The sequence below is a fragment of the Papaver somniferum genome, chromosome 1, assembly GCF_003573695.1.
Source record: "Papaver somniferum cultivar HN1 chromosome 1, ASM357369v1, whole genome shotgun sequence".
Classification (NCBI taxonomy): Eukaryota; Viridiplantae; Streptophyta; class Magnoliopsida; order Ranunculales; family Papaveraceae; genus Papaver; species Papaver somniferum.
The window spans coordinates 222650334-222722422 of NC_039358.1; the positions used below are offsets into that span (position 1 = coordinate 222650334).

General features: G+C 36.8%; 3 protein-coding genes, 2 non-coding genes and 3 pseudogenes across 5 annotated transcripts; 4 read left to right on the forward strand and 4 right to left on the reverse strand.

Annotated features, from left to right (window-relative positions):
• Positions 1-28089: 28089 nt before the first annotated feature.
• LOC113337360 (oligoribonuclease-like) lies at positions 28090-33021 on the forward strand. Its single transcript, XM_026583062.1, has 8 exons — positions 28090-28319; positions 29905-30063; positions 31147-31223; positions 31444-31525; positions 31630-31685; positions 31872-31958; positions 32401-32491; positions 32707-33021. The coding sequence occupies exons 1-8, from the start codon at positions 28109-28111 to the stop codon at positions 32823-32825; spliced, it is 882 nt and encodes a 293-aa protein (XP_026438847.1). The 5' UTR covers positions 28090-28108; the 3' UTR covers positions 32826-33021.
• Positions 33022-33303: 282 nt separating this feature from the next.
• TRNAG-GCC lies at positions 33304-33374 on the reverse strand. The gene has a single exon. It is a non-coding gene; the product is annotated as a tRNA-Gly (tRNA).
• Positions 33375-33408: 34 nt separating this feature from the next.
• On the forward strand, positions 33409-33582 carry LOC113345325 (annotated as a pseudogene).
• Positions 33583-41410: 7828 nt separating this feature from the next.
• On the reverse strand, positions 41411-43577 carry LOC113337370 (indole-3-acetic acid-amido synthetase GH3.6-like). Its single transcript, XM_026583068.1, has 3 exons — positions 43217-43577; positions 42118-43043; positions 41411-42018 (listed from the first exon to the last, which is right to left on the reverse strand). The coding sequence occupies exons 1-3, from the start codon at positions 43516-43518 to the stop codon at positions 41432-41434; spliced, it is 1815 nt and encodes a 604-aa protein (XP_026438853.1). The 5' UTR covers positions 43519-43577; the 3' UTR covers positions 41411-41431.
• A 2282-nt stretch (positions 43578-45859) lies between these two features.
• LOC113337380 (ent-kaurene oxidase, chloroplastic-like) lies at positions 45860-49193 on the forward strand. The gene is made up of 8 exons (XM_026583074.1): positions 45860-45903; positions 46052-46922; positions 47015-47175; positions 47262-47558; positions 47659-47919; positions 48077-48238; positions 48321-48515; positions 48618-49193. Exons 2-8 carry the CDS (start codon positions 46715-46717, stop codon positions 48909-48911), a joined length of 1578 nt encoding a protein of 525 aa, XP_026438859.1. The 5' UTR covers positions 45860-45903; positions 46052-46714; the 3' UTR covers positions 48912-49193.
• Positions 49194-59622: 10429 nt separating this feature from the next.
• TRNAG-GCC lies at positions 59623-59693 on the reverse strand. Its single transcript has one exon. It is a non-coding gene; the product is annotated as a tRNA-Gly (tRNA).
• A 130-nt stretch (positions 59694-59823) lies between these two features.
• Positions 59824-59955, forward strand: LOC113345300 (annotated as a pseudogene).
• A 4931-nt stretch (positions 59956-64886) lies between these two features.
• LOC113361002 lies at positions 64887-67542 on the reverse strand (annotated as a pseudogene).
• Positions 67543-72089: the final 4547 nt, after the last annotated feature.

Genomic DNA, 72089 nt, shown 5'->3' on the forward strand with positions numbered 1-72089 from the left:
ATTGAAACTCACTGTTAGAAATCAAAGCTTTATCTAAACCCATATCTGAACTAAAACCCATGTATCAGAAGAAATCAAGAGGAAGCTTTCTAACCCTAAATTTATAGTTGTTTTGTTCTTGAAATCATCAGGCTAATATCAATTGCTCTTGAAATCATCAGGGTAATGTCAATCTTGTTCTTCTTTCATAAATCAAACCCTAATTTCATAAAGGAAACCTGTAGATTTCAAATTATGTTTATATTTGGAATAAAATCAGAGATTTTATTTTAGGGGGTTTGTTAGGGTTTCATTAAATTGTGGTTGTAGAATTTTAATTATTTTTTTTCCCGAATTGGTATCAAAATTCTTGGATTGGGTTTGAGTTTATGCAGACGAAACTGTTTAATTAGGGGTTTTTTTTTTTTGGAACTGTATCAAGTAATATTTGGCTTTGCAATTTAAGACATGGTTTGATTTTGTGGATAAGGATTTTGTTGTCAGTTAATGGTTTATTTTTTCTTGATTTGCAGAGGGAGTATTATTGGTTTTTGATTACCGTCAATTGAGTTTTTGAGGACTTATTTGAATCTACCATCTGAGATTGTGCCTAATACTTTGAAGAAATCTGCTCAAACTGGTAGAGCAGCATATGGTGATCATCCTAGGTAAGATTTGTTAATGTTTTTCTCCTCTTATTTGATTTTTGATTGTTATTTGTGTTTTTAGGGTTTAATTTGTTGTTGTTATTGTGGTGTAATTAGGCGCAATTACGAAGGTGGTGACAGACCAAGATTTAGTGACAACTAAGGTGGATGTTGTGGTGGACCAAGAGGGGGACCACCAGGGGAGTTTGGAGCAGATAAATCTGGTGCTCCAGCTGAGCATCAACCATAATTTAAGGTTCAAATCTAGTCCCTTAGTTATAAATGAACTGTTAATGGCTTCATTGCTTTATTTTAGCAGAATAAGAGAAGAAATGAATTTTGTTGATCATATTCTCTTGTTTGTCACTGATTTGTAATGCCTGAATTGTTCATGCATCTTGTCTTGTTGGTTACTGATATGTAATTCCTGATATGATTTTGGTATGTGTTACGAGTTCATGTGTTAGACATGTTTGCTGAGCAGAAAACCGTGATATATTTAGTAATGTTGTGAGTTGGATCATGTCATTTATTTGCACATTGTATTCAGTAGTTTACGGAATTTAGGAAAAAAAAGCCTTGTTACTTTGTTAGATTTCTTTGTTGCGAAGTTAGTTCCATTATCTGCGATGCTAACTGGTTGAGACTTTCAATATTTTTTGTAATTTTCTAATTCATTATTTGTGAGAGATCTAACTACAGAAGCATGTGCCGAGTTAGCTTCACTGCCCATTTTAGTGAACTGGTAATCTCATTGATCTTTATGAGAGTTTGGATGAGACCTCCTGTTTTTTGTTGCTTTATTGACTTTGCTTTCAAATCACTGATCGCGTACAAAGTAATTTTAATCTTTTCGGCTCATGGTCCCGTTATTGTTAAATGATATTCTGATTGTTTCTGAAAGATAATTCTTGGGTAATCAAGTTTATTTGATGGTAATTTTTATTGAGCTACATAATTTCAGAATTTTGGATGATTCTGTTACTCATTATAATTATATTGCATGAATTCTATTAGTCAATACTGTAAGTTTTATATGTTAACAGTAATTGGATATAACATGAGTGATCATGAATTCGTTACTATTTTGTTAGTCAACCATGATTGTTTATTTAGTTCATTTTTTGTTTTAGGAGATGGCGCTGCAGGCTCAGGTGGTGGTGGTGGCGCTGGATTTGGCGCTGGCGCGGCAGGCTCAGGTCTTTCTTAAGTGGAAGATTGTTTCTTTTATGCTCTATCGAATAATGAGGTTTAGCGTTAGCCTTAACCACATAATGGATGTTAGATATTTAAGTTTGAATAAAGCTGCTCAAACTGGTGGAGAACCTAAGGTAAGAAAATGATATTGTCTTCTTTGAAAGGTCTAAAAGGTGGAGCACCAGGAGAAAGGTCTGGTTACTTTAACAGCAGTTATCAACTTCAGATAGCTTCTCTTTTATTTTCTTGCTTAGGTTTAGCTGTAATAGTTTAGATTTGTTGATTTATGCTGGACTGCATGAGTAACAACTAATAAGTATGATATTAATAATGTTAAGATAAAATTTGTTTATCCAAATTAATCTCATCTGTGGGGTATCGCCATGGATCTCACAATCGTTTCTATCTAATGATTTTTGTTTTATCTTTTGGTAGTGAAGTTGGATAAAAAAAATTGGGGAGCAATTACGATTAGAAAGGTTGAAGAACAGAGCTTGGAAAACTCGTATTTGTGCTCTTGAGGATATGAGATCTCCAACAACTCAGAACTCTCGCAGTAGAAACTGTCTATTCTATGAATGATAATCGTCAGGTAGTATTCAATTCTTATGGTTTACTGCTTGCTGCAAAAACTAGTTCATTTTCTTCCTCACTTAGTTGTAACACACCATGAGATTATGTTTTTCAGTTTGCATGTAAGGGCAAACTCCATGGCAGTCCATCAAGTCTGTTTTGATTCAACCTGTTCTGTATGGCTTGTATTCCATTTCCCCTTCGAGTGTCTAATAGAAACTACAATTAAATATGAAGAAGATCTTCAACCTGGTTTTAGGCAGATTAGATCACTAAAACTGTTATGTGAGGGATAATTTATAATATGACAAACAATGCGAAGACTATGATAATTCTTTTTATATTTATATCGTTATTGAAGAGGTCTTATTTGACTTAAATACCAGTAAGATTAATTCAGATTCAGACATTTCAGCTGATCTGAATCTGAATTTTTTTTATATTATAATTCAAATCTACGACCAGTATCGCGGGTCAGCATCTAGTTACTGTAAGAAACGGTCTCTGTTCAGAGACCTACGCAATAAGGGTCGTGCAGTTAAAAAACGCTTTATAAACGACCCATTCAGAGAACCCTAGAACAGGTCGTTTAACTCGTATATATGACGTGTCCTGGCGGTTGCAGAGTTGTTGTTTTCCATTAGTGATCAATCAATATCAATCAACAACCAAAGGTTGGATTTCCAATGGATGATCACGAACGCACAACTTGTATTATTTAAATTATATAAAATATAATGCGGAAAAGAAATAACACAGACACCAGAAGTTTTGTTAACGAGGAAACCGCAAATGCTGAAAAACCCCGGGACCTAGTCCAGATTGAATACACACTGTATTAAGCCGCTACAGACACTAGCCTACTCCAAGCTAACTTCGGACTGGACTATAGTTGAACCCCAATCAGTCTCCCACCGATCCAAGTTAAAGTTGTACTCCTAAGCATTTGATCCCAGCAGGATACTGCGCACTTGATTCCCTTGGCTTATCTCACCCACAACCAAGAGTTGCTGCAACCCAAAATCACAGACTTGATAATAAAAAAATCTGTCTCACACAAAAAAGTCTATCAAAGGATAAATCTGTCTCCCACAGATAAACCTTATGTTTTGTGCCGTCTTAAGATACGAAATCAAGGTGAACAAGAACCAATTGATAATCCGATGTTATATTCCCGAAGAACAGCCTAGATTAATCAATCACCTCTCTATAATCCTTGCTGACTACACAGGCGGTTTGTCGAGGAATCACAAATAGTGAGACGAAGATGTTTGTGACTTCTTTATCTTGCCTATCGGAGAACTCTCACGATCTCAAGCCAATCAAAGATTGTACTTGTACGATAAAACATGCAAGATCAGATCACACAACTACGATAAAAGTAGTATCGGTCTGGTTTCACAATCCCAATGAAGTCTTTAAGTCGTTAACCTGGTTTTAGAGAAGAAAACCAAAGGTTAAAGGAGAATATACTCTAGCGAATGCACTAATATCACACAGACGTGTGGGGATTAGTTTTGCACAATGCTAGATGTCTCCTTTATATTGCCTTCAAATCAGGGTTTTGCCTTAGTTACAAAGCAATCCATATTCTCCGTTAGATGAAAACCTGATTTAGATTCAAGATAATATTTCTCAACCGTTAGATCGAAAACTTAGCTTGTCACAAACACTTGGGTAGACGTTTACTAGGTTTGTGAAAACCATGCCCAAACGTGTACGTGTATGTTGGTTCAACATAGTAACCCAAAAGGTTAACCATATGAGCATTTCATATTAACCTTGTTCTTCCTCACCATAACTAGTTCAATTGACTCAAATGAACTAGTTAAAGAGTTGTTCAATTGCTATGAGATCTTATGTAACTACACAAGACACAATTGAAACAAAAATGATTCGATTGAATCGGCTCATGAGATTTATAGCCACGGTTTGCATAAAGCATTCCTTTGTAATTTAAGTTTCATGTTCAGAGCACATCTTTAGATCATAACCTCTTAAGCTCACAAACAAGTTCGCGGACTTAAGACAACCGGTGGAGTTTTCCAAACTCAGCGGAAAATCTCGGCAAAGAGACTTTCGCCAGTTCGCGGACTAGGTTCGCGGACTTACACGCAAACGAGTTTTTGGAAAATCCCAGCAGAAATTCTCGCTACAAGAACTTCCGTCAGTTCTCGGACTGGGTTCTCGGACTTGGCAAAGCCAATTCCTCCGGTTTCTCTCAATCAACAAAGTTCGAAAACTTCGGATTAAGGAATACATGGTTATGTAATCTAAACTTTCATTCCAATCATTGAGACATTCTCAGAGGATGTTATATAGCCGTTATTCACAGACTGTTTCACGTCAGAGCAATTCTCAAAGTAATTGAAACTTTTCATGACTTTCGTCACTAGGTGAAGATAAACTTGATCAAAGCGAAACTCTTTACCAACACATGATTTCTATATATAGATAGGCGAGATATACTCTGCTCGAAATATCAAATGTGTATGATCCAGTCTATATAGCATATGAATTTTGTCTCATAAGAAGTAGGAGATAGAAGAGATAGACTTTTGAGTGATAGATAAGTTCAATTCTCCACATATCTTTTTGTTGATGAAGTTCCACGGTTCCTTGAGTAGATCTTCATCGTTGTATGATGGATCGTCATGAAGTCCTTGAGCTCAACTACACTTTTCTATCCTAGTCTGAGACTTAGCTATGTAGGATAGAAATCAAGACTTAGAGTTTTGATCACTAGCATTGACAAACATGCTTGAGATAGCAACGCATGCGAGGTCGACTGAGCTATGCTCTAACAATCTCCCCCTTTGTCAATTTTAGTGACAAAACTATTAATCCATATGGAATACAAAAAATATAAACTTTACTGGCTCCTATTCCATAGTTTAATCTTCAACGTTCCCTGAAATCTTCGTCCTTCCAAGTACTCCAATAATCCCAAAGGTTGTAAGTTTAGCATCACCGTTGTTGAATATTCGTAGCTATAACAATGAGAGAAATCGAGATTCTCGATCATTATTATACAGTGTCATAGTATTATTATGTAACATCAAAGTCCAATTGTATCATGAATTTAACAATAATACTATGGTGATATGTATCACTCCCCCTTAGTCAGTACTCCATCTCGATCATGGAAACCACTCCCCCATTACACAATGATCCAAAAACCATATGTATTTGTAGTGTGAACTACAATATTTCTCCCCCTTTTTGTCAATAAAATTGGCAAAGGTAAAAGAACGGGATCATAATGAAATTTACACAAGTGACATTTCATAGACTAAAATAAAAATACATACCAACTTAATTTAGATGCAATCATAAAGCCGAAGCTAAATTCATCAAGGAGTTTTAAGACACAAGATAACCCCTATAAAATTCCACAGCCGCACACCCCGCAAGATATTACCATTAAGCACAAGTTCAAAAAAACTCTCCCTCATTTGATGTCATTCCCCAAAGAACAACAAGAGCGACCTTAATTTCGAAAGAAAAGAAGGATTTTGAAGCACAATAGAGATAAAAAAAAATGACAACAATCCTATAGAAACTGAATTTGGAATGTACCTACTGGAATTTCAGACTCAATTGCCCAAAAGATAAGAATAACTATAGGGGCAAGAATCATCGAAACGATTTAATGAACCAAAACAACACCAATAGACTGCCTCAAGTGTTGAAAAGTTGCAGTGTCTAAGGGTTTGGTGAGAATATCAGCCAATTGTTGTTCGAAAGGCACAAATTCCATACCAATGATACCATTTTTATAAAGATCACGAATAAAATGGTATCTTATGTCAATGTGCTTTGTTCTTGAGTTCTCAACAGGATTCTCAGTAATTCGAATCGCACTGGAGTTCTCACAAAAGATCTTCAGTATTCCAGTATCAACTCCATAATCAGCAAGCATTTGTTTCATCCATAGGAGTTGAGTACAACATGATCCGGCAGCAATGTATTCTGCTTCACATGTAGACAGGGATTGAGAGTTTTGCTTCTTGTTATGCCACGCTACAAGATTGAGACCCACATAGTAGAAGTCCCCTGATGTACTTTTTATGTCTTCTACACATCCTGCCCAATCAGCATCAGAATAAGCAGAAAGGTCAGTATTAGTACCAAAAGTGTATGAAAGACCATACCCAACAGTGTGATTTATATATCGTATGATTCTTTTTGCAGCTGCAAGATGAGATTCTCTTGGATCCGCCTGAAACCTGGCACAACAACCAACACTGAAGAAAATATCAGGTCTAGTAGTTGTAAGATACAAAAGGCTACCTATAATGGCTTGATATAGTTTTTGATCCACTTTTGCTCCTTTCTCATCCCTGTGTAATTTTCCAGTAGTAGGCATGGGAGTCAGCTTAGGAGACGACTTATCCAGACCGAATCTTGACACAAGATTTCGTGCGTACTTCTCCTGGGATAAGTAAATCCCCTCCTTATGTTTTTGAATCTGTAATCCAAAGAAGTATCTTAATTCACCAACATTGCTCATTTCAAATTCTTTAGCAAGAGAGACTTGAAAGTCTTTTGCGAATTTCTCAGAAGTTGATCCATAGATGATATCATCTACATAGATTTGAGCAATTACAACATCTTTCCCACTCCATTTGGTAAATAATATTTTATCAGCTCCTCCTTTTGAAAATCCTTTTCTAATAAGAGAGGTAGTAAGTTTATCAAACCAGGCTCTTGGTGCTTGCTTCAATCCGTATAATGCCTTCTTGAGCTTCAGCTCATGATCTGGGAAATCAAGATTTTCGAATCCCTTAGGTTGAGTAACAAAGACTTCCTCTTTTAGAATTCCATTCAGGAACGCTGATTTTATGTCCATCTGAAACAACTTAACCTTGAGAAAGCAGGCATGGGCCAATAAAAGTCGAATGGACTCAAGACATGCCACAGGAGCAAAGGTTTCGTCAAAATCAATTCCTTCAATCTTTGAATATCCTTGAGCGACAAGTCTAGCTTTATTTCTGAAAATTGTACCAAATTCATCAGACTTGTTCTTGAATATCCATTTGGTACCGACAATATTGACATTTGGAGGACAAGGTACACGTTCCCAGACATTTTTTCTTTCAAATTGATTTAACTCTTCATGCATCGCATTGACCCAAAAAGGATCTTTCAGAGCTTCATCAATATTCCTTGGTTCCACTTGCGAAAGATAACAACCAAAATTGCATATATTTTGAAGTTGACCCCTTGTTTTGGTTGTAGAATCCCTTCCCCCAATGATATTGTTGGGGTCATGATTCCTTTGAACCCATAGATTTCATGGAGGGACACGTTCTTGTTCATCAGGAATGGCTTGATCAGTGCTCTTCTCCTCGTCACTAGAAATGTCAGGATCGGTAACAGTTGGGATAACTTCAACTGATTCTGGAATTTCTTTGACTTCCTCAATTGTCTTTGTTGGAGGAAACTCAGCAGGAGAACTATCTTGACGAAAATTACTAATGTCGTCGATGATAACATTAGCAGATTCCATCATGACTTGTGTTCTGAGATTAAAAACTCGAAAATCACGACTATCAGACGCATAGCTAAGAAAGATACCTTCGTCACTTTTGGTGTCGAATTTCCCTCTCTGTTCTCGATCTTTCAGAATATAGCACTTACTTCCAAACACCCTGAGATAGTGTAGGTTAGGTTTCCTTCCATACCATAACTCATAAGGAGTGTTAAGGGTTTTAGACTTCAAATACACACGGTTGATCAAGTAGCATGCTGTAAAGACAGCTTCTCCCCAAAATCTTAAAGGTAAGTTTTTGTTGTGGAGCATTACCCTTGCCATTTCCTGGATGTTCCTATTCTTTCTTTCAGCAACTCCATTAGCTTGAGGAGTAATAAGTGGTGAGTATTGTTGAATGATCCCCAGTTCGTCACAGAATTCAAATACCTTGGTTCTTTGAATTCAGTGCCACGATCGCTTCTAATTTTCTTTAGTTTGCGACCTTGTTCATTCTGGATTATTTTAACAATAATCTTGAATTCACCAAGGGTTTCATTCTTATGGGATAGGAATGCAACCCAAGTAAATCTGGTGTAATCATCTACCATAACTAAAGCATACTTCTTACCGGAAAACGTAGGTTGTTGAATTGGTCCGAAGAGATCCATATGAATTAAATCAAGTGGAGATTTAGTGAGGATATCTCGAGATGATTTGTGGTGAACTTTTGTTTGCTTGCACCTTCAATCTTTGCATTGATTTTGGGAATGCCTCTAACAAGTTATTTGTAAATGATCTTAGTTAGAAGGCGATAATTGATGTGACCAAAACGCTCATGCCAAAGATGTGTAGATTCCACCTTAGTCAAATTGCAGCGGTTGCTAAACTGAGTATCAAGAAGATAACAGTTGTTTTTACCACGAGTTACTTGGAAAAATCACTATCCCAGATTTGCCAACAATGTCACATCCATTCGTATTGAAGATAACTCGATGGCCCTTGTCTCAAATTTGACTAATAGAAAGAAGATTAGCAGTCATACCTTTAACGTATACCACATCATGGATTTCTGGAACACCGGGTGGCTTGATCGTTCCCTTTTTGCTGATGTAGCAACAACTTCCATATCCGAATGTTACAGGTCCTCCTTCATAGTCAAAGACGAAACAAACCACGTAAGGTCTCATGTCATGTGCCGGCTACATCTACTATCAAGAAACCATTGAAAGTGAGATGTGGATCTTAAAGCAAAGGCACCCATACTACTAGTACTTCTCGATTTAGAGTTTCCTGGTAGTGTTGTATGAGCTTTTAGAGAATCATACAGTTGTTTAGCTTTCTTACAAAGATTACTTGCAACGTTAAGAATCTTTTGAAAAGACATACATGCTTGTTGTATATGATCGGATGGATCACAACATGAGTCTATGCTTTGAAGATTGTCTGACTGGTTCCTTGTCATATCAGTTTTCTCAACATCCTGTCGTTGATTACTATCTGACTTATGACATTTTTTGAGAGAGGAACAACTGAGATTTTTCAAATTCTCAAAGGGAGTATTTCCAGATATCAAATCCTTAAGAACTTCAATTTCTGCAACAAGACCACGGTTTATTCGGATTTTTTCATCCAACCCTTTTTGAAGAGATATCAGTTTGTCAGACCTTTTCTTACGGTTGTTTTTTACACCTGGTGAAGCGTCAATTGAGACTTTACGGTCCATATATTCAGATCGCCACAAACACAGACTTTTGAGGTCTTTAACGTGTTTGCCTGCTCTGATACCAATTGAAAAGCGGGGGTCTAACAACACCACCCAATATTTCGCTTAGCAATTTGTATGGACTAACTCCGAAATACTTTGCTAGAGAATCAACTAGACAGTCAGACTTAATCTAGATAAAAGTATCTCAAGGAGTTAATATCTATCTCTTGATTTGATTTTTACTCAAGCTAAAATCAATAGCGAGTCTTTATCAAATACAAGGAATAACTTGGACGGTACCAAAGACCAATATCCAAGGATCAATCAATATCAATCAACAACCAAAGGTTGGATTTCCAATTGATGATCACGAACGCACATCCTGTATTTTTTCAATTATATAAAATATAATGCGGAAAAGAAATAACACAGACACCAGAAGTTTTATTAACGAGGAAACCGCAAATGCAGAAAAACCCCGGGACCTAGTCCAGATTGAATAAACACTGTATTAAGCCGCTACAAACACTAGCCTACTCCAAGCTAACTTCGTACTGGACTATAGTTGAACCCTAATCAGTCTCCCACCGATCCAAGGTACAGTTGTACTCATACGCCTCTGATCTCAACAGGATACTGCGCACTTGATTCCCTTAGCTGATCTCACCCACAACTAAGAGTTGCTGCAACCCAAAATCGCAGACTTGATAATAAACAAATCTGTCTCACACAGAAAAGTCTATCAAAGGATAAATCTGTCTCCCACAGATGAACCCTAGGTTTTGTTCCGTCTTAAGATATGAAATCAAGGTGAACAGGAACCAATTGATAATCCGGTCTTATATTCCCGAAGAACAGCCTAGATTAATCAATCACCTCTCTACAATCCTTCCTGACTACACAGGCGGTTTGTCGAGGAATCACAAACAGTGAGACGAAGATGTTTGTGACTTATTTATCTTTCCTATCGGAGAACTCTCATGATCTCAAGCCAATCAAAGATTGTACTCGTACGATAGAAGATGCAAGATTAGATCACACAACTACGATAAAAGTAGTATCGGTCTGGATTCACAATCCCAATGAAGTCTTTAAGTCGTTAACCTGGTTTTAGAGAAGAAAACCAAAGGTTAAAGGAGAATCGACTCTAGCGAGCGCACTAGTATCACACAGACTTGTGGGGATTAGTTTTGCACAATGCTAGATGTCTCCTTTATATAGCCTTCAAATCAGGGTTTTGCCTTAGTTACAAAGAAATCCATATTCTCCGTTAGATGAAAACCTGATTTAGATTCAAGTTAATATTTCTCAATCGTTAGATCGAAAACTTAGCTTGTCACACACACTTGGGTAGACGTTTACTGGGTTTGTGAAAACTATGCCCAAACGTGTACATGTATGTTGGTTCAACATAGTAACCCAAAAGGTTAACCATATGAGCATTTCATATTAACCTTGTTCTTCCTCACCATAACTAGTTCAATTGACTCAAATGAACTAGTTAAAGAGTTGTTCAATTTCTATGAGACCTTATGTAACTACACAAGACACAAGTGAAACAAAGATGATTCGATTCGATTGAATCGGCTCATGAACTTTATAGCCACGGTTTGCATAAAGCATTCCTTAGTAATTTAAATTTCATGTTTAGAGCACATCTTTAGATCCTAACACAAACAAATTCGCGGACTTAAGACAACCGGTGGAGTTTTTCCAAACTCAGCAAAGAGACTTTCGCCAGTTCGCGGACTTACACGCAAACGAGTTTTTGGAAAATCCCAGCAGAAATTCTCGGTACAAGAACTTCCGTCTGTTCGCGGACTGGGTTCGCGGACTTGGCAAAGCCAATTCCTCCGGTTTCTCTCAATCAACAAAGTTCGAAAACTTCAGATTAAGGAATACATTGTTATGTAATCTAAACTCTCATTCCAATCATTGAGACATTCTCAGAGGACGTTATATAGCCGTTATTCACAGACCGTTTCACGTCAGAGAAATTCTCAAAGTAATTGAAACTTTTCATGACTTTCGTCACTAGGTGAAGATAAACTTGATCAAAGAGAAACGCTTTACCAACACATGATTTAGAGATATAGATAGGCGAGATATACTCGGCTCGAAATATCAAATGTGTATGATCCAGTCTATATAGCATACGACTTTTGTCTCATAAGAAGTAGGAGATAGAAGAGATAGACTTTTGAGTGATAGATAAGTTCAAGTCTCCACATTCCTTTTTGTTGATAAAATTCCACGGTTCCTTGAGTAGATCTTTGTCGTTGTATGATGAATCGCCATGAAATCCTTGAGCTCAACTACACTTTTCTATCCTAGTCCGAGACTTAGCTATGTAGGCTAGAAATCAAGACTTATAGTTTTGATCACTAACATTTACAAACATGCTTGAGATAGCAACGCATGCGAGGTCGACCAAGCTATGCTCTAACACTTTCATCAATACGAATACAAATTTATGAACGACTTTACTTTTGACAGCATTTGAGACCTTCAAGTTCACGGATGCAAACAATACATATCCCATAAACAATTGCAATATCACAAAATCATAAAGATTAATACTGCAATAACAATCTTTGCCCTTAGAAGGTAGAATCAATCTTTTTCGCACGGATTTATACCAAGAGTGGTTACTGATGGTATTTTTAAATGATGTTGTAGTAAGATGATTCGTTCACTCAGATTTGTTGAGAATTTGTTTTAAGACTTAATAAAGAAAATAAGGAAAAATATATATACAAAATTTGTGACAGGATGAAGAGAGACCGGGACTCGGGATTTCACTACTTTTCATATTGTTGTGGTTCAGTCATTACTTCTAGACAATATAGCTCAAACAAAAGAAGTTGTGACTCTAGTTCTTTGCCAAAAATAGATTTCGTAAAATATTATTCGTAAGTTAAAAGCATGACGCATCTGAAGTAATTAAAACTAAGCATGTGGCATCTAACAAAATAACAAGTAATTAATAGAAATCATAAAGCAATTAAATCTATGAAAAAAGTCAATAAAAGAATTAATTCATTTACCACAATCATGAAAAGTTGCTTCCTCCGTTGTCCCGGTTGTGGGGTTTAGCTTCTCATGGTGAAAACACACTCAAAGGAATTTTTCATTGCTCAAAAAGGTGCTTACAAGGATGAAAAGGGAGGAACAACAACTAAAACCGGGTTTGTAACAATTATAATTGTTACAAACAGAAGTGTTACAAAGAATAACTGTCACTGTCGCAGAAGACAGTCTTATCTCTTAACATGAACGACAGTTTTTGACGACTGTCTTTGGCAGTCTGTTCTTCGTGTTCTACAGCAGCAGAAAAATATTCTCTACAACTCGTCCAATCTCTTCTCTGTAGCTCTTTATTCTCTTCCCCAACTCTCCATCCCCCTCTCTGGTGCCCGAGAACCTATTTTATACTCAACAGGGTCATCCAATCTCTGCATTAACTCCGGAAATCTCTTCATAACTCGCCATTGAAAAAAATATTCTCAGGTATATTTTCTTCCCTATTTTACCTCCTCACGCGTTGATTCTCTGCTAGCACACTTTGAACAGGTCAATACACGTTCCATAATGTTGATCGAGTCATCATAACATGTTCAAACTCTTCAAAACCCATGAAATATTCTTCCCGAGAAAATGTTGCTCTGTTTACTTCTACGCGAGAATCCAACCAATTTTAATCGATCAAATCACTCATGATAATTTTGTTGGGACATATCACAACTACCCAACAAATTTCAGCCCTTTAGTCTACCTAGAACTCCTTCAAACTTCGATCGAAAATCACACAGTTCTGTTCTTCATTTTCCCGCCAAAATGAAATTTTGAATTTGTTAAAGAAGGTCACCCCTTATCCAGTGGTCGCCCCTTATTTGTTGCTGGAGTCCGAATAACATATGTCCTCCGGGGTGCCTTTAACAACTTTTTGAGCCGAATTTTCCATCAATATTTATTTCCAAAAAAATACCTACAAACACACAAAACACCATAATAAGTACGAAATCGAGTACTAACAATATGAAACATTGAGGACAAATTAGACACATAAATGCGTCTATCAAATACCCTCAAACTTATTATTTGCTAGTCCTCGAGCAAAACTAATAATAAGAAAATAAAACCTAGTTAATCTCGCGAGGGTTTACCAGAGGTGTACTCACAAAACCATTACTCCAGACCGTATCTATCTATGCAGAACCTTGGAAGGAACTAAAGAATCTCCTTGGTTGGCATACCTATTGACTACAGGAGGAAGTACCCTGATGCGAAATTTCAATTGATGTACACGATTTTGCACTCAAGCATACTAAAATTCATATAAAGTGACAGATCTCTACTCAGATAGTTTCTGTACATCATAACCGGAGTCAACCAATCACATGGAAAGATTAAGAAGATGGATAAAGAGAAAAGATAGATGCTTTAAGGTGAACAGTGTTTCCCATATCTGTCTGAAGGCCTCTGCCAGGATGAACCTATCCTAATGGACTGAGATACTGGTCAGACTAATATTAACACAACTAGCATATACAAGGGGACCAGCGGTCGATAATCCTAACTCTAGGTCAACACAACTGGCATATACAAGGGCACCAGTGGTCGACTTTATTGAATTTATTCTGGTTGGTCTGATAGTCTGGTCTTATATTATTATTATTTATTTTTTTTGGTATCTCAATCACCCTAGCAAAGGTAAGAACTTGAATCGTGTGCCCCACCAAATCACTTAAAAATAAAAACAGAAGGATTAGGATTCAACGAGATATGGCGAAACTACCATGTTTTTTTTTTAATTCTAACACCTGAGCTCTGTGCTTTTATGAATAGACTCTTTAGATGTTTCCATCTAATCAGATTGGTTCCTCAACTCCTACAACCAAGATGTTTCCATCCACTTAGATAGGTTAGTGCTATCCTTAATAGGCATAAATTTCTAGGCTATGGAGTTTATTTATACTGCAACTAAAAAGTTTCTCCCATACCCCCAAACTTAAATCTAACATTGTCCTCAATGTTCTAAAGATAAAATTAAAAGCATGAACAAGGAGAAATTGTTACCACTTGAAGCAAAAGAGTCAAGGAAAGATATTACCGTGTTGCATGAATATTGGGTTACCTCCCAAGAAGTGCTAAGTTTAAAGTCTTCAGCCAGACATTGGAAGAATTAGTCACCTCGTAGAATCATAAAGAAGTAGCCGGAATAACTGTAGGTCATCTGGATCAAAAAGTTTTACCCACAAGAAGAGGAAAGTGCAACATACCAAGAAGATACCGAACATACCCTTGCTTAAGACAACTACATCTAGTTGTGGTTCAGGTTGAGGCTCTATAAAAGGGTCTACATAAGAAGTTTTCCTGGAATGGATTTCCTCAAAGGAATTCTGAAGATCAGGCTAAAGAGTCTGGAAATACTCAAGTAGGAACTTAGAAGCGCATAACAAAAGCCTGAATAACTGGGGATCCTCTAAGTCAATCAGATTTGACTCACCCAGCTGACCACAATGAAAGAGGTAGTCTTCCATAAGAAAATGTGTCGACCCTAATATCATAAAGAATTAGGTTTAGTCTCGAAACTTAATAACCGACACATCTGAAAATCGTAAGTTCCCACAATTGGAAGAAAAGTTTTTGGTGGGAAAACAAAGTCAATCTTGGTATCATATCCTGGGTTAACCACATCAACCAGAGGATGGGTTTCTAACAACTGAGCTCTCTTATGGACACAACTAGGTTCAGGAAAGAGTGTATGGAGATAATTTTGTAAAATGGTTGAGGCAAAAATGTCAAGTCCTACACGAGGGAACTTAAGAGTTAAAGGTAAGGCATCGGGAAAGTGATAATCACCCCCAAACTTAGAGTTTTCTGTGTCTCTAGATAGACTAGTCACAGTCTCCCTAATTTCTAGGTCATCAGATTCCTGTAAATTGTCAATTGATTCTTCTAAGTCTGGTTCATCCTCACTCATATCTACGAGTTTGTGGTCTTCTAAGATTAGTGTTTCTAAATCGCTAGACTCGAAAACATTATTCTCAGAGTAAACTCTTTCCTCTAAATCATTATCGGCTTTGTAAACAGGAAATACTACATCGTCTAAAACGGGGGTATCTCTAGTCAAATCCTCGTCCTTTTGAATAGGTGAATAATTATTAAAATTATTTGGATTTGAACTAGAAATAATATTATCATTAAAGAGCTCATTGGGAGTAACAGATTCCTCATCACTATGCCTATATATTTCAGATTCTTCATCAATACTATCCTCATCACAGTCCTCATTATAATAACATGAAAAAGGTCAAACCTCATCAAAACAAGTAGTGTTACCAATTCTAACCTCGTCATCTTGATTATGTGAATAAAAACTATCTTTATTTTCGAGGGTGGTATTGGGAAAACTACACTGGAAATTAAGACTATCCTGAGCAAGTTTTTCCACAATCCTATTTTTTCACTTTTGCCATCAGTGGAAACCTTTTATTGAGAATAATCAGTAGCCTTGACAAATTTGATCTCTTTGTTAGTACTTGGAGCATCTATTCCCTTATAGCCCAATCCTCGTGTATCATGATGATTTTTACTTGCTCCTAGCATAGTGGTTAATTTTCTTGAACTAGTATTGAACTTTTTCAAGTCATCTTCCAACATCTTGATTTTATCAAGAGCAGCAGCTAAATCAGCCTCAAGGCGTTTTTCTCGAGTGAGATAAGCGCTTTCTCTGTCGTCAAAACTTGTTTGCTGGGAGTTAAACCTTTCTTCATATTCTGCAAGTTTCTTTCCAAAAAAAAGTACTTTTGATAAAGATTATCACATTCAAGTGACTTGATACGTAGGTTTTCCTCAGAATCCTTGAGGATCGATCGGTAGAACGATCGAAAAATAAACACCTGCGTAATATCTTCTCAATTTCTTGTTTTCTCGACAGAGAGGAGTCAGAAGAGGTGTGACATGAGAAGTTGTAATCTTCTTCATATTCCACGAATCCAAAAACTTAACATACTCTGAGACTTCCTCATCAACATCTCTATAAATATCTGAATCACCTTCATCAGAAAGTTCATCCAACTGTTCTTCTAGGAGAGTTTCCCAATCAACAGTTTTTACATCAAGAGAATGTTTGGATATTGACTTAGATGTGACAGTTCTCTCAGGTGAATCCAAGCTTTTAGAATCATATGGTAATTTCTGAACTGGTACGTTAATAGAGATAGACTCGTCCATAATCAGATCGCTACAAACACAGACTTATAAGGTCTTTAACGTGTTTGCCTGCTCGGATACCAATTGAAAAAGCGGGGGTCTAACAACACCACCCAATATTTCGGTTAGCAATCTGTATGGACTAACTCCGAAATACTTTGATAGAGAATCAACTAGACAGTCAGACTCAATCTAGATAAAAGTATCTCAAGGAGTTAATATCTCTCTCTTGATTTGATTTTTACTCAAGCTAAAAACAATTGCAAGTCGTTATCAAATACAAGGAATAGGTACCAAATACCAATGTCCAAGTGTTAATCAATGAAATCAACAACCACAAGGTCGGATCTCTAATCGATTAAACTTTAACGTACAACCTGTATTATTTCAATTATAAAGATAAACAATATAATGCGGAAAATGAAATAACATAGACACCGGAAATTTTGTTAAAGAGGAAACCGCAAATGCAGAAAAACCCCGGGACCTAGTCCAGATTGAATACACATTGTATTAAGACGCTACAGACACTAGCCTACTCCAAGCTAACTTCGGAATGGACTATAGTTGAACCCCAATCAGTCTCCCACTAATTCAAGGTACAATTGTACTCCTACGCCTCTGATCCCAGCAGGATACTGCGCACTTGATTCCCTTAGAGCTTCTCCAATGGAATGTATGTGGGGGGAAAAGTCTTAATCCACATAGGATGCACAACCATATTTATAAAAAATCATCTCCAACCCATTGATGTGGGGATGAGGTGGCAAAACAAAAGGTAGACATCCTCTAGGTGAACCTCTAGTTTTAGACATTCACTTAGAGGATGTCTTCCCATCCTAGTCACACTTTGACTAATAAAAATCAACGAGAACAATAATGGAAATAATTTTAACCAATTATATGCCTACAATAAGTAAAGAAGGATGAAACAATCTAATGGGTTGGAGATAAAATTTATTTTTTTCCTAATATTTAGGATTTTATACCTAGAGGATGTATTAAAAGTGATGCCACATATGAAACATCCACATTCACCATTGGAGAAGCTCTTAGCTGATCTCACCCACAACCAAGAGTTGCTGCAACCCAAAATCGCAGACTTGATAATAAACTAATCTGTCTCACACAGAAAAGTCTATCAAAGGATAAATCTGTCTCCCACAGAAAAACCCTAGGTTTCTGTTTCGTCTTAAGATAATCCGGTCTTATATTCCCGAAGAACAACCTAGATTAATCAATCACCTCTCAACAGTCTTACTTGAATACACAAGAGGACGTCGAGAAATCACAAACAGTGAGATGAAGATGTTTGTTACTTCTTTATCTTGCCTATCAGAGAACTCTCACGATCTCAAGCCAATCAAAGATTGTACTCGTACGATAGAATATGCAAGATCAGATCACACAAAAAAGTAGTATCAGTCTGGCTTCACAATCCCAATGAAGTCTTTAAGTCGTTAACCTGGTTTTAGAGAAGAAAACCAAAGGTTAGAGGAGAATCGACTCTAGCGAGCGCACTAGTATCACACAGACGTGTGGGGATTGGTTTTTCCCAATGCTAAATGTCTCCTATATATAGTCTTCAAATAAGGATTTTTCCTTAGTTACAAAGCAATCAATATTCACTGTTAGATGAAAACCTGATTTAGATTCAAGCTAATATTTCTCAACCATTAGATCGAAAACTTAGCTTGTCACACACACTTGAGATATACGTTTACCTGGTTTGTGAAAACCGTGCCCAAACATGTACGTGTATGTTGGTTCAACATAGTAACCCAAAAGGTAAACCATATGAGCATTTCATATTAACCTTGTTATTCTTCACCATAACTAATTCAATTGACTCAAATGAACTAGTTAGAGAGTTGTTCAATTTCTATGAGATCTTATGTAACTACACAAGACACAACTGAAACAAAGATGATTTGATTCGATTGAATCGGCTCATGAACTTAATAGCCACGGTTTGCATACTGCATTCCTTACTAATTTAAATTTCATGTCCAAAGCACATCTTTAGATCATAACCCACTCAAGTACGCAAACAAGTTCGCGGATTTAAGACAACCGGCAGAGTTTTCCAAACTCAGCAGAAAATCTCGTCAAGGAGACTTCCGTCAGTTCGCGGACTGAGTTCGCGGACTAAACACACAAACGAGTTTTTGGAAAATCCCAGCAGAAATTCTCGGCAAGAGAACTTCCGTCAGTTCGCGGAATGAGTTCGCAAACTGAGTTCGCGGACTTGGCAAAGCCAATTCCTCCGGTTTCTATCAATCAACAAAGTTCGCAAACTTCGGATTAAGGAATAGGACTTATGCACATATGTATTTCCACACAATGCTTATATCCATCATTGGTTATATAGACCTAGACTCTCATTCCAACCATTGAAACATTCTTATAGGACGTTATATAGTTGTTACACTATTTCTCGTCAAAGCGATTTTCAAAGTGATTGAAACATTATGACTTTCGTCATTAGGTGAAGATAAACACGATCAAAGCGAAAATCTTTACCAACACATGATTTCGAGATATAGATAGGCGAGACATACTTTGCTCGAAATATCAAATGTGTATGATCCAGTCTATATAGCATACGACTTTTGTCTCATAAGAAGTAGGAGATAGAAGAGATAGACTTTTGAGTGATAGATAAGTTCAAGTCTCCACATACCTTTTTGTTGATGAAGTTCCACGGTTCCTTGAGTAGATCTTCGTTGTTGTATGATGAATCGCCATGAAGTCCTTGAGCTCAACTATACTTTTCTATCCTAGTCCGAGACTTAACTATGTAGAATAGAAATCAAAACTCATAGTTTTGATCACTAACATTGACAAACATGCTTGAGATAGCAACGCATGCGAGGTCGACCGAGCTATGCTCTAACATCTTGTATCGGATCTTATTCTTATTGATCTTAGAGGTTTTCGTAATCTCATATCAGAAATGAGATAGATGGAAATCAAAAAGTTCTCTTCGTTTAAGACTTTGCGATTCCTCAAGATAAACATCTAAACTCTTTTTTGTTTAGAGGTGGTTATTGATATTTGCTGCTCTTCTGGAGTATATGTTTTCCGGATCTTTGAGGTTTGCTGGACTTTTTCTACTAAAAACATATTTCCAAACCTAAATTGAAACATATCAAAAAGAAAATCAAATAAGTTTGTATGTGAGAGGAAAATAGGTAATAAAAGTCTTCACTGAGGATGAAACAACTCTTAGGATGTAAAGGACGTCAACTAATAAGGGAGTGCGTAGAATCTTGCTTTCGAGATTCAAGAGAGGTAAGGAATACGACTACAACCGAATTTCTTTGAGGGTTAATTCGGTCTCAACTACATTCTGGTTCGAAGTCTGGTAATATACTAGTGTCTGTAGTTTTTTAATACAGCGTGGTGTTCAAAGTTAGACGAGGTATCGTGGTTTTTCTGCCAGTTGCAGTTTTCTCATTAATAAAGACGAAGGAGGATGCTTCTTCTTTTGTTCCTTCCTTGTGGGACAAGAAAGCCAGGAAACTTTATGGTGTATTATGTTTTTTCCTTTTTCGTATTATATTGTATATCTTTGTAATAGGAAAATCACAAGTAGTACGTGAATCAATCCAGATAGTTTAAGTCCTTAGTAATTGAGATAAAAAAAATACTCATTCTTGTTGAATTCATATCTTGAAAGATACATTGCAAATTACATACTTGTTTGAATCCGGATCCTCTTAATTCAGATACGACTAGATTGATCTTGGATACTGATTTTTGAGATCGTCCAAGAAATCTTCCACATACTCAGGAACACGGACCTTTAGTCTATGCATATTGATTGTGGAAGAAAAAATTAAATAGCGAAAACTCTATATATAATCTTATATACAAGTGTTTTTACTGTTGACTTGCTTGTGACTGTATTAGGTCTTGTCCATACAGGTTTCCGAACGAATAAGTTGGTGATGTACTTAGTAACCTCTCCTTTTCAAACTTGAAGATGTATCAGCATCAACGAACACATCATCCTTCAATTCGAGGTTAGTCACACAGACTTGACTAGCTTGTTCCATTATCATTGTTCTTTCAAGTCTTGAAAACATAACACACGAAGTATAGTTTATTTACTTGTCTCTAGTATCGGTGACTTGGTCATTTTACTATGATCAAAATATCAAGGAAAGATATACTAGTTTTTTTTAGTACAACTTGGGTATATAGAGTTACAAAGTATATTTTATCTATAGTCTTTGTAAGTAGATGTTACACTAATTGGTAACTTATTACTATTTAGTGAGTTTGAACTTCCGAAATGAATTTGATCCCTGGGATTATATATGAAGGAATATCACAAACATAATCTAAGGAAGTAGACTTGCGAAATTCCATTTGGTAGTAAAAAGAGAGCTCAAGACCGATCTCTATGTATGACCTATCCTTGGAAAGGACTGATCCCATAACCGAATTTGATTAGGAACCGGGATGAAATGAAACCCATTTAGTTAAAAACTACTACAACAAGAAAATAACGTGAATATTATAGATTTTTTTTCCTAAGCCCCGCAAAACCAGTTTTTCCTCTTCTTAGTTTCCTTTCTCTAACTAAAAGAATCAAAAATTTATTTCAGACGAACCCAAAAGTATTCCTAAATCGGAATTGTGGCACATGAGTTGTTTGTTTGTTTTCGATAAAAAAATTGATCCTAACGGGTTTCAAATTTGGCACATTAGTTGTTTTTTTCTTATCGATAAAAAATTTGATGCTAACGAGTTGTGAACTATGTCATTAAAGTCATCACCCAATAATTTTAGCATATATTAAACTATAGTGATATATCTACGAAACATGCATTATATGTTATGAAAGATTTTAAAGTTATCACCCAATAACTATGTCATTAAATCTTATAAAAGTCACAAAACGAATCAAATAACTAATCATTACGAAAACTATTAGAGGGGTAAGGAGATACCAAATTACATATGGGATACCAATCTACTGGATCTAATGAATATGCTTTCTATGCATTGCCAAAAAAGTGCAGGAAAAGAATTTCAAAAAATCTTTAAGTGCGCATTTTTTTATCATTTTGTAAATACAAACAATTTCATAGTGACGATTGAAAAACAAAAGCTAAAGCGCCACCGCATATTGAAAAGAACCCTACTTTCTGAATTGAAATTATGAGAAAATATGTAAAGGTTTTATTAACGGAATGCAGATGTGATGTGTGATGTATCACCATTTATTTCTAAGCTAGTGCAACAAAAAATACTTGCGTAATAATGCTCGATCTTTATGCCTATGGGACTATTCCAAAAATTTAGGATGAAGTATAAGTGATATTACCAAGAAGTTTTCCTATGAGGAAAATCAAATCTCAATCTAGATGTATTTACATTAAGAAAATTTTTGCAGGTATAAGTTCAGGAACTGAATGGTAACTTCGATGCAAATGGAAGGACAAAGAAATAAGTAAATACTACAGTAACCAATGCACTATTACCCATTTGATTTAAAATATAATCCAGTGTATCGTCTTTATAAAAAAGAAAGAAAAAATCTACTTATTTTTTACATTTGGGTGGTAAAAAAGAGTGCCAAAAGGGACAATATATGTTAACGATCGGTCATTTGGGTGGTAAAACTTTAATCTGTAAAACATATGCAGAGGTGAAATTTAAGTTCTATTTCTCATACATATCATCCAAATTATCTTCAAACACACATTAAAACACATAAACAGTCTTAAAACATTAATCTTAAGTAGTTATGTCTCTAAGTCTCTTACTCACAGATACATGAAAAGAAACACAAGCAAATGCTAAAAAAAGTAAGAAACTTCGAAACACTAAGTATGATAAGTATATGTCACTCTCCTCTCCAGTGTCTGACTCTCTTGTCTTCATTCTTTTTCGATTTCCATCTTTGCATTATAACAAGTCAACATTCAGATAAGATACACAACTACATAAGTAATAATAATAGGAACTAAGAAGAAGAAATGTCTTGCCATTGGCTGGTTTTTCAAACATTTTTGCAATTGCCTATATTAAGATTAAACACAGAGTAAGTTACCAAAGAAATGAAAAAAACATTCATAACTGTCAACAGTAAATACTAAAAAGCATTCATATTAATCACATCAAGAATCCAAACCAAACTGAGTAATTAAGATCAAATACTGTTCAAGAACGTTATTTACCAACCAGCTTCAATTTCAATTTAAGTTACAAACTAACATGTGATCATTCCGACAAAACTCATCATTCAAAACCAAACTGAGTAATTAAGATTATTTAACCTATGCATAGCCAATCAATGGAGTAGCAAGGTTTACGATATACATACTTTAGTAACCATCAGTTGTTGATAAAAAAAGTTACTAATATAACTTTTGATATAAAATTGATGCGTAAATCAGGGCACGTCAAACACCCTTAAATTGCAACAGCAGCTAGCTAAAATATGATATGAATACTCTAACTTAACAGCAACAATACAATAATCTAAACTTGGTACACTACCAAACATCTGAATCATGTGAATTTAATATACTTTGTCATGGAATGAATATTCAAAAGATGAAAAAGGAGGATTGAGCTGAAATTAACCTTATTCCTTGGCCCTTACTCCTAGCAAGTGTTTTTCGTGCAATTTCTTCTTCTTCACTGACAAGTCTTGCAATCTCCTTGTTCCGGAAAAGGTGACTTAGTAGATATACATCACCATGAAACTGGAAAAGACACAATTGAAAAACTTAATTAGATACACTCCTAGAGAATCAGAGTATCAGGCTACTATACTGTGCAAGTTGACATCAATTATAACTCCATTGGCATGGGTAATCAACATGATTAATGTTCAACAACCTATGGTTTTCAGTAAAATTTAACCAATAAAGAGAAAACCCAACTTCAATCATCATCTAAATGATTCAATTCAATAAATAATAACCAGTAAATTTCATCAAACAAAAACAATAGAAACCCTAATTCAATCATCATCTGAATGATGCAATTCAATCAATAATAACCAGTAAATTCAACAAGTTTAGCCTATGATTGAGAAGAAAACCCAAATTTTGAAACAGCAACAGAAACCCTAATTTGGAATTTCTAATTTCAAAACCCTAATAAATTTTAATTTCATATAAACTCATACAAATTCATCACTCTATATCATCATATTCTATCAACAAAACCCAAAACAAACATAACCGCAATACTAAATAACTTTCTGCACAGAGAGAGAGATTGGTACCAGCGTAATTTAGGGTATAACTTAATCCATTACACCCTCGATCTTTCACGCCAAGTTTAAGAAATAACGTTGCAGAAGATGACTAACTCCTGATGATATTAGCTGCTAAAACGAAAAAAAGAGAAAGATTGGTTTGTTGCAGAGATTCAGTGGAGAGGGGGTGAGAAGAGAAGAAAAAAAGAAAAACGAAATGAGTTCTCTTCGGTCTTCTCAAGTCCCCGACTAGTAGAGTCTTAGGTATAGGAAAATTACAAGTACACCCCTATTATATCGGATATCGGATATTAAGCAAATAGAGATAGCCTAATCCGATATGTTAAGGAAGAAATATCCGAGAACATATCCGATCTGATATCCGAAATCCGGTAAAACGGATAAAATCCTATAGGATCTCGAATAATCGGAAATGGATTCCGGATATCAGACAGATATTGACTGGCCTATGTATATGATCATTTGAATTTGATTGACTCAGAGAGAGTTATGAAGCTGGTTGGTAGTTTTAGGAGTTATAAGTTAATGTGGTGGAATAGTCTTCAATCACGACGTAAAAAGAAAAAGGGATGACGAAGATTACTGATTGAGAGGATATGGTTCTTAAGTTGCATCATAGGTTTATACCGTATTCCTATACAAGGGATACTTATATGAAACTACTTGATTTTAAGTAGACGGATGGTATGATGAGTGTGGGAATATACACTGAGGTTTTTGAGAAGTTGTGTTACGAAGATGATATTAAAGACACTGAAGAACATATAGTGTGTTGTTATATTAGGTCATATACAATTTTGTTTATTTGGGCGAATTTAGGATTCGTTAAGCTCGGCAGACACAATGTATTATAGAAAAAACAACTTTTTGGTATTTCAATCTTAATTTAGTGTTTTAGGGGTAAATTGGAGTGTTAGATGCAGTTTAATATTTAAGTTAAAGATTGATTTTTCTAATAATCATTAAAGTTGCTCATTTGTGAATTTTGTGCGAGAATAAATGGTTTGTTGAGAAACAATCCTTTAACACTTACTTTTCACTTGTAGACATTGTCTTGTGGATACACTTCCAAGTGTTGCGAATCACAAATTTACAAGTTCAACAGGTGTTACTAAATCATGTAGAGCATGTTTAAACTACAAAAGAAAACAAAGATATTTACCTGCAATTAGTTATATATATGCTAATAAAAGAAATATGTTGTTAATGTGTTTTATTAAAAACTTTTTTTTTTATCATGAAACAATTAGAATTTGTCAAGATAAACTCTAAGCATGACACATGGAAAAATCTTTCCAATTAAATTAGCAGAATGAATTAGTGGGTCAACAACTTAAGGCACTTCTACTATATTAGCTAGGCACAAAAAAATTAAGAGGGTCACAAAGTCAAAATACTGTTGTTATTTATGGTCCTGAAAGGAGAATTCCTGACGCGCAATATTCAATAACTTGATGTACTTATTTAAACAAAAAAAAACACGAAGTTCCTATCTCAGAAATAAGACTTCTTCAAAGCAGTAACAATCTTAGCTAGCTCTTGACCGTAAGTCAAATGAATAATCACCAACATACCAATTATCAATGAATGAATAAATAATAGAAAAAGATACAATGGCTGCTACAGCTACAAGCGTTATGAAAAAAAGAGAGTCAATATCATTACTTACAAAACTATGAAAAATCAATAAATATAAATGAAAATAAGAAAGAAAAACAACCCACAATATTTTCTTTTTTGTGTTGATGTATATTTAGTTGTTATTGCATATATGAGTAGTGCCTAATGTACACTTTCCTAGCTTTATAGAAGCTAAAATCTTCATAAAGTCAACAAGAAATCTCCTCAAACATAATCTAGACAAAATAATTTGAAAAGATAAGGGTACTAAGTACGTCACAAATTCTTTTGCAAAAATTTATATATCAGACACACTCTGTGTAATTGTTCAATATTCACAAATATTAAAGATTATCTAGACAAGGGCATCTTGGATATAATCTAAAAACCCAACTAAGGGATTATGGAATTGATCCAAGATATGATTAACGTAGGAGTGCAGTTATTTTAATTACTTTAAGAAATTAATTCACATGTTATAACATTGTTTAGTTGAACTCACCAAGCGTTGTTATGTCAAATTTGGTTAAAGTATAGTTTCATATCTCAGATCGCCTGATTTGATTACTTAGTCAACTTCATTAGGTTAGTCTAGGAACGAAGAAATGTTGAGACTTATTCCGGTTACTCACGAAGACTTGAAGACGCATTGAAGACAACGAGGAAATCATCCTTTAGTTCGAGATTTTTAACTACAAACTTGACTTGTTTCATTTCTATCTTTTAATTTTTAAGTACATATATTCATTCAAAAAATAACATACGAAGTTAAGTTTGTTTTACAATGACTTTAGTATTGGTTAATTGGTCATTATATATAGATCAATATATCATTTAGGAATGATAAACTAGTTGTTTATTTTTCTGACTCTGCAGGTAGGTGCGAGTTTTTTTGTCAGAATCGCCAATCATGAGGGAGAACTTGTCCAGTGGAATGATTTTTGTGGAGATGGTGTTTCAAGGAAAAATACCACATGTGACTACTTCATCTAATTTTAACGAGGATGGAATAGCTAGAGTCACACCATTCCTTAACTTCCGTAAAGCTTATGGTTACTCTTTCACTTAACCATTTTTTTATTTTACTTCTTATTACACAAACACACATACACGATATGAAAAATAAAATAAATTAAGTGATGATTGTCGTCCCAGTCGCAGATGTCTAAACATATATTCTCCCTTTCTTTTTTGTAAAGTCGATACACTGGATTATCTTTTAAATCAAATGGGCTACAGTGCATTGGTTACTGTAGTATTGACTTATTTCTTTGGTCTTCCATTTGCATCGAAGTTACCATTCACTTCCTGAGTTGTACCTGCAAAATTTTTCTTCCTGGAAATATCTAGATTGTGATATGATTTTCCTCATAGGAAAACTTCTTGGTAGTATCACTTTCTTCATCCTAAATTTCTGGAACAGTCCCATAGGCATAAAGATCTAGTATGCTTATGCAAGTCCTTTTTGTTGCACTAGCTTAGAAACATATGGTGATACATGACACTTCATATCTGCATTCCGTTTATAAAACTTTTACACATTTTCTCATAATTATGATCCAGAAAGTAGGGTTCTTTTCAATATGCAGTGGCGCTTTAGCTTTTGTTTTTTTAATCGTCACTATGAAATTGTTTGTATTTTAAAAATGACAAAAAAAATGCGTACTTAAAGATTCGTTGAAATTTTTTTCCTACATTTTTTGGCAATGCATAAAAGCATATTCATCTGATCCACTAAATTGGTATCCCTTATGTGATTTGGTATCTCCTAACCCCTCTAATAGTCTTGGTAATGACTAGTTATTTAATTCGCTTTATGACTTTTATAAGATTTTTAAATACATCTTATGGAGTTACTTTTGAACTTAATAAAATTGATAAATCAAAATTTGATTTGTGAACACAATTTTAGAGTGAATCTCAAAATAGTTTCTTTTTATGAAAATGATGTTTGTTTTTTGCTTTGGTACGAGAAGCAGAAATCAATCCCACTCCAAGAAATCAGAAGCAAAAAGATTACTTTACAAAATTTTTGTTTTTTTGCTTCTAAAAATCGATATAATTCTTAACTTTTTACTTCAAGATGTCAATTTTGTTTCAAAAAGAAGGTGCATTCGACACCCTCTTCCGGCTTATGTTTCTAGTATCCCAAACACGGTAAAAACAATTATTTTCACTTCTTCATTTATGAAAACCACGTTTGCTTCTGGTCTCCACGCAAGCTATCAAACACTTTGGCATAGAATTAAATTAAAATCGCCAAACTATCCAATGGCCTCCCCCGTTGACCTAACACAGAAATTAACATAATCAACGACCAAAATTCACCCAACCGATCATCTTCCATATATAGACATAACAGCACGTGTCAAACCCCCACACCAGCGATAGAACCTTAACTCAACCTCTATGCACCACAATATCATCATCCTTCCCAGTATATAATAATGGCGTTATTTTTGCCTTGCTCCTCCAATTCGCTAGTGACAACCAATAATTCAAACAAGAAGAAGACTCAAAACAACCCAGAATCTAGAGCAGCAGCAGCAACTCAAGTAGCAGCAGCAGCAATGAGTACCGATGGACTTTCAAATGCTTTTTCTGTACTCGATTTAGATGTTGATGATCATCAATCTCAAACACCAATAATCACTACAGGTTCATAATTCCTTAAACCCCCTTTTCTTTAATTTCTTCGATTGTGCTTTTTCTGTGATAAAATTGAAATTTTCCTTAAACCCTAATTTTTTTTTTAATTAGAATTTGCAAAGAATTAGGAAAGTTGACTTGGGTAGTTTGATTCTGACCGTCTTCTATATCCAGTCTTTGTCTGGAATTAGGAATCATAAACCGACTTCTATAAATAGTCTAGAGGCCCTTTGTGTGCTGTGTATAAATAGCTTAAGAATTGGGTTCCCATAACAATTGGGTTCCAAGAACATATAAAAAAGAACAAGAAAGAAAGTTGTAGAGGTTTGTTTGAGAGAGAATGTTTAAGATGGACCAGAATAGTGGGTTTGTGCAATCTGATATGGAGAATGAAGTACACCTAATAGAATTTGAGGAATTGCCTGCATTTCCAGAGGATTGGACAGATCCTGACAACTATTTGGATTGGATCGGTCGTGTTAAACATGTACTTGATTATTCGAAGGTGATTGACTCAGAGAGAGTTAGCATAGTGGTTGGTACTTTTAGTGGTTATTCATTAATGTGGTGGAACAGTTTTCAATTACGACGTGAAAGGGAAGGTATGGCGAGGATTACTGATTGGGTGGATATGGTTCGTGAATTGCATAATAGGTTTGTACCGGTTTCGTATAAATCGGATACTTATCAGAAGCTACTTGAGTTTAAGCAGACAGAGAGTATGAGTGTGAAACAATATACTGAGATTTTTGAGAATTTGTGTTACAGAGCTGATATAAAAGATAATGAAAAACAGAAAGTGTGTCGGTACATTAGTGGGCTAAGGGAGACGATTAAATGTGATTTTCCGATAAGAGATTTTGTTACGGACATGAATGAAGCTATACACATTGCTTTGGAATATGAAACGGTATAGAACTTTTACCATAGAGGGTAATCAACATAAAATAGAGTATCAACTTAATGAAGACTGAAGAGTAACAACATAGTGATGCGGAATCTATGGGAGTTGTTGATGAGGGGGAATATGTGAGAGTTGTTCATGAAGAATGAAGACATTTTTTTTTCTTTCCAGTTTATTCTCTTGATTTTTTCTTAGGTCAGATATGTTGGATTTTCTTTTATGTTGGGATTGTATAATGCTTTAGTAACATAACTAAAAGCTCTATTTAACTAAGGAAAAAAACTTTGTTTCAATAACAATTTTACATTTTCAAGTACCCGTGTTTACCAATTTGAGTCCACTGGGTGAACTTGTATTCTTTTACTAGTTATAGCCCTTCAATCAGGGCATGCGGAAACGCAACATGGTGTATTGCTGATTTGGTTATGTATTCTGGCTGGGTGGCATTTTTATTTCCTTAAGCCTTTCAAATTTTTATTTCCAATTTTTTGTACCAGAACTTAGGTCCTTTCCTACGTGAATGGCACTCCACTAGAATTAATTGTGGTAACTTTCGCACACACTTGTATGAGTCCTCTGTGTCTGTGTTTATGTCATGTCATAGTGAAATAGTTGATTATTATCTAAGAATTTTACTGATATGTACTATTAGTGTCCTCTATTGACAAAGCAGTTTCTTTGATTCATCAGATAAGATTTCAAGGAAAGGTAAAAAGCCAAGTGAGACGACAGTTGTAAAAGAAGACACGAAACCAAGTATAAAACCTGATACACTGGGCCTGCGAAGCCATCCAACAACTTCCGAAGAATACAGGATGCCACTTGTTTGGATCGACTTGGAAATGACAGGTAGGTGGCTAATCTTTATGCATGTTTAACACCTTTTGCCACAAGATTTAGATAGTTTAATTGCATGCCTCAAAGATTTTTATTTGAGAACTATTTTCATGCAAACTAAAGACTTATCCTTTTATATACGTAGCATTGATAATAAATATGTTTGATATGCTTACGCTAATACTTGATAACAAACTTCCGTCCCTGAATGTATTTATTTGAGCCTAGAGGTAAGACGTTTTTGTGAAGATGCACTTATTCTTCCTTTCACTGGCCCCTTGTTGAGGCTTTGCTTTTGTGTCATCTTATCACTCTTGTGTCTTCTGTGTCATCTTCGCCTACAACCTTTTCTGTATCTATCTTCGTTTCCCTAGTTTCCTTCATTAGGTTTCGTGTAACATCCCATGGTGTTTCCCCCGGACCCTCTCTATTAATTCTACCCAAGTATCTTTTTCTCCAACCAGATTTTAAAGGCTCATCCTATTAATGACTTGAAGCCTTGAACTCCACTTGTGTGATTTTTCTTCAAAGCCTGTCCCAAGCCAGGATAAAGGAGGAGGGTTCGTGATTGGCATGGAAAGCAACGGTAAAAACCACAGCCGTAGCTCTATGAAAATAGGGTCGTGATAGGCGTTGCGAGCCAGCAATAGACCAAAAGAGAACGAGAGCAGTACCACTCGTGTACCTTTGTTTGGTTGAAAACCTGCCATTTCCTTATAGAAGGGCAAGAGAAGTACCAAGATGGGTGACCGCTTGGGAAGTCCTCTTGTTTCCATTCCTGCCCCCCTTTGTGTGGGACGGAAGGCTTAGAAGAAGAATGATCCTATTAATGACTTGATCTCATAGGATACCATTTCAAAATAATTTCCAAGTGGACCTTCTAACTGCAAGCCACTGCCACACAAAGTACATATGTATTTTAAACGTGTTTCCCGTGTTAATTGGACAACTATGGCACCAAAGGCATGGTACTTGTGGCTCTGTTTACGTGTAACTTAAACTCAAGTAACACTGACAACAGAAAATTTGTTATTATTACATTTTGTGATAGTATTTTAGTTTTGTTCTTATTCTTACAAATTTGTTACTTTGTAGGTCTGAGTATTGAAATTGATCGGATCCTGGAAATAGCTTGTATCATTACTGATGGAAATCTGGAAAAATCTGTGGAGGTCAGTTGATTCCCGTTTCCAGCAGAGTTTTCTTTATTTATCTCACATTTCTTATTACATCTTCTTGTTTACTGTTTTCTAATCTCGTTGGTGTGCAAATGATGTTTAATTGCTTCTGGTTATATGTTCGGGTATTAGTGGATCATCGCAGCATGATCAAGTGACGAGCTTTTTGTACTGATCTCTTCTTTTTCCCCACTCTTTTTTTCTGTCCTTGTAGGGTCCTGATTTGGTAATTAATCAGACCAAGGAGTGTCTAGATAATATGGGGGAGTGGTGCAAAGAGCATCATGCAGCTAGTGGTATGCAGCTTACAAACATTTAAATATTTCTGTGGTGCAGTTATTTTCAGTTAATTGTGTGTCCTGTGGTGTTACCTGGGAATTGATAAATTTCTTTCTTTTAGGGTTGACTGATAGAGTTCTAAACAGTACAATAACAGAAAGAGAAGCTGAAAAACAGGTATTCTCTCTCGGGCTTTTTCTTACAATTTTCGCCGCCCTTCAGTTTTTCTTGTACAGATATATAAGTGTTTTTGGTTATCCCAGAATCGTATCTTCGTTATGTTTTCGATTTCTAAATTCTAAATTCTAACGCTCAATCTGCTCCTCGTTGACAATTTCTCTTTCATTGGATATTGGTTTGTAGGTTATGGAATTTGTGAAAAAACACGTGGGATATAATTCAGCTCTACTAGCTGGGAACTCGATTTATGTGGATTTCCAATATTTGAAGGTATTTCTTTTATGCTGTTCAATGTTGTACTTGGTGCAAGTATTTAACAGTTTGATTCCTGTTTTCATTCGTCTGTGTTACCTTCTGGTGGCAAGAGTGACCTTGCAACCCACTAATATTTGCTTATCATTTTTAGTAACTAAACCTGGTGTTTAGTAGGGTTAATGGGAACAATAACATTGAGTCCAAAGATGCTGAGATCTCCGAAACCCAATTACCTCCTGAAACTGCAACTTCAAAGAGATCTTTAGCAGTTTCTAGCTTTAAACCTGATTTTGTAATCCAATTTCCTGCAAAGGAGCTGATCCACTAAGCAATGGAGTTAGTTGTTCAGAACCGAAATTGAAACCAAAGAATAGACAGAAATACATGCCTGAATTACAATATTTTATTTTTATTTATTAAAAGCGGCCATTAAATTTATTTCTCTCTTTCTCGACAGAAATACATGCCTGAATTGGCGAGTCTTTTCTCCCATGTAGTTGTTGATGTTAGCAGTGTGAAGGCCCTATGTTGCCGGTGGTTCCCAAGAGGTAATGTTTTATGTTTCTCTCATTGTTTACGGAGCTGTATCATGTTCCAGCAAAGATCAGTATATGCTCTTGTACCCCTGATCCCCTTGATATTTCATCATTTTGTAGGTGATAGATAACCTGACTTCGATCCTTGTACTTCATTCTATATTGTCAGATGCAGTATATAGGCAAGAACCAGACCTACTAATTGTAGAATCCTGTTGTTTGTGCAGATAACAAGAAGGCTCCTTCCAAGGAAAACAAACATCGAGCAATGGATGACATTAGAGAAAGCATCAGGGAGCTCAGATACTACAAGCAAAATATATTTAAGGCCAGGTCAAAAAAGTGATGTGAACTGTATTATAACGATGTGTTTGAGTACATTGTAACTTCCTTGTACTTTTAAGTTGTAAGCCTCTTGATCTAAAACTTCGATTGCTAGTCATGATTTTGGCACACGCAAGAATCACAGAGCCGTGTTCGGCTTGCAAAAATGTTGGCAACCAGAAATGGGGTATACATGAGTATTACTTAGATTTTGAACACTGTCCACCAATTTGTGTCCGATATTTTAAAAAGTCTCGAATTGTTTGTATTAATTTTGAGAAAAATTAGTACAGGCCATGGGGCAGTTGCCCTCATAACCTGAGACTTTAACAACAAGGAAGTACTGATGTGATCAACGTGACTTTGAAACCAAATGAGGACAAGTTTATAAGGTTTGAATCTCATTAGTCCTCCTTGGTTGGCAAGCGCAGAAAGAAACGGTCAGATCTACCTAAGAGCAATTAAAATCAATTAAAACGAGCCAGAAAAAAAAAACAAAATGCACCAGCCGGAATTCGAACCCGGGTCTGTACCGTGGCAGGGTACTATTCTACCACTAGACCACTGGTGCTCAAGTTGGGACTTGCTCAAATTGTTTCGATCTATAACAGATGAGGAACGAGATACTACGGGTGACCAAGAAGGTCCATGGCCTAGGTTAGTTACCTCCATTGCACATTAAAGGAGGGGTGCTCGCCTAAGATCTCCCCAATGACAATGAGGGAGAGTCTGCGCCATAATATTGTTTCGGAGGAGGTATCCGTCCGTGCAATCCCCTGCAGCTAATTTTTTTTTTGTATGCCTTTTGCCAAAGAAACGCAATGGAAACTGCTTCGTCCCCCATGCAGTATTGAGCTGAGCCATCTGGAATACAATATTGGATCCTAGCAACTTTAAATCTCAGTTGAAGGTGAAGGTTTAGTTCTTGATGTACGCAGGCAGTTGTGGGGAAATAAAAGAGAAACCCAACAATTATCAAAGCAAAACTTTTCGTTTCTAGCTAATTGACTACTTCTCCTCTACGGAATTAAAAATCATCAAACCAACACTGATATTTGTCAAAACGTGCCCATGTTCAATACTACTGCGCAATCTGAGAAACAGGTAAAGATGTATTGATTAATATTATTCTTACAAGAGGAATGATTGACTATTTATTGACCAATCATGCTATAGTGTTATTACACACACAGACTACTCACACACACACAATTACATGGACAGGTCAAGTCAATTAAGGTTGACTTGACAACCATAAACTGTTTATCTAATACACCCCCTCAAACTGTTAAGGGATAAACTACACAGTTTGATAAAAAACTGAAAAGCAGAAAACTGCAAACTAAAGAGACATAGACTGAAGAGACAACATCAGAGAAAACGCAGTAGCAGAGTAGCAACAACTGTTACTAAAGAACCAGCATCAGAGAAGAATAATAGCAGCAACTATAACTGGTGCAGTGAAGCAGCAACAGAAGCAAATGAAGCAGAAACTGTAGCAGTGAAGCAACAACAGAAACCATACACTGTTTATCTAATAGACTAAGTAACTGCAGAAGCACTAGCTGAAGAAGAAACTACAAAGACACTAGTTGAAGTAGACTGTTGAGCTGTAGGCATCAAGGAATGTAAAAGCCTGGAAAATGTAGGAAATCAAAGACCTTTGGTAAAAATGTCTTCTATCTGCTCTTCACTTGAGATATGCTGCAACTGTAAAAAACCAATATCCACTAATTCTCTCACAGTGTGATACTGTATCTCTATGTGTTTAGTCCTGGCATGTAAAACAGGATTAGAAGCCAGTGACAATGCACTTGTATTATCACAAAGAAGCAATGTTGGAGTGGAAACAATAATATGCAATTCAGACAATAAATCAACAAGCCACTTTAATTCTGTAGAAGCTACAGACAAGCATTTGTACACAGCTTCAGCTGAAGACTTAGAAACAGTTGGTTGTTTCTTAGAAGACCAAGAAACCAAATTTGACCCCAAAAATACAGCATATCCTGAGGTTGATCTTCTAGTATCTGGACAACCTGCCAAATCTGAATCTGTATATGCCTTTAAATGCTTCAAACTATCTCTTCTCAAAGTAATGTCTAGAGCAATAGTACCTTTTAAGTATCTCAAAATTCTTTTAACTAACTAAAAATGAATATCCGTTGGTGAATGCATGAATTGTGATACATAATTCACACCAAAACAAATATCAGGTCTAGTAATTGTCAAATATTGCAAGCTTCCTACAATAGTTCTAAACTCAGTTGCATCTTGAAGTTTGATACCATCATGAATGGATACTCTTGCTCCCTTAGTTACTGGAGTATGACAAGGCTTACAATCAATCATATTAGCCTTGGATAAAAAATCAAGAGTATGCTTCTTTGAGTCAAAACAATATAATCATTGTCCCTTAAAGCCTCAATACCCAGAAAATACCCCAAATCACCAAGTTCTTTCATAGCAAACTCTTTCTTAAGAGAAACAATCAGGGCATCAATCAATTGAGGAGAGCTTCCAGTTAATAAAATATCATCCACATAAAGTAATAAAACAAGTATTCCATGTTGAGAAGTAAACACAAACATAGAGTTGTCAGAAATTGCCTTTTTAAAACCATAAGAAAGAAGAAAAGAGCTAAACCTGTGAAACCAAACTCTTGGTGCTTGTTTCAGTCCTTATAGACTTTTCTTAAGATGACAAACATAGTTTGATGGATAATCAGGATTTATAAAACCTTGAGGCTGAGCCATGTATACATCCTCATCTAAATACCCACGCAAAAAAACATTACTCACATCCAACTGCCTTATTTGCTAATTATATGTTATGACCATGCACAAAACAACTCTCACAGTAGTAGATTTAACTACAGGACTAAAGGTTTCATTAAAGTCAATACCATCCTGCTTAGCCACTAGTCTTGATTTGCACCTATCAACTGTTCCATCTGATTTTCTTTTAACCCTGTATACCCATTTAGAACCTAAAATGTTCATATGAGGTTCTGGAGCAACATAATTCCAAGTATCATTATCCATTAGAGCACCATATTCATCCTTCATTGACAAGTTCCACTTAGGAACATTCATGGCTTCTTTAAAAGTTTTTGGCTCGGTAACTGTAGTTAATAAAGAAGCAAAGGATGAGGAAATAGGGTATTTAATGGATATATGAGAGACATGATCTGGAAAAATCTTTGACTTAGAAATGCCTTTTTGAGCTCTAGTGACCATAGTGGTGGAAGAAGGAACACTATCTGAAGAGGAAGATTGTTGAATAGGCAAAACCGATGTAGATGCATGCTGAGATTTAGAGTAGTAAAAAGTGTTTTCATCAAAAATGACATTGCGAGAAATATATGTTTTTCTGGTAAGAGGATTATAGCATTTATACCCCTTGTGTAGAGTACTATATCCAATAAAGACACACTTAACTGATTTTTAGAAGAGAGTTTATCTGCTCTAAGATGTGTCAAATGAGGATAACAGATATAACCAAAAGTTCTTAAAAAAGAATAATCTGGAGCAGAACCAAAAAGATCTTCAAAAGGAGACTTGAAATGTAAAATTTTTGCTGGAGTTCTATTGATGAGATATGTAACAGTCAAAAAAGCATCATACCACATTTCTTTTGGACAAGAAGCATTAAACAAAAGGGTATTACCCATTTCAGTAATATGTCTATGCTTCTTCTCAGCTAGACCATTTTGCTCTGGTGTTTTTGTACAAGAAATTCTGACAAGAATACCACTCTGTTCAAGAATAAGTTTAAAAGTACCTTTTACTAACTCAACATCACCATCTACTTGAAAAGAAACAATTTTTGTAGAAAACTGATTTTCAGTATGAGTTTTAAAATGAACAAAGCATTTAGATGCATCAGACTCCAGTTCCATTGGATAGATCTAATTGAACCTACTATAATCATCTATGAAAACAATGTAGTACCTATAACCATGTAATGAAGGAACCGTAGGACCCCAAACATCACAATGGATTAAAAACAATGGTTTTGTTGCATGAGAGTCTGACAAGTGAAAAGGAAGTCTTTTGCTTTTAGCAAGCTGACATGGATCACATAAAGAAACAGAATGAGGAGTAGTTAAAACAATTTGTTTGGATGAGTGAAGCTTTTGAATGATATTGCTAGATGGATGACCCAATCTGTTATGCCACACATGAGAAGGAGCATGAACAGTAGCAGACAAAGCAATAGTAGGAATAGAAAAAAGAATAGAATATTGGATTGGGTAAAAATTATTAACCAAAGTACCATGAGCAAGTAAAACATGTGTAGTAAGATATCTAATCTCATATGATGTAGGATTTAACTTGAAGTAGCAATGATTATCCTTTGTAAACTTAGCAATGGATAGAAGATTATGCTTCATGGCTGGCACTAGTGAAACAGTGTTTAAGCTAAATTTAGTTGTAGGTGTTTGAATACTAGAATTTCCAGTAGAAGTAATCATAAGAGACTTACCATTGCCCACTTGCACTTGCTCCTTTCCGTGATAGCTAGAAGTATTTTGCAAAAGAGTGTCATCACCAGTCATATGAGCTGTGGCACCAGAATCAGCAAGCCATGATGGAGTTGTGGAAGTAGATGGACCAGAATAAACCATATCTTCACCCATTGAAGTAAAAGCTGATTGTTGAGCTAAATTTGCTGTTACATTGCCAATATTTGCACTTGAACCATTAGTTGGTGGATAATATCTGAAATGACATCTACTAGCACAGTGTCCTTTCTTTCTGCAAATTTGACACTCTACTTGAGAGTAATCCCTTTTAACATTACCAGCACTAGAATTACCTTCATGAGAAGCAGTAGGTCTAAAATTTGAACTGTTCCTGTTATAATTGGTATTAGAAAAATTACCAGAATTCTTGTTATTATATCCATTACCTGAGCCTGTGTTCTTAGCTTTACTACTGCTAGTACCAGAATTCATATTTCTTGAATAAAGAGCTGAAGACCCTTGAGCAGCAAAAACCAAAGTAGAGTCTTGATGTTGAGAAACAAGCCGTTGCTCATGATTTAACAGTCTAGGCTTCAACTCTGCAAAAGTAAATGGTACTTCTCTATTTTGTGCTGAAATCACAAAATTATCATACTCTCTCCCCAAACCATTAAGCACATACATAACCAAATCAGACTCAGAAACCCTTTCTCCAATGGCAGCCAATGAATCAGCTATAGTCTTCAAATTTTGCAAATACACAAGAACAGTAAGATTACCCTTCTTCATACTAAACAACTAATTTCTCAATAAACTTTTGCGAGCCATGAATTGATTTCGAAAACTAACTTCAAGAAAAGACCAAATTTCTCTAGCAGTTGATAAACCCAGTACATCACCAGATACAAAAGGTGTAAAGGTAGCTTTCAAACAACTCATAACAAAAGAATCCACCTTTTTCCAATACAACCATTGAGGATTCAAAATTGAATTGTCATTAACAACATTATACTTAGAAGGTTCCCTTATATCACCACCCATACAGATCGGTTGAAATCAGAATAGACTCAAATTGGTCACGCCAGAATAAAAAAATTGATGAATCAAGTTTTGAGGAAACAAAGTTTGCAATATTAGAAAATGGTAAAGAAAAATTGAGGGTGTCACCATCTTGAGCAGCGAAAGTCGTATCCATTCTTCTTTTTCTTTGATAAGTAATAACGGACATATAGAGAAAAAACCAAAGAATTTGATGATGATAAATCAAGAAACTGAACTGCAGATCTTGAATATTGTTTTGATTTGAAGATCTTGACCTAAAAACTAGGTAAAGATTATGTTTGATAAAAGCTATAGAATCACAAAAAATTGTATGACAAAAGATGTCGATGATTCAAAGGATCTGCTAAAAAGATTGTATGTAAAAGATTATTTGCAGAGATTTTTTTTTTTAAGTTTTTAGGATTGTAGGATCGTTCCCACATCGTACTGTAGTGTTATTACACACACAGACTACTCACACACACAATTACAGGGACAGGTCAAGTCAACTAAGGTTGACTTGACAACCATACACTGTTTATCTAATACAATCTGCTGAGTTTCTTTCATGTTGATTCTTAATCACTCATGATTTGAGACAACTCTCCTCCTTTTTCGGTGCTTTGCATAATCATGGGCATTATGGCTGTGATCTACAAATAACATGGGTGTTCCTCTCTGCGTGCCCCTAAGCAAAATTCTCTTAAACACAATCTTAAAAATATATTTCCTTTTTATTGCGTTTGTGTCCTTTTTGGCAGGCATCTGACACGAAAAATATATTATCTTAAACTCTTAATATTTCACTCCTCCTTCCATTTGCATTCCATTTTTGCTGCTTAGAACTGTGAATCAGAGTGATTCCATTTGCATTATTTTAGACTTGTGGTTCTCCTGTCAAAAACAATATTCGTTCTTTTGTAAAATGAACATAAATTACCTGGAGCTTTAGAATTCTCTCTAATTTATGATAGAAGGGAAAATAGATATGCATATGCATTTGCACATATCTAGAAATTTTTATTGACGGATTAAACGTTACATTCAGTACGAAAAGAAGTTTTGATAATATTTCTTCAAAGCATTGCAACTGTGACTGGTTGAACGGAACATGGCAACTGAAAGCCTCTCTATTCTTGGATTCACCATTACACTGTGCTCGATACTTGGACAGGCACCATTGCTCGGAATTACGGAAACCAAAAAATGCATACCAATGAGAAACAGGATCAAAAACTTGTAAAAAAAACAGAAAATGGGCTATATAGCCAAAATGACATTTTTGCTGGGTTCAATGGACGGGTAGAAATTCAGCCTGGGTCATATGGCAGAGCATCTTTTTAATGGGAACAGACTAAATTACCCTTTCTATCACGCTATTTAATATCGTTTCTCAACATTCTTCTCGTCTTCTCCATCGCCTCCACAAAAACTAGATCTGAAAAAACTATTAGAAGCTCTCTTTCTCCATCAGCTTCTGCACCTCATCTACTCCATTACCAATCAACAAGTATCGTCATCTTCTTTCTACGCCATCTCCAATATCAAACCAGTAACATCATATTCCTCTACCATCTCTATCTCCTCCACAATCACCAACACCACCATCGACATCATCAACTTTATCCAACAAACACCATCATAGGTACCAGCAACACCACCATCAAAATAGGTTTTCTGTTTGCGTAATTTAATTAAATTTCTCAAATTAGGGTTTTATGTTAATTCGATTTCAGAAGATAAGAAATGAAGACTATGCTCAAATTGGTAAGTTTCTTAACCTTAATTGTGTTTTGATTGCAATTGATTTCAAATTTGTTCATCTTAATTAGATGAAACTGATTTTATCCTGTGTTAGATTTAGTTGAACAGACATGGCGAAATTGAGTTTCATCTTATACTAAATTGGGTTTAATTTGCTTTCACCCATTTTAAACTATGATTTTGAATTCGGTATCATTCATTTTGAACAAGGATGAAATTGGGTTTTATCCTATACTAAATTGGGTTTAATTTGCTTTCACCCATTTTAAACTAGGATGAAACCGGTTTCATCTATAGGTAGGATGAATCTATGATTTTTGAATTCGGTATCATTCATTTTAAACAAGGATGAAATTGGGTTTCATCCTATGCTAAATTGGGTTGAATTTGCTTTCACCCATTTTAAACTAGGATGAAACCGGTTTCATCTATAGGTAGGATGAATCTATGATTTTTGAATTCGGTATCACTCATTTTAAACAAGGATGAAATTGGGTTTCATCCTATACTAAATTGGGTTGAATTTGGTTTCACCCATTTTAAACTAGGATGCAACTAGTTTCATCCTATACTAGTTTACTCTGTTTTTTGCTCTGTTTGAGGTTACTCTGTTTTTTGCTCTGTTTGAGGTTACTCCGTTTGAGGTTATTGATGGTTGTTGGAGGAGAAGATGTTCATGGTTTTATTGGGTTTGGTTTGAATTGGTGTTTGGTTGAGACAATTTTAGCTGGGTGGTGGTGGTGGTGGTGGTGGTGGTCTGATGTTGCTAAGAAGATGTGAAATTAAGGGTTTTACAGGCATGCAATGGTGGTGATTTGAGCTGAGATTGCAATGGTGGATTTGAGCTGAAAAATTCACGGATATGTTGAAACAGAGTACTCTGTTTTTTGCTGTACTCTGTTTTTTTTCCAATTATTGTATGGAATATCCACGTACTCTGTTTTATGTTATTCCGTTTTTTGTTCTTGTAATTTTTAGTGGATTTGAGCTGAAATACACGTACATGTTGAAGGAGATTACTCTGTTTTTTGTTGAGATTGCAGAGTACTCTGTTTTTTTCCAACCTTTACTAACCGAATAAACATTTGAAGAAGATAGGGACACATTGGTCTGTTCCAATTAATTAATAAAAAATATTCTGGGTGAAATATCAAAATTGGCTATTTCAATAGTATTTTTTTTTAATACTGTCCATATAAACAATATCTAAACCTAGAAATCTATTTCACCCAGAAATTCTTGCTTTCGGTCTTTTTGACCAATTTTGTGTAAAAGAAACAAGTTTTATTGAAAACGTTAAAATACTTTGAAAGAAGAAAAATATACTTGGAAAAATAGGATTTTTCTTTTTCTTTTTAGCACCATCCAGGAGCATAGTGTGGGAATCCCTGACTGAAGTAATTCGAAACAACACAAGAGTTTAGAAGCTCAACATTTTTCAGGCACCGCGGAGTTTTGTAACTGCTAACCGATGTGCCTTGACTAACTGCATAATCCATCAAATTATCAAAAGTTCCCGTCTCCACTATCTTTATCTCCAGAGGGTCAATTGATTTCTCTATCGTGCGATGCATCCTGTACGCATTGCTTAACGACTCTTCAATTTGGAAGCAGCATTCTTCGAACACTGACCTAGGAATAATAACTGCATTATTATTAACGTTAGAGTTGTGATGTCGAAGCTCCCAGTAGATAACATAGTGCCCATGATTGCTAGTACTTGTTGTATGGGCATAACTGGTGTAATCAACAAGGGTTACATTGAATTTCAACATGAGATACTTCATTGCATTTTGAACTGCATTGTGAAGCTCCAATTCGCTCGTCTTCTCACTATCAAGGCTCAGAAGTATCTTCTTTCGGCATATGAACTGGAATTGTGGAGCAGTGTTTTTAAACCCAGCGACTCTTAGCACGTCTCCAACCCCATACCGATAAAGTCCTGCACACGAATTAATGATATTTCCGCAATTAAATTCGAATCACTCGCTTAACTAATAAAATGAAGGAAATGAAATATAAGCAATATACATATATTTACCATTATAAGTGGTGACAAAAACTTCGTATTCATGTCCAAGCTTAACGTTGGCCAATTCAACTAGTTCTTGCGCATCATATTGCTCTTGCTGGTTGTTGTTCTTTTGTTGATTCTCATCAAGTATTGGCAAGAACTCGAAATAAGCCACGTTAGGGATAAAAGTATAAGCAACTTCATTTGGTTTGCAGAGAGGGTTGAGGTTTATACCTAGGAAACATTCTGAACATGCATACCTAGTAGAAACAAATGGAAGCCCATTACTGTAAAAGTCGATGGAAGATATATACTGAGACATAGACCCTGTTATGATAGCATCAATGTACTTAGCGTTAGGCCATAACCTAGATATAATACCTTTCCATGACTCATCTCTCTTACACTCAATCTCAATAAAATCAGCAAGTTCCGGATCGGGGTTTACTAGTATTTTCTTGACAGCATCACGTACTGATATATCTGTGATAATCTGGGTATTAATAGTTCCTGTTCGGATGTCATTACAGAGCAGAGACCAATGTTTTTGAATAAAAAGTATAACCCTCACCAACACGGTTACGAAAGCAGATCCAACTCGGACAACTAGTTTGCTTTGATAAAGACCACAAAGACACTGAGAATACATACTCTGGTCAAAATCTTTGCAGAGAACGGTTTCAATTGGACTAGTGTAATCTTCAAGTGGATCGTAAGGTCTATTCTTAAATTGTGAACTCTGATAAAAACGCGCTAAAGCTGAACAGACTGGTAGTCCTCCCGGAGTATAAATGATCCCTCTTGAGAACCTAAAAATCATAGCTTTTCCTTTATCAATACCTGTTATGTACTTGTTCACCACCGGCATTGTAAGACCGTGAAGAAACAATAAACGTTGCATCTCTTCTTCTATAAATGGAAATATCTTCCTTCCGCCATCTGAAGTTCCAGAGCTGAAACAAAAACGAAAGTCAACCTTTGGTTTAAGATCCAAGCGCAAAACCAGCTATTTTGTAATATGCAAAAACAAAATTGTATAAAAAATAATAATTAAATAGTAATAAATAAAAAAAAAAAAGCAAAAAAATAAAAAAAAATTGGTTTAAGAGGGAGTACTAGAACTGACCTGAGGAGCAAATCTGTTATTGGACGGCCACACAGGATTGGTGAAGTATCACCATTAGCGATGCGTTGTATGTAAGGTTTAAAATCTTCGTAAGTGGCAATGGGAATGACATTCCTGTAGGTTTCACGATCTGTACGACCATTTAAACCGTGATGTTGTAAGTACTCGACGTGTGAACTGATTGACAAAATTTCAGAAAGGACTTGTTTCTGAACTTTTTCCGTGTCAGTTGTGACCTCTTCGATGAACTCAAGTGCTTTCTTGTGCTTAGTAACATGAATATCATCCGCAACAGTATTCATATTGTTGTTAAGTATGGATTCCGGTGACGAAATTGTTGGAAACCGGATGTGTAGTTTCTGGTGACGGGATCCGGATGTTTTTAGTATTCTTTTGTGTTTTGATGTTGATGAAAATTAGTAGTAAAGGGTCTTCCTTAATTATATAGTACCAGATTTGTGCCCGTGCTACGCACCGGGCATTTTGTTTCTTTTAAACTTGGTTAGCGTGGGGCTTTGTCCCGCCCGGCCCAGCGGGATGCATTTTTGATTTGGTGTGAGCAAGGCTTCGTCCCGTCTCGTGGAGATGCATTTTTGATTTGGTGTGCACGGAGCTCGACACGCTCCGTGGGGATGCATTTTTGATTTGGTGTGTGCGGGGCTTCGCCCTGCCCTGTGGAGATGCATTTTTGATTTGGTGTGTGCGGGGCTTCGCCCCTGCCCCGTGAGGATGCATTTTCGGTTTGTTGTGAGCAAGACTTTGTCCCGTCCTGTGGAGATGCATTTTTGATTTGGTGTGTGCGGGGCTTTGCCCTGCCCCGTGGAGATGCATTTTTGATTCGGTGTACGCAGGGCTTCGTCCTGCCCCGTGGCGATGTATTTTTGATTTGGTGTGGCGGACAAATACATTAAATATGTGGAGAATATGTGTATATTTTATTTATTTTTTCATTTTATTTTCGCAGAAAATATGTGGATTCTTTTTCTATTTGGAAAAAAGAGTCCTTATACGGTAGATACTCGATTTCCAAATTGAATTTGGACTTCCTTGAAAACTGAAACACGGTAGGTTAGGTTTTCCTTTTGAGTTTGTAATTTTTAAACCAATCATACTTACCAAATGTTCTCGCTAATTCGAAATTGCATTTGTTTTTTCTTTTAATCTTTTCTTTTTAAACCAATCATACGTTGTCAAGTATCCTCGCCAATTCCAAATTGAGTTTGGTGTCCTTTTTTTATATTTTCTTATTATTTTTAAACCAATCATACATTGCCAAGTATCCTCACCAAAACGCTCGTTTCATTAAACTCAAAAAAGATCTATCTCGACCAATAGAAAGTGAAGGTTTTCTCATCATTCAATTTGAGAGCTTTATTTATCTATGCCTTTAAATCTTTAGATTTCCACGAGAATTCCGTAGTAGAATAATGAATTTGGAGTTATCTGTTGATCTAGTACTCTTTACCCTAAACGGCTATACCCATCACCATGATTCAAAAGATGCTCGGTTCATCAAAAATTAATCTCCCCATGATCAAAAAAATTAATCAACTCGTGACGATAGACACTGTAGTAATAATAACTTAATTACCCAAAATGTGTCGTCAAAAGTGCACAAATCCTAAAATCTATCATCGTGTCAAATAATCGTTTCCTAATAAGCAACCAAATATTTGTCAACTGGCCCAAAATTTGGGCTATATGTTACCACGTACCTCGTTCCCCAGATTTCGTACAAAACTCTAAATCTTGCCCCTCTGTAGAGGAATTTAAAATAATGCTCCGGCTTGGCTTTTCAATGAAGTTGAAGGAAAGGTTACAGCCTGGTTTGATGCGAAGTTGTGACCTGTAGTCGATGTATACCGTTGGAGTTGGAGATGAGCCTCATTGTATACTCAATTCTGGCATGCTTCGCACGATGTTATTTTTCTATTCTCTTTCTGAAAGATGATTTAAAGTAGATACCAAACACATTAAACTATATTATCATAGCAATAGCATTACAATAATTTTGTCATCCAACTAATTATATTCTCATGGTCTCCAACTTAAGTAAGGGATGTCAAAAAAATAAGTGACATATACAGAATAATCAATATCACATATATAATGCAGAATCACAGATGGAGATATTTACAACCAGGGTAAAGGCCCGGGGTTAAGCCCTCTTATTGCATGGGAAGCAAATCTAGTATGAAAAATGCATATACTGTATATAAACTTGCGGAAGTTTGCAGAAATAGCGACCAACGCAAAAAGAAAGAGCACCAATGAAGTTTTAGCGGCGGTCATTACGATGGATATAAAAATATTACTTAAGGGTGTACGACGATGAATGGGTTATGGATGATTACTTCTAAAACTTTGGGGTGAAAATTAATAGTCAATGCTACCTTCTATTTATAGCGAGCTAGGTTCATTAGGTTAAATCGAAGATATTAATTGTTTATGTTTTAATTAATGGTAGAGGAGGTTTCCAACCTTCTACAGTCCGTTGATGCTGGTATCAGTAAACTAATTATAATCTTCACCAGGTGAGATGATCAGTTGATGGTGATTAAATACTAATTAATTCCAAATGGCCATGTTAGATTGCCTAAGTAAGAGTGTTGAATCACCGTCCCCATATTTAATCACCATCCCAAAATGTATTTACTTCAACCGGCAACATTATCCATTTAATTAAGGTTAAGTAGATTCAAATCAATCTCAACTTGATTGTTTTTGAAAACCCGTAACCAGTCAGGTTCGGCCCTTACCTGGGCAAGGTCGGGTTGCCAAAAAATATGCTTTTCTGTCATCACCTGTCTAATTTTATTTTTTTTCTTTTTGAAGGAAGACTTGTCTAATTATCTATTGGCCGATATGCCTAATCATTTTCTCAATTGACAAATATGGAATATGAGTAAGTTGTTTGTTTGTATGTGTAACCGTGAATCAAGAAATGAGTTCCTTCTCCTCTACTGTTTCATCAAGAACTCATTTGAATCAAGATCTCCTCTACGATTTCATTACGAACCCCTTTCATTTTAGCAAACTGTGTTGATGCTTTATTGGTTCGGTATACCAGAGTAAGCGATAATGTTTTTTTAATTAATTAACTGATTAACACCAACTATGTAAAGAGATGAATTGATGAGTTCACTGCTGTAGCACCAAGACCAAGAGGAAATGATGTTGTAGCTATGTTTTTTGAGAAAGTTCACTAGTTGTGGATTCGCCATTTATATTCATGTATTATTATTTGAATAATTATTTGTTTGATGTATGTAAATGATTGCAAGTTTTTTTTCTTAGTTTAGATCTAAAATAGTTTTTACGAATCAGCGGAAGCAAAGTTTTGTTAGGAGTAGCAAGAAAGCAAGATTAGGCTCGAACGAAAATTGGAAATTTTGGCTTGTTGAATCCGGCACCGTATGAATTGGCTATTTTGATTCTTTTGAATATAAACAGCAAGTTGTTTTTGGTATAGAAGATATACTAGATGCAATTGTGATAATGTTGATAATCATAAGGATGATTAAGGCTAAGAGTATGAGTTTAACAATGGAATTTGCTAATCATATAAATCATTTCCTTGTTACGCCTTTAGTCATCACCTTGATTATAGGTTTTGTTTGGATGGTCACCATCTTAAAACGCTACCTCCTTAATCGAACGATCAGAACTAACAACTTGCTGTCAAGAAGTTTTACATCTCCTCCTGGTATGTCCTTGTAGTTACCAAGATTTCATTGATGTTTTATATACTTACAAGAACACTAAATATCCTTGGTCGTCGTCTTGAAATTCGTGCAGTTGTTCCTGGCTTACCAATAATAGGAAATCTACGGCAGCTAAAAAATAAGAAAATTCACCAGATTTTAGCTAACTGGGCAGAAATCTATGGACCCATTTACTCCATCAAAGTAGGAGCTTTTACTATTGTTATTCTCAATAGTACTGATGTTGTCAAAGAGGTTCGAGCGTAGCTCATATTTGAGACTACTTTTAAGTACGATTTTTTTTCTTTCAGTATTGCATATGCTTATATTGATTTTTGCAGGCAATAGCGACTAAATTCTCATCCATCTCAAAGAGGAAGCTTACGAACGCGATGCAAACTCTTGCAACAGATATTATTATTACAAGTGACACCAATGAATTTCATAAGATGGCAAGACGACACATAGTCAGTAGTGTGTTGGGAGCCGGTGCTCAGAGACGACATCGGGAACACAGAGACACCATGATGGATAACATAGTGCGTAACTTACAAGCCCATGCCAAGGAAAATCCTCTCAAACCTGTAAACTTCAGACTGATATTCCAAAATGAAATGTTTAGTCTAACTTTGAAACAAGTAAGCTACCTTTCTCTTGTTAATTGTATAAGAGTTTTTATTATTGATCGATTTTTGTTTCAATTTTCAAAATTAATAGATGAAAACTGGCCGAATTTAGGCATTGGGAATGGATGCAGTAGGGTCTTCAAAATATATTGAGGGGCTTGGTGAAACTTTGTCAAGAGATGAGATCTTGAAGGTTTTAGTGTTGGATCCACTGTCGGGAGGGACTGAGGTGGAATGGAGAGACTACTTCCCATATCTGAGATGGCTTCCCAATAAAAGCTTTGAATTGGACATCGGAAGGATGGTGACACGCAGGCTAGAAGTGATGAAAACACTTATTGAGGAGCAACAGAAAAGAATTTCTTCAGGAGAGGTATATACTGCTCGCTCTCCATCATCTCGAGTCTAATTTTGTTTCTATTAGTTGATTATTCATGCTATTTCAAACAAACTCGTTAACATTTCTATCCTAACATATACTGCGTACATACACATTAATATTATTACAAGGAGTAACTTCTGTCAAACAGGGAATTAACTGTCACCTGGATTGGTTGATGTCCGAAGGGAAAACTCTTACAAAGACACAAATAAGCATGTTGATCTGGGAAACCATTTTGGTAGGTTCAGAAACAACTTTACAAACTGCAGAATGGGCCATGTATAAACTTGCAAAACATCCTACATATCAGGTATTTTTTCCCAGCTCCCTCGTCATTGTGTTGTTCTATCTGCATTTCGGTGTTCATGAGTTGTATCTGATTAATCCATCAGGATCACCTCTTCTATGAGATTCAAAAGGTATGCGGAAACAATAAATGCACCGAGGAGCAGTTTTCAGAGGTTACATACTTGAGCGCTGTATTTCATGAAACCTTGAGAAGGTACCCCCCTATACCTATCGGTTCTCTGAGAAATGTACACCAAGATACTCGACTAGGAGGGTATGACATTCCTGCTGGAACTCAGGTAACTAAAAGGTTGCAAACCCGAGAATTATATCATCTTGTTGTTGTAATTATTAATGCTGTAATCGTCAAACTTAATAATTAATTAAGCTATTTGTCTCAGGTTGCCGTCAATTTTTATGGTTGTAATATGAACAAAAAACAATGGGATTCACCGGAACAGTGGAAACCCAAGAGATTCTTAGACAGTAATCATGATCTTAGGGATCTTTACAAGACTATGTCATTTGGAGGAGGAAAGAGAGTCTGTCCAGGAGCTCTGCAGGGACGTTCGGTTACTTGCATTGCTATTGCTAGATGCATTCAAGAGTTTAAGTGGAGTTTGGAGTTAGGAAGGCAGGAAGAAGATATAACTCCAGAGCTCCATCCTTTGCTAGCAATCATCACTCCAAGATAATAACAGTGAGGGAGCCAAGATAAACAGGAGAGTGCCGATATATTTGTTTCTTTGTGAACATTAAAGGGTCACGAGTTACGCACCAAAATGGTCCATTCTGGTGAAACTGTACATTTGATAATTTCCATCTGTTTCACTCTTGCAAAGGTGATTTAATGGATCAAGGTGAGCTAGGGCTCAGCTCCTTTATGTGCGATTTAATTGGCTTTTGTGCAAGAGCGACATTTCCTTTACTGCCAGCATATTTTCTTCTCTTATTAAAACCAAAAATAAATAAATAAAATGCTTGGATTATGTGTCATCAGAGGAATCAAAAATCAATTTTTTTTTTTGGAATTTTGGGAAGGGAATCGAAACCGGGTCTGTGCCGTGGCAGGGTACTATTCTACCACTTACCCATATATCCACTCTCCAAAATACCCCCAAAGAATACCCACCTCCGTAAATCCTCAAACAACTATATCCCAACTCACCTGTGTTGGGAGTGGATATATGGCGAGCTGTAATGGTTATATACTACATAATCAAATTGCAGTTATAAGTTAGAAAAAAGATTTTTCGTTGTAAATTTTAGATACTAATATGTCTACTCCAACTGTTTGGTGGAAATGCCTAACTAAACATATAGCCGATTATTTTGACCTTATTAAAAACAAAAGCACGTTCCTAGATAAGCACAAACCTGTAGCCACAAACAATACTTATATTTGAAATCTGGCTCCTGATGAACTTCCCTTAGTAGAAGTTGTTGCAAGGAATTGAACGACACTCACAATGTCCAAAGCCATGAGAATACGCCGTCTCCAATCTAATGTAGTAGTAGTAGTGTGATGCCGAAGTAACTGAAACAAACTCCCACTGCAAATTGGAGCATGTACGCCAAGTAAGTTGAATAATGTGAAAGGTAAATTATCCAGTAAGCAAACAACGGAAAACGGCTGAAAGTAGAGAAAGAACCGAGGAAAGGAACTCAGCGATAATACGCGGAGGTGAAGTTACTGCCCCAATATATAAAGAGTACCACGTTTGGATGCCTCAGCTTCTTCATCAGTATACCTTCATATTTTTATACAGTACATTTAATACTTTTACTTAGGCATAGAAATCCAACCCAATTTTATAGACGACAGAAATATGAAACCTAAGCAATAGATCCACAGCGAACTCCAGCAAATGTATAAACCTGTCTTTGAAACTTCTTCAAGTAATATCATTATTTGATGATGCAACCTAGCTTGAGTTCATATAAAACCTCTTATGCGTTAGCAAGTCTTCCGAGTATTCAAAGTTCAAGAGTACTTTGATTGCAACGTCCTGCGAGAAATGGAAATGAGTTCCTTTTTAACAGCTTGATGGAATACAGTTCCTCTGCAATATTTCTGGGTCAGGCTGGGTGACAAATGCTAGATCCTACAGTATATTGTTTGCTCGGATAATCAACAAAGGCTGAGTTTCTCTTTCTCAAAATCATTCTTGACTCTGCACAACTTGATAATTTAATCGTATTCCTTAAAATTCCAAGTTTAAAATTCCCTTGTTAATTGGACAACTATGGCACCCAAGGCATGGTACTTGTGGCTCTGTTTACGTGTAACTTAAACTCAAGTAATACTGATGGATCCTGGAAATAGCTTGTATTATTACTGATGGAAATCTGGAAAAATCTGTGGAGGTCAGTTGATTCCCGTTTCCAGCAGAGTTTTCTTTATTTATCTCATTATGTATTGTATCTTCTTTATTAATTGTTTCTGTAGGGGCGAAATATCACACAAAACCAACCCACAGCCTCGCCCTCACTAAAACGATCGCTGATATAAGCGAAGAAAGAAATTAGGCGAAGGAATATAATGTGACAAAAGGAACCAACACCAGAACACCTACACGACGGATGTAACACGAAGAGCACAAAGCTGTAACGCGAGAGATAGTGACGTCTTCCCAAAGCCTGGCGAATAGGACAAGATAAACAGAGAACAACTAACAAAGATCTGCACGTGAACTCAATTGTCTTCTACCATGATGACCGGCAATATAAGGGTTCAAATAATGAAGAGAGAGGAAGGTTGAAAAGAGTTCAGTCAAGAACAAGAGTAGAAAATCACCACTAGAAAAGAGATAAACACTAGAGTTACCTTATTATCATCATCTTCCTTATATATATAAATCTTCATGATATCAATAAGAACATCATTTTACTCCATACAAAGCTTGTGTAAAGATCATATCTAGTGTCAAGTGATGAATAATATCATTAATGTTTGAGTTTACTTGCATGACTTAGACTTAGTGTTCTTATAATTTCTTTGGGTGTAGTTGTGGGATTTTCCGCAATTACATTTTGGCGCTAGAAACAGGGAGGATTCATCCTTGCCTGTTAATATTCAGATAAAAATCACCTTCTGATTGAGTGAGGTTATTATCTACCACCGTCTCCCTGCTCATTGCTAGAGTGAGCTCATACATTACCTAAAGTTATCACTGTTTGGAATTCAGTTATGTGAAAAACTCCTTCCAAGAACACTACGTCTCATCAATACCCAAAAATATCAAAGAACCAAGTCATGCAGAGGGAAAATGCGAACGGCTGGTATGAAAAAGAATCAGCAGTTGTCAGCGAAGATCCACAATATTGGACAGAGTGGGTGCAGCCATATGACCCGGACAGGCCAATGATAGATATTAGCAGAGGAAATGGTAGAAGAGAGAGCAAATTCAACTATCAGAACCGAGACGAGGAGATCCTAACACTCCGACGCTAGAACGAAACAAGATTCATACAGTGGAAAGAATGGAGAGGATACTAATGGAGGAACGAATTAACCTTGTGCAAGAGCATGAATGGTTGATGATAGAAAATCAGAATCTGAGAAGAAGAATACAGGAGTACGAATGGGAAACAAGATACGAAGAAAACCGCAAGAGGCCCCACAAAAACGGAGGTGCAAGAAGAATAAGGCAGATAAATGAGAACATTTTGGGCGATATACATCCGCAGAGGCAAAAAGGATACCAGGTGAGCAGAAGAATGGCGTATCAAAGTAAATAATGGGCGAAAATGGTTCAACGCGAAAATTACTCCCAAATGGCTACAAGGGGAAATCACGAAACTAATGACATATCGCGTGTTACAAATTGGGAAGCCAGGATATCGCGGAAAAGGGCCAAGAGACAGATCCGTGAACATAAGAAAAATAATGCCGCCTAGAGCCAAGCCTCAACACCAATCTGAGGAAAGAAAAGATCATCTGAGTAGCCAAGATAGGAGAATGTACCATGTGGTAACCAAAGGAATTCTGAATACAAAATGAGTTCTCCAGACAAGAAAGCAAGCAGGCCAAAGGCGAAATCAAAAGCTATACTGCGAAGTTTCAAAGATTACTCGTAAGACCTCAATAAGGGGCAGCGAGATATTATTAAAACCTCTACCTAGGGTGGCTGGGACTACAATTATGGCATGTAAACTTAGTTCGCACAAAACTGTGCGACCGGAGGACTGCAAACTGTGTAAGAGGTGACCCTTAAGCCCTAACACGTGGCATAGCTGCTGATCCCAGGAAACTTACATATATTGGGGCGAAATTCCTATCCATCGGAGGCCACTGAGAACTAACCACTCAGCGAATAAGTTCTCCGATATGGGGTGTAAAAGCATGCCAGTGGAGATAGAAGATGGCCTGGAACTTCTGATACACTCGGTCCAAAGAATCCCCACATAGGGTGTGATATTGTGCCTAATGAGCCACATAGGCTAAAAGCATGAGATTGCGACAACACTGGTCGTTGTATCGCCGGATGGGTGGAACCCAACTGATATGGTTAGGGGTGACCTCCTTGAAGGGGCGATTCATGGGGAATATAAATGGACGACACCCTCCATTAAGGAGATGATTGTGTTAAAGACGACAATTTATTGGGGCTTTATACTCACGGGAGTACCTAGGCCTGGTACATTGTCGCAGAATAGCCTGAGGAGGTAAGAATACTAACACCGATAAGGAGAGAACGATGGACAATCACTTGCAAGAGCACATGCAACTGAGATCTCGTCGCCCAACAGGTGGAAGACCCTACCCAAGGCGATCATAAGTCCTTTAAAGTTCTATGTGGGGAAGGCAGTAAGACCTTACATATGAGGCAATTAAGACCTAATAAAGTCAAGTAAAAATAAGGAAGCGAGAAAGGACTCAAGGAGATCGGAGAACCATCAATACGGCCTGAAATCTTGCTGAGGCAACGCGAAAGAGCTAAAGGAGAACACCTGAACTCTCAGATAAGTACCATACTCAAAACTAATCTTAAGATATACCACGAAAACATAGCATGTATAGGTTTATTACTTTGCACATTCTGCTCAAAATATACTATAGGTACCATCCTCAAGAACATGTCAGAACTATAAGATCACATAAAAAAACTTATATTCTCTAAGATACCTACCTTATACAATAACTCTACCAAATAAAGAACAATATTTAACGTCCCTTGTCCCCAAAGGGCGAGAAGTAGAGGCAAGTATGGGATGTTAATTTCATATACTTCTCGCCTTTAGTCAAAAACCTTAAATATTATAAGACATATCTTAAGAAAACAAACTAGTGCATATATAAATCTACTCTCGTTCGGAAACTTTCTAACAAACAGGAAAAGGAAAACGTGAATCAACAAAAATTCATGTTCTGCCCCCCAAGCTTGGGAGCGCCTAGAAGAAACTGTTCGGTAGACCAGAATGTATGAAAAGGAGCATGATCAGAATGATGCCCAACCATGCGGAGGTGAAGTTACTTGCAATGAATTCTTGGCCTCAGGTTGGGAAGTACCATCTTGATACTGCAAAGTAGAACCTTGATCAGCCTCAGCAGCAGGAGGAAGTTGATGCTCGCCTTGGTGTTCTCCTTGGACAACGATTTCATCTTTTTCATCAGCAAATCCATCCCCCGGAGCGGCTTCCTCCTTGTAAATATCTTCCTCATCAACCTCTTCCTCATCACTAAGCTCGCGCTCCACAGATTCATCGTCCGAAACAGGAATATCAGGGAATGTCCTAGCCGGAAGATTATTCTCAGTAGTGATGCGATCATCGATATCTCTAGCAATCTTGTTGCAAAGCCTCTGCGCCTGGTGATTAGCATTAGCCAACAAATCCCTTTTACGACCCTTCAACAAAGCATACCCAGCTTCCATGTTCTCCTTGTATTGTTGTGCCTCTGTCTGCACACGAAGAATGTCATTGTTTGCCAAAGTAAGCCTCTCAGTCAAATCAAGCACCTGCTGCGAAGATGAGACACCGTCGCCCTTAAGAGTTTCTAACTCTTGTTGTGCCTCCGCGAGCTTACTTGACAAAGTCTTCACATCAGCCTTTAGATTCTTTTCACTATCTGCGAAGAATAAACATAGGTCAGAGCACTAACAAAGAAAACCAAACACAAGACTAAAACAGGCTATCAAGGATACCTTCTTTGTACATGATCACGGAGTCTAAGGCCTTCTAATGTTTCTCAACCCAACTAACATGCTTAGCAACAGCAACCCTATTCTCCTCAATCTCGCCTAAAACTCTATCAAAATAATCATTATCCTCAATTCTAAGACGATTCCGTATTTTCTCCAAAATCACGCGAAGCTCATGATTTTCTTGGAGAACCTCCTCCCTACTTTCAATAACCTCATTCTACTCGTGGATCAAAACAGTTTTCTCGCGTTCCAACTGCTTGCAATGTTTCGGAAATGTCGACCGCGAGATCGAGATGGACCTACAACCCCATATAATGTCCTAAATTGAAATTTAAGATGCTCATATTTGTGTCTATAGTTCTCGGTATCATCTTCGATATCACCCTCCTCATACGCAGCCAGCAAAAATTCTTGATTAAGGGAATTAAAATGTACCGGAAGGGCTTTCCTATCTATGTTCGCAGCAACAACTATATCAGACAAATTGAAGACCTCTGCAAGAAACCTCACGAACCTCAACTAAGAAATCCATCCCTAGGGAACCGATGACAAATAAAGATGAGAACATGATAAGGCTTACCTGCGAAGAGCTCATTTCGAACACGAGCAGAATTTACTTTAGCAGTTAATTCCTCAGAAATCCGGCTACGATCTTTCTTGAGCAGAGAAACTTCGCCTTAAAGACTTGCAACTTCATTCTTGAGAGAAGACAGTTCAGAAGAATGAGCGCGAACAACCATCGCAACCCTGCGATAGTCCTCAATTTGGGATACTGAGCGGCACACATTCTGAAAAAGAATGCGAAGGACGTCCATAAAATAAGCATAGCATACATAAAGGGAAGAGCTCTCTATTGGAAAACTTACCAAGTAATCAAACCCGAGATGATGATCAAGAGAAAGCTCGGAATGGAACTCCCATTCAAATGGAGAAGCACTAGGGAAAGAACGAGGAGCCAGGTTCAGCGCCAAATCACGAACGGAAGCAAGATGAGGATCAGACATGGAAAATTGGGCCATAAAAGCTATCTTAGAAGCATAATCAATTTTTGATACCCTCAGAAGAAGATCTTTCAGGTGACTTCGTATGGGAAGAATGAACATGACCACTCGAACTCATTCCTCTCTCAGAATCCGCGATAGAAAACTTCTCCAGCGAAGATAGCTCGTCAGTTCCAGCAATATTAACTGAGGCAGACACATTGGTAGAACCCAAGGTTAAAGGATTGACCACGTTGAGAAAAGGCTTGTTGTTGAATGCACCTTTAGACCTAGTTGAGGTATTGCTGAATTTGCTAGTCTTCTCCTTTTTGGATTTATGAGTGAAGGAAGGACTTTCATGGTCGGACTTCCCCTCTTCGTTCTCAGAGCCTTCACCTTCCATATCATTTTCCCTCGCTCCGTCATCAATTCCCTCAAGAGTTGACTGAAAGTATAAAGAAAACAGCTCAGCAGACAAAATAAAAAGACACATCTACAGGACAAGAAAACCACCTTACCTTTTTTGAACGCGAGGATCCCTTCCCTGCTTTGTTTTCCGCGAGATCTTTATTCTCAGTGGCGGAGCCAAGGGTTGACTAACCCTGGCTCTAGCCCCTCCTAAAATCAGTAAAACCATAAAAGAACCCTTAGTCTTATCCAATATTTTGGATTTAGCCCACCTAAATTTTATGTTTAGTCCACCAATGTAAAAAAAAAACATTTTAGTCCCCCTCATTTCAAATCTTTGGCTCCGCCACTGCTTATTCTTCTTCTCAACAGCAGCTTTCGCAGCCTTCGCTTTATTCTCAAGTGAAGTGGCCTCCTTCGCCAACTACAAATCCAAGGGAAATACATGAGAACCATAATATGGAACAAAAAGCGAAGAGTAAGAAAAACACCCTTACACAATCTTTTCGATCAGGCCAGCTGAACTCCCAAGGACAATACGGGAAAGCTTCAGATCCCACCAGCGAAACATCTGGGGCATCACGAGGAGTCCCATATGCATTAAGATCCCATTGAAGAGGACCCTCGATGATCAAGAAGAAGTTCATCCAACTAGGATCACTGGAATGACGAAGATAGTTGTTAGTATTGCTATTATGGTCCACGATATTCAAAATCCTTTTCGTGCCATCCTTCAATTTAGCTCTGTTCACGCGAATACCCCAATGCGAACTATCTTTCATGGGCCACTTCACATTATACTGTTGAAAGAAGGACTCAACAGTATGATCTGCAGGGTCATAAGGATCCAATACGTCGGAGCAAAGAGACTTTCCGACACCAGTATCTCGGAGAGAGAACTCATAAATAATACCAATCGCATCCCCACTAAGATGATAAACAGCTCAGCCCATCCTCGCAAGAATCTGGTAGAATAGAGGAACCTCGGGATCAAAGGGAGAAAACGGGAGACGTGCTTTTAATTGACCTAGGGCGACGGGCATACGAGTCGCACTCCATGAACCCTTACGCGGAAATCACGGAAACATGTTGGCAAAGAAGAGAAAATGAAATGACAGGTCTAACGTGAGTACTAACAAAGGTTGTAAGAATAACGCGAGAAGAGGCAAAATATAGGGGTGAAATATCACACAAGACCAACCCACAGCCTCGCCCTCACTAAAATGATCGCTGATATAAGCGAAGAAAGAAATTAGGCGAAGGAATATAATGCGACGAAAGGAACCAACACAAGAACACCTACACGACAAATGTAACACGAAGAGCACGAAGCTGTAACGCAAGAGATAGTGACGTCTTCCCAAATCCTGGTGAATAGGACAAGATAAACAAAGAACAACTAACAAAAATTCTGCATGTGAACTCAGTTATCTTCTACCATGATGACCGACTATATAAGGGTTCAAATAATGAAGAGAGAGGCGGGTTGAAAAAAGTTCAGTCAAGAACAAGAGTAGAAAATCACTACTAGAAAAGAGATAAACACTAGAGTTACCTTATTATCATCATCTTCCTTATATTATAAATCTTCATAATATCAATAAGAATATCATTTTACTCCATACAAAGCTTGTGTAAAGATCATATCTAGTGTCAAGGGATGAATAATATCATTAATGTTTGAGTTTACTTGCATGACTTAGACTTAGTGTTCTTATCATTTCTTTGGGTGTAGTTGTGGGATGTTCTTATCATTTCTTTGGGTGTAGTTATGGGATTTTCCGCAACTACATTTTTCTAATCTTGTTAGCATCGGAATGATGTTTAAGTGCTTTCTGGCTATATGTTTGGGTATAGTGGATCATAGCAGCACGATCAAATGACGAGCTAGTCCTTTCGTATTAATCTTTTCTTTTCTTCCCTCTTTTTTTTCTGTCCTTGTAGGGTCCTGATTTGGTGATTCATCAGACCAAGGAGTGTCTAGATAATATGGGGGAGTGGTGCAAAGAGCATCATGCTGCTAGTGGTATGCAGCTTACCAACATTAAATATTTCTGTGATGCAGTTATTTTCAGTTAATTGTGTGTCCTGTGTTACCTGGGTATTGCGAATGATAAAATTTTTCTTTTAGGGTTAAGACTGATAGAGTTCTGAACAGTACAATAACAGAACGAGAAGCTGTAAAACAGGTATTCTCTCTCGGGCTTTTTCTTACAATTTTCGCCCCCCTTCAGTTTTTCTTGTACAGATATATAAGTGTTTTTGGTTATCCCAGAATCTTATCTTCGTTATGTTTTCGATTTCTAAATTCTAACGCTCAATCTGCTCCTCGTTGACAATTTCTCTTTCATTGGATATTGGTTTGTAGGTTATGGAATTTGTGAAAAAACACGTGGGATATAATACAGCTCTACTAGCTGGGAACTCGATTTATGTGGATTTCCAATATTTAAAGGTAACTCTTGAAGAGTTTGATTCCTGTTTTCATTTGTCTATATAACCCTCTGGTAGCAAGAGTGACCTTACTACCCACTAGTATTTGCTTATCGTTTTTATTAATTAAATCTGGTGTTTAATAGAGTTGATGAGAACAATATTTTGTGAATCCCAATTTCCTCTTGAAACAGCAAATTGTAAAGAGATCTATAATTGATTCAAGCTTTAAAGTTGATTTTGTATCCCAATTTTCTGCAAAGGAGCTGATCTACTAAGGAATGGAGTTTGTTCTTCAGAACCGAAATGAAAACCAAAGAAAAGACTCTAAACTTGATGCCACAGTAGTTGGACCTCTTGAAAGATTTATTTGGTTAGAGCTTGATTTATATTTTCCTTTCTTTGCCAAGTATTGCATCAATTTATTTATTAAAAAATGGCCATTAAATTTGTTTCTCTCTTTCTCGGAAGAAATACATGCCTGAATTGGCGAGTCATTTCTCCCATGTAGTTGCCGCTGGTTCCCAAGAGGTAATGTTTTTTCTCTCTCACAGTAGTTACATAGCTGTGTCATATCGATATCTGCACAAGTGTTCACCTGATTTTGTACACCTGTTCCCGGTTCCTTGTATGTCATTACACGATTGGAACGTTTCAAATTTCACGTGCATTCTGAAAGTTTTGTAGGTGATAGATAACCTGACTTCGATCCTTGTAGTTCATTCTATATCGTTAACACTACAAAATAGAAGGTCTCTTGCGACGGCTAAAAAGCGTCCCAAAAGGCCCAAAAACCTTTCCAAGAGGTGTTTGTGACGGTTTTATACCCGTCCCCTATTCTACCGTCACTAATATTTTTTGGTCATACTTTCTTTTATGGACGGCCCAAAAATAGACTTAAATTGATTATCCCGTGACCAATAAGGACGGTCAGTCCTTGGGCGTCCCTAATAACCCTCTCTAGGGACGGTTTTGGAAAAAATGACCGTCCCTAGAAGCCACCTGTCTTGTAGTATAAGCAAGACAAACTCCATGCAGTACAAGAACCAGACCGACTAACGTGTAGAATCCTGTTGTTTCTGTGCAGATAACAAGAAGGCTCCTTCCAAGGAAAACAAACATCGAGCAATGGATGACATTAGAGAAAGCATCATGGAGCTCAGATACTACAAGCAAATTATATTTAAGGCCAGGTCAAAAAAGTGATGTGAATATTACTATTGACATTGTAGTATTACATTGTGTTTGAGTACATTGTAACTTGTGCTTTTAAATTGTATGCCTCTTAATTTAAAACTTCCATTGCTAGTCATGATTTCAGGTATTTTTGTGCAAGCCTTGAAATTGAACGCAGTATAGCTTTGTGCACAGTGCAAAAGTCAAATAGCTGAGCCCTAGTACACTTGGATTTATGTGCCAAAATAATACGGAAAAAACAATGCACCAGCCGGGAATCGAACCCGGGTCTGTACCGTGGCAGGGTACTATTCTACCACTAGACCACTGGTGCTCACCGTTGGTGGTTCTCCAACGTTTATCATGACCTACACAAATGTATCACCCAAACACTGTTTGTTTCACCCATACAAGAGATGAGAAAAGAGTTGCTACAAATGATTCAGACATAGGAACGTTGAAGCATACTTACCTGGACGGGGTCTATGGATTATCAAGAAGGTCCATGGCCTAGGTTAGCCACCTCCATTGCAACTAAGGAGGGGTGCTCGCCTAAGATTTCCCCAAAAGGGAGAGTCTACATCATAATTTGGTGCTTCGCGAAACTTTGGGCATTATGGCTGTGATCAACAAACATGGGTGTTCTCCTCTGCCTGCCCCTCGGAGAAAATCCTCTAATGAAAATCAGAATAAAGAAACGATATTCTTGGGCGGTATTTTGGGTCCTACAGTCATTGTGAAATTTAGATACTACTATGTCTACTCGAACTGTTTTGTGGAAATGCCTAACTGAACATATAGCCGATCATTTGACCTGTTTAAAAACAAAAGCACGTTCCAAGATAAGCACAAACCTGTACCCACAAACAATATACTGTATTTATATTTGAAATCTGGTTCCTGATGAACTTTCCTTAGTAGTAGTTTTTGCAAGGAATTGAACGACACTCACAGTGTCCAAATCCACGAGAATACGCTGTCTCCAATCTAATGTAGTAGTACTGTGACGTCGAAGTAATTGAAAAAAAAACTCCGACTGCAAATTGAAGTATGTACACCAGTCGCCAAGTAAGTTGAAAAATGTGAAAGGTAGTTCCAAAATTTGATTGCAACGTCCTGCGAGATGAGTTCCTTTTAACAGCTTGATGGAATACAATTCCGCTGCAGTATTTCAGGGTCAGGCTGGGTGACAAATGCTAGATCCTACAGTATGTTGTTTGCTCGGATAATCAACAAAGGCTGAGTTTCTCTTTCTCAAAATCATTCTTGACTCTTCACAACTTGATAATTTAATCGTATTCTTTAAAATTCCAAGTTTAGAGTTCCAACATTCCAAGATTAATAACAGGTATCAGTTTGCCTTGTGTATAATGATTGAGTCCGACTTCGCTCATGTAGAGCATGTATTGGCGAAATCCATGATTGAGCTCTATCAACACTTGAATGAGATGGAACGACTATTCCTCCATTTTTTTTAGCAGCGCAAGTATTCCTACATGACATTGACAGTATTCCCTAAATCATGAACAATCTTATCTATGAAATTAGCAATATCGGCTGCTTGTCCGATGTAGTTCTGCGGTGTAAGTTTTAATAGATTAGCTTTTGCATCCTCCGGTATATCCATATCTGATACGAATTCTTTGAAGCTATCTTCCGTAACTTCTCCTTTAATTCCATATTGCCAGAGATGCAAACCATATCTTAGTATAACCTGTTAACGGAAAATAAAAGTCCATGAATGATTCGGTGAAGGTGTTGAGATGAAGTTGATGAACTGACATAAGTTGATGCGTTACGACTAACAGTCATCAGGAAATCTGACAAAACAAAGTTAAGATGCTTACACTCCGTGCTGGAACCATAAGCATGTCCCACCAATCATCCAAATCATTTCTTAAGCAAGTTTTATTTACCTGCAAAGATAACATGTATAAAAATCAATTGTAGCATGTCACTCTAGCTAGCACATCACACATCGGAGCCTACTAGAAGTGCTGCCGGTTTTGTGCCAGAAATTAAATGTGTCAGGGGGGTCGATTTCATCCCTTTTGCACGGCGCTGATGATTAAAATCAATTGTTGAATGCAAAATGAAAATACCTATATACTCTATTTAGTGGAAATGAAGACTGTTGGTATTGTTTTAAGCCTTGAGAATTATTTTTCTAGCCCATAAAATTACCTGAAGCTTTCCAATGCCCACAAGAGCAACTTTGTAAGAAAGAAGATGAGACATCAATCCCTCACCCATCTTCTTGATAATGAGTGTAGCCTTCTGTCATTCAAACATAAACTAGGGTGTTATCAAAATCGAAAGTAAAACACAAAAGAATAAGGAAACTATAGTGTATTCATATGGCAATTCAGAGTGGATTTGTATCATTCGCTATGTTGCCTCGGCACAAGGCTGGGTGCCAGGCAAAGCTCCATCAGCCTTACCGTCAATTTTTTGCCAATACATTTAGGGTCCTCCCCTATTTAGGATCTAATTCTAGTACTTGAGATTACTTACAGGATTAAAAGTAGGGAATATTGGTGATATGCCCCAAAATCGACTGTCATCTTGAGGATATGTCCTAGAATTCCAATTTTCGGGAATATGCCCCAGTCATCCAAAATTCCATCCAAAACCGTTAAGTAGTCAATATTCGCACACACTTGGGATCACATATGCGAATTAAAAGACAGATATACGATATATTAATACACCTTTACAAGGTTCAGGAACATATTCAGACGAAAAAATTAGAGAGAAAGTTCAGACACATTTACGATAAATTGTCTATTTAACGGTTCCTTGACGGAAACCGTTACTTTGAGACATATTCCCAAAAACTGGAATCCTGGAGCATATCCCCAAAATGACGGTCGATTTTGGAGCATATTCCTAATTTTCCCTTAAAAGTATCGTTAAGGACTATTTGAAGAAAAGCAATATTTACTTACTGGTTTCTCAGCACAGTCAATAAGCGTACCACTGGACCACCCAAGTTCACCATCCTTGTTTATCTGTAACACAGGTCAAGTGTTATAATATAAGTCAGGTTATGCAGTCATATACAAACACAGAGTATGAGATTTATTACCTCTTCCATTTCCTCATGGAAAATTAAACATCTCCGTCCACGAAACTCGGTTATCTGCATCACATGTCAATGGTTATCAGTCAGGTTACACTTCCGTATAAACATTAAAAAGGACCTCATAAAAACACAAAACAGAAAGACAGTACCACTGGGGTAAACTAGGTGTTGAACAGCCAACATGTCTAAAAACTTGAAAGGTCGACCCGTGTAAGCCTAGTGCTTGAGATTCTTTGTAGAATCCATCATCAAGAAAGGGCATCTAAGAATAAAAGGAGAGTTCTTAAATAAAATAAGAATAGCTCGCTTATTACCTGATCTAAAAGATTCACCTTATGAGTAGTAAGAGACTTAAACTCGTCAGCCTCAGATATCTGTCAGATAGGTCAAGTGATAAAATAAGAATAACGAGGGCACATCAAACATTTACAGTTTACAACGATTTTTATTTTCATTTTCATTTTGTGTGCATGTGCATATTGCTCACCTGGTTGAAGAATCCTAAAGATACGTAGGTCTGTACATCTTCAAAAAACTCCACCAGGATATCACTAAACCGTTTTAAGGCATAGACCAGGTCCACCATATAATCATGAGGCTCAACCTGTAGAATAAAAATAACGTAATCAGCAGATAAAACCAAAATATATAAGGAATTGATAAAAGACAACTGATACATAATTTATCTTAACTATTTCTCTCCATTAGAACAAAATGATGTGATATTTTTAAGAGGAAACGCACCCGCATATAGGGGTTGAAAGTCAATCCCAGAGTTTCTTCTACAAACTCCTTTGCAACTTGTTGGCAGTCTACCTCAGGGTATGCAAAAAAAATTGGCGTTATTATTCCCGGAAGCACCAGTAAAATCACCCAGTATAGCAACTTTAGATAGGCGATGTCTTTCATTGCTTAATCGAGCAGCATACATTGCAATTTCTTTTTCCATAGTGGTTGCAGCTGCCTAAAATACGAAAAACAAAAAAACTATTGATTTTTGGATATTTTTTGATGATCATGAAGATGCATGAGCTAGTGATTAGTATTGCTCATACAGAGCTCCAAGATATGGAACAAGACTGTCTTTCAAAACTCTCTTTTTTTTTTGATGTTCTTGTTCAGTTTTCAACTGATTACATCACTGCCTATTTATAGGCCTCATTTACCGACAGTACATACTCCAGTTTTATCTAGAGTTTTCTTCTCTAGAAAATTCATTACAAGACCGACCTCACCTTGTCTAGACTTTTCTTTGCATGTTTGACTGTCCTGGGTTATTCTAAGATTTTTCTGAGTCGAACAACAAAATGAATAATACTAAGATTTTTCTGACACAGTACGTAAATAAGGATGTGAAGTAAGAAATGTGTACGTACCTGGACTAAAACTTGTGAACGCACAAGACCGTAATTGCTCATAAACTGATTAAACACAGAAACTTTTTCCTCAAATAGACGATCAAGCTCGGAGGAGGATTCGTCTTCAATTTTCATTCTTTTCATCTAAAATTTAATACAATATCACGATCAAACTCTAGAAATTAAAATCAAAGAGTGATATGAAAATCTCAAAATATATTATACAGCCAATTAATACAAGAAATAAATAAATGACGAAAACGAATTACCTCACTGGTAACTGGTTTAGGGTTATCTTTTATAGACGCACTCCTCAAACTACAGGCCGCTTTATGAGGAAAAGAAATTGTGCTTGACATGAATGAAGCATTTGAAGTACCGAGATAACAACAACAAGAAGAACCAAACTCCGTGCTTAATCTAGGGCTTAAAAATGATCTATACTGAATGGTACTAATAGAAAGCGCTCCTGCGACCTCCATGGATTAAACACAAACCCTAGCTTACCTATTCCCAGAGATTATTTGCAATCGCAACGCCTCTAGTTTAAATGGTGAGCCAACAAAATATATATAGTAAGTAGTAGAAATGACTAGTCCTTAACTTACTGGCTTTAGACTCGCTACCTAGTCCTCTTCTGGAGAAATGAAATTGTCCTAGTTTTTAGAGAAATTGCCATATATATATGTCTCCGTTTTCTTGTCTCATGGCTGCGTCAGTGCTTCCGGTAATAGTGTTCTTTGCATCAAAATGCTCGGTTTCTGGTTTATGAAATTATTGAGCAAATTTTCTCAAGGATAAATAGGCTTTCAAGCAACCCCTGATCAGAAACAAGCGAAAGAGCACTTGGAAGAACTAACAAACCGTTTCAAGAAACTCGAAGAAACTTGAAAAATAAAAGACTGAAGGAATAATGATTACAGTATATTTTTTGATCGATTAAAAAATGACAGAATCAACTCCAAACGTATTTCCACGCTTATTTATAGTTTCATTTTCTAAATAAATTGACTCAATTTTTTATTAAATTCATCATACACGGAACGAAGCCCTTCAACTTTTGACATCACTGATTTATAATACTTTACCAGTAATCTGACATTGTGAATGTTCTACCACCGGTAACGGTAATGTCCAGCTTCTTTCCGGTGCTCTCATCAAAAGCACCAACAGAGACAATTTGATCCTCATGATGTTGAAATCGACTTCAATTTTAGAGACACCACGTGGTGCTGGGCGTATACTATACGGAAGCTTCCGAGCGATTTGTTGTCTTTCACAAACTCACTTTCACCCTGTAGTACATGTATCACAATACTTGCTTGTCCATCTGCAATTGTAGAGAATGTCTCTGACACTGATTCTGAGTAAAGAAACGGTGAATTCCTACTGATGATATTAACCATATTACCACCCGATGTTTCCAGACCAAGAGACAACGTTAATCGATCAATGTCAGTATATAGATACGTTTCGGTAATATCCCCAGACAAGATGCCAGCCTGTTATTCAGATATCAAGACACAATTAACTTAACTTGTATCTAAGAATTGTTAATTTATTTGACTCCAGGGGGTTCCAATCTTACTATGATATACAAGGTAATATTCCTACAAAGAAGATTGGACGGATCGAGCTACTGTGAATCAATTCTTAATGCCGTCCCAAGAGGAATAGGAATGACTAACCTGGATTGCGGCACCAAGAGCAACTTTTTCATCATGATTCACTATGACATTTGGATCTTTGCCAGTCAACTTTTTAACGAGCTCCTGCACAGCTGGGATATGTGTAGATCCACCAACAAGGATCACCTCGTCCACTTTGTCGAAAGCAAGCCTTGCATCTGTCAGGGAGTTCTCAACCGCAACTTTGAGCCTGAGGACATTTTTTTTCCAAGATAAGAATACACTTAGAGTGGATCATCGCAAGAAAATTGCAGTAACTTATAAGATATTGCAACTGGATGTGCATGCAAGAGATTATGTGCATACCGGTCAAATAGGTCTGAGCATAACTCCTCAAATTTAGCCCTTGTAAGAGTGGTTTAGATTCGCTTGGGACAGTCAACAGTTTCAGTAAAGAAAGGCAAACTAATATTAGCTTGAGTCGAAAATGACAACTCTATCTTTGCTTTTTCAGCGGCCTCAGTGAGACACTGAAGAGCTTGTTTATCCTTCAAAAGATTAGTACCTTCATCTACCTTAAAGCTGTCAGCAAGCCAATTAACAATCCGCTGTTCATTGAAAAGATGTACATTTTGAAACATAACCGAAAAAATAAATTAATGGACAGAACAACTTTATAACCGGTTCGTCACGAAATTGAAAAAGACGGCCTACTTAACCTTATCAAAGTCGTCACCACCCAAATGAGTATCCTCATAGATAGACAACAGATCATCCCATAATCCGAACTGGTGAACTGTAAAGAGCAACAAAAGAAGTTTGAATATCAAGTTTCAACCATTAACACTAAAACTCCCAAATGTTTTGGCTTTCAACTCTCAAGCCTCCTAAACTATACCCAACAAATTTTAGGAACCATATTGGAGAGCACACTTCTACAACCACAACAACAACCAAGCCTTTTAGTCCCTAACAAGTTGGGATAGGCTAGAAATGAAACCCATGACGAAGTCACAAAATCATGGAGAGCACACTTATAAAGTAACAGCATTGCAAAGCTTAAATTAAAATGAACAACCACAAGAAGAATTTGTTGGTCAAATTGCATGCGCGAATAAAAACTTGATGACATAAAATGACAAGCTTAAGAAGTGTGATTTACGCAATCAAATAAACAAATTTGTACAACAGCGAAGTACCTGAAACATCAAAGGTACCACCTCCAAGGTCAAATATTAGGATAGTTCCTTCTTTTTCCTCATACGCAAAGGCCAATGATGCAGCAAATGGCTCACTAATGATACGAATAATTTCTATTCCAGCAATTCTACCGGCATCCATTGTTGCTCTCCTTTTAAAGTCATTGAAGTACGAAGGGACGGCAACAACAGCCTTAGTGACTTTCTCATTCAGAAATTTGGACGCATCATCCACAAGTTTTCTCAAGATCTAAAAGCAATGGGTAATGTACTTGTCAAAACTTGGTATCCTTAAACTCCCCACATGAAAAACCCCAAAGTTAAGACTAATAGGAGCATAAAAACAAGTAAATATAATACAGATAGAAATGCAAATTCAAACCTGGGCAGAGATGTCTTCAGGAGCAAGTTGTTTACCAATAGCAGGACATTCAATTTTGACATTCCCATTCTCAGTCACATCTCCCATGACAACTTGATAAGAAACTTGTTTAGATTCTTCATCAACTTCAGAGATATTTCTACCAATAAATCTTTTAACAGAAAAGAAAGTATTCTCAGGATTCTTAGAAGCTTGTGTTTTAGCAGTTTCACCAACTAGTATATCACCATTATTTGTATAAGCAACCACTGAAGGTATCTCAGTAATAATAGTTGGTTTACCATCAACAATTGTTGCGACTGCTGAATTTGTTGTGCCTAAATCTATTCCAACAATTTTGCCTTTGATTACTGGAACACAATTTCTTCTTATATTAATACTTTTCTTACTCAAGTTCAATCCAAATGTAGAATTCAATCTTTGCCCAACAAAAACATATTTTGATTTCCTTGAACTTGTAGTTGTTGTTGATAGAAAACATGTACCACCAAGAATATCAAACTTAACAGCTGCTGATGATGATAATGCCATACCCTCTTAGAGCACACACGTATTAGGAGCTAGCAATGGAAGAAGATTAAGAGTTTCCTGAACAGTATCATGTTAAAGAACAAATTAAGAAATTATTTTGATTTTATATTATTGTGATATACGTTTAATTAGGCATGTTACCATTATTAGATATATATCAAGTTAAACGGTATCTAGCATTGAGAATATGGGGCGTGGGATCCTGCCAAGAAGAACAAGTACTGGGATCTGTTAGTTTTGGTGATCTTCTGGAACCTAGCATTGAGAATATGGGGCGTGGTGGGATACTGGGATCCTTCCATTCTGGTATCCTTCTTTTGATTTGAGCTTTGGCTTTCTATAGCCTGTTCGGAACCTAGTTATTTCTCGATTTTTTTTTTTTTTTAATTTTGAAACCTAGGGCTCCAAAATTTTGAGAGATCACAAGATGACAAAAAATCAAGTCATCAAATAGTAATCTCAAAATCCTTATCAATAGGGAAGGTCATGGGACGGGTATGTCAATCCCAATCACTGCCCCATCCATAAAAAAAGAATACTCATACCCACGCCATTACCCACATAAATTGGGGTGGGTTGGGCAGGTATGGATAATACCCATATGGGGCAGGTTCCCTATGGGATACCTATAATATTGGATTAACATATAATGGGTTAATATATAAATTTGTTTATAATTAAAAGAGAAATTTATTCTTATGACCCTGGAAATTATGGGTCTTACTCTTTTGGCCCAGGGTTATTTAATAAAATTAGCAAATTATTCCAGTGGCCCTGGAATATTATAGGAAGTAGGATTAACAAAATAACTGGTGTGCATATTGCCTGCACATAAAATCAGTGTGCATATTACCTGCACACTATAAAATATGAAGACAATTTAAAAAAATATTTACAAAAATCAGTGTGCATATTGCCTGCACACTATAAAATATGAAGAAAAATTAAAAAAGTATGTATAGAAATCAGTGTGTATATTTCCTGCACATAAAATTAATGTGCATATTGTCTGCACACTATAAAATATGAAGAAAATTTAAAAAATTATTTAGACAATAAAAAATTCATGAAATGAAAACTTGATAGTTGTATTTACGCTCGTTGTGTAGGTCTTTCAAAATGCTTTCCAAGTATATAAAATTTGTCGAATTCTTACGTATGATTTGTGAGACATGTTATGTTTAAGTTGGCATGACGATTATACCCTTAAAGGATATAGTTTATCATTTGATAACATCATCAAACATCTTTATCCAATTAATTGGGGGATAAAAAAAGGAATTGGGGGATATTGATTACTTCCCCCAACCCATGGTGTGTGCTAAGGGGTGATTTTTGTGTATGAAAATACTAAAATACCCTTTGATTAATTAAAAAACATTATGAAAAGACTACTATACCCTTTCCCTAAAACTTAAAATCTAAAAACCAAACACATATCCCCCCTTCTTCCATCTACCGGCACTGACCTAGGTTTAGGTTTTTGAAAGAAAAAAAAATTCGTCGTTCTTCATCCGTTCTTCGTCGATTGATCGTCGATTCAAAAATTTCGTCGTCGATTAACCTACCCGAATCATAAACAATGCCTCCACGAAAGAAAACGAATGCCCAATCGAACTCAAAATCGATTGCTCAGCAAAAACAGGAACAAAGAATTTCTAAGATTGCTCAAGAGCAAGAAGAAGATCAAGCAGCGGATTCGGACAATCAACCTCTCGCAACCATGGCTTCTGTGAGAAGGTAAGTGATTTTAAACTACTTTATGAGTGTTTTAATCGATTTATAGCAATGGTTTTAGGTTAGAATCGCAAACCCTAACTGAAACTGTTGAGTTTCAGTGATTACCGGCACTGAAATATGTATGAATACGGTGCCAGTTTTACCTTCCGACATTCAATCTAGGATGAATGCAATGCCGGTTTCACTCCGCAGATTCACCAGAAACTGAATTTTAGATACCGGCATAGAATTTGGGTCGAATTCCCTGCCGGTTCTTGGTACCGGCAGTCAATTATAACTATTCGTGTATCCCGGTAGTGGTCTAAAAACATACAGGAGAGTTTATGAATTTGTCACCAGTCCCGACATAGACATTTGGTTCCATTGTATGCCGGTTTATAGTACCGACATTCTTTTGTGAAAATTCGAGCATGCCGGTAGTGGACTTAAACTATACAGGAGAGATTATGAATTTATTACCAGTACCGACATACATTTTTAGGTTGATTTGAATGTCGGCACCAGGTTACGGGATGGAATTGATTTATTTCGAGAATGCCGGTAGTGGACTAAAAACACACAGGAGAATTACATATGATTATCGGCATTGTCGACAGTCATTGTTTAATGCCGGAACGGAAAACCGGCATGCTTTGTTTCAGTAAGTCAATGCCGGTGGAAAAAATGAAAGTGAGTTGTCTCGCATTCATTTCGTGTGATTTTATGATATAGGTCAAAATCCAAGGAGGCTAACAAAAGAAAAACTAAAGATGATGTCACTAAGAGAAGAAGGAAGGACGGTCTTGATACTCCTCAATATCTCCCTCCTCGAGGGAAATATGAAGGTCGTAAGAAGCGTTTGGGGGCTGAGACAAGAGGGATAATTAGGGAGAGTGGTGGTCACCGTAGTCGAGTTGTAATCCGTGACCACGATGATCAAGATGAGCAAGATGAAGAGGAAAGTGAGGATGAAGATAATGTGGTTCCTCCAAGTCAATTAGCAAGCCAAAGCGAAGTTGGTGGGCCAAGTCAACAACCAACACAAGGAAATGGCAAGAAGGGCAATGGAAAAGTGAAAGCTAAAGGTTCCCACCTTCCTCATATTAATGACATGATACAGACCTTGAACGTGGTAGAATTTGGGGTGAAGCTCCGGAACCGAAAACACTATTTGGATACAAGCACTCGTGGGCTCGTACTATCTATCAAACCTATGTAAGTATTTTTTTTCTTGTGCATATGTATTTTTGTGTATTTATGTAAAATATCTTAATTGTATTGTCTCCTAATTGTAGGATCATACGAAGGTTGTGTGTGTTTGCCGAAACCAAGCCGCGGATTTTTGGAAATTGTCCGATGAATGTGAAGAGGTCCAACAAATAGTAATGGAATCTGGTATATATGCTTTGGTTGAAAATTATGTGAAGCCTGATTCCGTGACTGTCAATTGCTTCGTCGAAAGGTATCATGGTGAAACCGATACCATGCACTTCCATTTTGGGTAGATGACCTTCATCCCTGATGATGCTCAAAACATTCTAGGCTTGAATGTTACCGGCAAATCAATTGCAGAAGGAGTTGAGTCTCTGGACCTAGAATGGTCGAAGTTGCACGCTCTGACTAAGAAGTTGTTGGGTTGGGACTACAAAACTTCTGTGGAGAGCTTTTATGAATCCAAATCTGGTAGGACAAAGACAATCAAGTTGGCGCTGCTTAAGAAGAAGTTTGAAAACACAAAGCAAATATGTTTGGAGGATGGATGGGACCCTGAAGAAATTTGTTATACTTCCGTTGCATACCTGTTATACATCTTGGGCACTAGGGTATTCCCTGACACTAATGGCAACAGGGTTAGTGCGAACTACCTTCAGTACTTGGATCCATTGGAAGATGTCTATGGTTATTCTTGGGGCACCGCGGTAATGGCGCATTTGATGATGGAGATGAGAAGGGCCTCAAGGCTAAAACCAACCAATTTATCGGGAATTTCACTCTACTGCAGGTAATTTTGTTTTTAAACTTATGTTATTATGTATATTGTTCACATGTACCCTTATCGTGAACTTAGAAACAAAATTTATTGCTTCACCTTGGAATAGGCGTGGACTTATGTACACTTCCCCACCTTGTTCAAGGACTGGACCTCCTTGAAGATCAAAGACCTTCCCGAACCCGATACGCCTATAGCTAGGAGATATGAGTTCAACAACACTCTAAAGCCCGGTAACATAGGTCGACTGATCGATATGAGGATGGATTTGGACACGATGAGTACCCAAGATGTTGTCTACGACCCTTACAAGGAGGTTAGAGGAAACCACTAAGTTTTGGGGTATGCTAACGTTGCATTCTACCATGGGTCGTTGTTCCACCCAAAAGGATACGCTATGGCCAATCCTACACGTGTGATGCGCCAACTTGGATTCAAGAAATTATCACATATCAAGACGGACTCTTTTCAATGTTTTGTTCTTGACCTTTCTCGGTGCTTTTCAACTCCTAATCGGTTGCATGTAGAGTATGATCCAAAACCGGATCCAACAGATTGGAGGGATAGTGAACCACGTCGTTTGGTAGATATTAGTCAGTGAGATAAGTGGGAGCTTGCGGAAAACGGTGATGATGTTGATGCCAACTACATGGAAGATTACTTGAAATGGTCACATCCTTTTGTCGTCCGCCCGGATGACGTCCAAGTTCCACCCTAGAAACACCCTCCAGTTCCAACTCCCGCACCGCCACCACCTACGATCTCCTAACTTAATAAGACCGTTGGATTGCTAGTAAGTATTGTTAATTACTTAGTAGTTTAATGTACACATAATCTT

Excerpts from the sequence above, each read along its gene's own strand:
- LOC113337360 (XM_026583062.1), top strand. The coding sequence starts at position 28,109 with ATGGCGTTATTTTTGCCTTGCTCCTCCAATTCGCTAGTGACAACCAAT. Across the intron at positions 31,686-31,871 it reads AAAGAGAAGCTGAAAAACAG|GTTATGGAATTTGTGAAAAA; the intron begins GTATTCTCTCTC and ends ATTGGTTTGTAG. Across the intron at positions 32,492-32,706 it reads TTGCCGGTGGTTCCCAAGAG|ATAACAAGAAGGCTCCTTCC; the intron begins GTAATGTTTTAT and ends TTGTTTGTGCAG.
- LOC113337370 (XM_026583068.1), bottom strand. The coding sequence starts at position 43,518 with ATGAATACTGTTGCGGATGATATTCATGTTACTAAGCACAAGAAAGCA. Across the intron at positions 43,044-43,216 it reads ATAACAGATTTGCTCCTCAG|CTCTGGAACTTCAGATGGCG; the intron begins GTCAGTTCTAGT and ends TTTTTGTTTCAG. Across the intron at positions 42,019-42,117 it reads TTTTGTCACCACTTATAATG|GACTTTATCGGTATGGGGTT; the intron begins GTAAATATATGT and ends ATTCGTGTGCAG.
- LOC113337380 (XM_026583074.1), top strand. The coding sequence starts at position 46,715 with ATGTTGATAATCATAAGGATGATTAAGGCTAAGAGTATGAGTTTAACA. Across the intron at positions 47,176-47,261 it reads GTACTGATGTTGTCAAAGAG|GCAATAGCGACTAAATTCTC; the intron begins GTTCGAGCGTAG and ends TGATTTTTGCAG. Across the intron at positions 47,920-48,076 it reads AAAGAATTTCTTCAGGAGAG|GGAATTAACTGTCACCTGGA; the intron begins GTATATACTGCT and ends TCTGTCAAACAG.